The following is a 60,992-nucleotide window of genomic DNA, read 5'->3' as shown; positions in this document are numbered from 1 at the left end:
ACAAAAAGATATTAGCAGTCTGCAAAAGCCACCTTTCCTTATTTGGCTGTTTGGCTTCTTTTACAGCAACAAAATAATGACACTGGGGTAGAAAGGGGCCACACGGGGACTGGAGAGACCAAGATACTATCCCAAGTTAATGTTGCTGAGACTGCCCATTGTTTGGCTGTAGCTCAGCCTTGTGTCCCTGCAATACTGAGTTGTACCAGATACTTCTCTGGAAGGCCACCACAGAACTTCTATTGTATGAGCAGTAGGAGGCTCAGTATGAGATCCAGGGCAGTTGAGAGCCTGCTTTTTGTCATGTCACCAATTGGATCTGGGAGGGGAAGCTTTTTCCAAGGATGACATCCTCCCACACACACATACAAAATCCCCTAGCATGCAACAAGGTGTGCACTCAGCTCTAGTGAGTACATGTCTCTGACTAAACTTATTTGAAGGAAGGCACATGGCATGTTTGTGCTATGCTTAGGAGACTACACTCCATACCAACAGGCAGACAGGAGACTTCTGTCACAAAAGCATGGCACTCAGGGGTAGAAAGAGTCTTGTACCATGCCCAGGAAGAGTAGGCTCTTTAACTGGCAGGCTGCCACATCTGTTTCTTTGACAGACAGCTCTGGCAGACAATATTTGTGCATAACAACTAAACATGTCACAGCTTGTCTTGCTGGTGGGGCATAAGGTTGCGGTGGGCATAAGGTTGAGGAAATGACAAGTGTATCAGGGCTTCCCAAGCAGAACTGCCTCTGACAGGCATCCATACCTAGCCACACACATAGGCTTGCCCCAATTCAGCTGCATCCCACTGCCTTCTCCAGTCCTTGGCTGACCATTCTCAGTTTTCTGGAGTCACTGAACAGCTCATACTCCAGCTGGGGGGGAGAGATACAGCCTCCTTGCATTCTTAGTCTCTCAGGCCCAGAGCCCTGCAGCAGTGAGCAGGAGAGAGAGCACTGTAAGAGAAATGAAGCTCTCCAGTGAGCACATCCCTGGAGCCATGGAAATGCAGGCCTACCACCCTGCTGAGACATGGACAGAGGCAGCATGGACCCTTGGGGACAGGAGCCAATGGGACAGAAGTGAGACTGTGAACTCAGTCTGCTGTTCAGAGACCTTTCTAGGAGATTTCATGATCTTTGCAAATAGCATTCTTAACTGCATGCCATTTTCGCAGATGCATGAGCATGATTAGGCTCGGAAAGACTGGGGGCTCTGTGGTCTCCAGTGTAGGCCTCTGTATTTGACTCTTTGGCATCCAGCACTCAACATGCATCGCACCACTGAACTGAAGCACTCCACCCTGAAACCTCCTTTCAGTGAAGAGAATGAGATCTGGCAAGTGCCTCCTCCCTTTCCTGCACATCGAGGCAGACTGTTTTTGCAGCATGATGATATCTACATAGTAGCTGTTTGCCTGACCCCATGCTGAAGGAGGAAGATGGCACTGCAGTAGGCCTTGGATGTCACAACCTCCTAAGCAACAGTGCAAAGAGTGGGAGCAGCAATGATGGCAGGTGTCATCCTGTGTCAGATGTAGTCTTTCATGTGAAGCATGGTCATACACTGTGCATGAGAGTGAGTTACAAGCACACTAGGAGAAGCCTGTGCTGTGGGAACACAGAGAGGATCCCAGGAGAGCTCTTACCAGGGTGTGTTACATCCACTAGTCTGTATGGATGCAGCCAGTTCACTGTAGGTGGCCTTGCTCTGAACAGCATGGGCCTTATCTTGCCTGTACCTCTTGGCCTGAGGACCAGAGCAGACCCATTATATATTCCTAACACTTTCAGTAGGCCCAGATTTAGTATTTAGATATGATAATATAGCACAGGATGAGCATATGAGTAGCAGCTTAGCATAAATCAATAAAATGTAGTTAGACTAAACAGAAGGTATATGATCAAAAAATATTGGAGATGCAACACAGATGTGAGACAGGACTTTTTGCTGGACAAAAGGATAGGAAAAATATATGGACTGCTGTTGGGGCCCTTGCGGTACTTCAGAACAATAATCTATATGAAATATAGAGTATGGAACTACACTGTTTAGGATTAGTTGCTTAGCACAACTTGCTTAGCATAAGTAGCTAAATTTGCTGAAGCCTTAGGCCTCAGACTGTAGCTGCTGCTATGTGCTTTGAAGTAGTTTACCAAGGACACTGGTGCAGCTGGGAATGATACATCCTGAGAAAGTACAGATAAACTAGCAGAAGCCAGTGGGAACCAAGGTTAAGGGCTAGACAGCTTTGCTAAACAAGCAGCAAGGTACAAGGCATGACCGCTGTGTGCGTGATCGGTGCAATGATTGGCTACCTGTGACATAATCTGTATGAACCACAAATCAAGGGCCAGAGCGCCGAATACTTGTACTTATAAAATAGGCAAATTGCTGAATAAAGATGGAATTGAACCTGCATTCTGTGAATGCGTATGATTCATTCCCGTCACTCCCGCGGACCGCGACAGACTGCTAAGTAGCACTACTAATTGTTATCTAATTTCAAACTGAGATAAAGTGGCATTACTATATCCATTGATATAGATGAAAATTATACAGATTCCGACATTTTGTATTATTAACATAACAAAAGCATCCTGTCCAGCATTCATGTTGCTTTCCTCTGACCTTGAACCTATTGTTAATACAAAGATTCCCATCTGCAGCTACCTGAACCCTCTTGAAACTTAGTTGCTGAATCTAGGTAAGATTTTCTGCCCTTAAAGTTTAATTCCCTATTAGTGTACTTGGAATCCTTCCTTTTGCATTCAAGGACTTATTTTTTCTACTCTTACGTCTATTTTTATTTTCATTTTGTGGCCACCTAATCACTGTTAGCATATTCTTCATCTCAGTGCAGCACACGTATTTGCCATATCAGTTCTGTATTGCATTTGTCTTTATTTACTTATTGTACTACATGACTGAAGTGCCAGTTAAGATTCTTTATATCTGTTTACATGAAAAATTTCTCTCTTTGAGGTGGGTTCCTAGAACTCTCAGAATTTGTCAGCTTTGGTTTGATGGCTGACACTGGGGCTTGCTTCCTGCCACCAATCTCAAAGAAGTGCCCAGCTAGAACAGCATATTCTAAATCCCTACAGCATCTACTTTGTAGTGGGTTTTGTAGTCATACCACCCTGTGTCTATGGAGCAGAGTAGCATTCACACCATAATATACTCCCAAATATCAGATCATATCATCCATGGCATGGGGCAACCAAAGTGATTCATCCAGAGAACTGCTGCTAATTCCAGAAATGACAGCCAAACACATGTCCTCTAGCACAACAAGCTGAGCGTACCTGCTGATCCATCCCTGTACCCAGACAGCTGAACTCCTACTCAGCACTCATATTTTGCTTCAATTAATGAGCTTCACTGCAACGGTATTCATATCAAGGCACTAACTTCAGTCTGCAGCAGAAAAATGCACACCCCTCCAAGCAAGGAAGGGGTTGCATGAAGGAAGGTTATTGGCGTAAGGGAGATTCTTACTTTGTTTCTGGAGGAATGAGAACTAACATAGGGAAGGTAGCTCAGCTTAATTTCCGATGACAAAAGCACAAACTTTAAATCAGGTATCTGGCAAGCATGAAATCAAATTTAACATCTTTTGTTCATATGTATTCTGATTTGAAAATCAGTGCTCATATGACAAGTTAACACAAATGTCTAAGAGGTCATGCTTTTCCTTTTTCTTATGCCCACTTTGCTTGATCTGCCTCCATGAGCAGGTCCCTGAGGGAGCCATGAGGTCATGAAAGAATTTAGAGTGTAGTTATACAGTGCACTGGCTTCAGCAGCAAAGCTAACTCAGAAGTCTGTCCCACACCATCCTCCTTACCCTCATTGCCTGTTTCTGCTGTTCATGTTCATACCACAATTTGCTGCCCGGTCAGTCATTCCATTAAAACTGTCTGTGAGACTGAAGAGCAAATCAGATAATTGAAATGATCCTGGTTAAAATGACTCCTTTCTTTTTTTTTCTTTTTTTTTAGAAAAAATATCCATACCCCTGGATAAAAAGCATTTCTGTTCAGCCAGCAATAAATATACACCACGTTGCTGAGAAAATCAAATGTGCAAGCATCTAGATTTATGGAGATGTGACCAGAAAGGATGGGGGGGAGGGGGGATTTATTCATATTATCTCTTTTTTAACCTCAGCCTGAGACATTCTTTGTTTTCTTTGGAGTCAAGATTAACCCATTGGAACAGCGCTAGACTACTGTGAGGTCAAGCTGATGTGTGAGGTATGCTGTGATATTCCAGAAGCTGGTGAGTGATTCCACAACAGCATCTTTTCGGTTTTGCACTGACATCTTTCCCCTAGCAAGGGCAAAAAGGATTGTCTGCACTAGAAAAGTGACAGTATTAGAACACCCAACACAGCACGGAGAAAATTTCCTTATCCTACACAATTACTTAGTGCGCTAGCCATGATAGATAACTAGGCTGATGACATGCCTACAAAAATGCCAGTAACTTTAGGATTATAAAAGTATTTAGCACCCATGTAAGAGCTATATATCCCTAGGCATTTCACAACTATACATCAGTAGTTCTACAGTTACAGCTAGGGAAGCAGTGAGCTGCTCAGTGATATGCAATGCAATGGGTGGCATTTTCATATGGTGTGTAAAAATAAAAAACTTCACAGAGGGCCCAATTTTTCTAACTGTATCAGCTGGTTAAATAAAAGATAATACCTCTTTGTACAAACCCTGCTTGTAAAATTAAAGATTTATTTACACTGGATTTCTTAAGCCTTGTTGAACCTGTATTTTTATAGCTCTCTCAAGCAGACATATTGCAGTCTAACTGGTATGGCTTACTCACCCATCTGTAAGTAAATTACCAGTACTGGAGGGTTTACCTACCTATGTTGGTAGGTAAATCTTAGAAACAGACAAGTCCCAAATCTCCTGAGCATTACCAAATAAAATTTGGAATTTGCAACAATAGGGGTATTAACCCCAATATTAAGGCCGAATTCAAAGCATAAAGATTACACAAAGCACAGGAATTCTACCCTCTTTGATGCCCCTATTTCCTAACAGGCTTAGAAGCTAGAAGAAGCAACCAAGACTGGCATTGGAAATTACATGCTCTGTTTTGCTGGGTCAAGCTCTCCTGGGTCAAGCTCTCCTGGCTCTAGAGCAGGACTGAGATCCCAGCCAACACTGGAAATCAAACCAAAGCGCAGCACAGGCAACCCAGTGAAAAAGTTCGAGTGGCTAATCTTTGAAACAAATGAGTTTAGTCTTTGCCTTGCAGCCAGTACGAGAAGAACAAGCCACTTTTTTGTGCTGTGGAGTTGTCTGAGGTTTGCTTTACTTTCTGCAGGATCGAGGGAGTGTGAGTCAGATGCTCTTGCAGCTGGTTCATGCGAACAAGAGGCCAGAAAGGACCCTGACTCACCAGGGCTGCTAATTTTCTTCCTAAACTCCAGCTCAGCGACTGGAAGTGAAGTCATGGGGTGGGGGTAGCTCTGGAGGTAGAGAAAGAGGGAGAAGCGCCGGGTTTGTGAGAGCCGAAGAAAGCGAGCCCGGGTCGGGGCGCGGGGTGGGTGGCCCGCGGGGGGGACGCGACGGGAGAGGCGTCGGGCGCAGGTCCGCGCTGCGAGGCCACAGTAAAGCGGCGAGTGGGAAAACCCAAAGAAACATTTCTCCTTCGTGATTGCTGCCAGGAATACAAATAAAACCCCTTCCGTGTAAAACACAGGGGGGTACATGAGATATCAGCCCAGGGCTCCCACCGCCGCCTGCGCAAACCCCGTCCCCCTTTCAGTGCGCTCATTCCCCCGTTACCTCATTGCCACATTCCCTAGCGAGTGAGCTCAGCTGTTCACACAGCCTCTCTCCTTATATGGTCAAACAACTTTGCCTGGGCGAGGCTTTTTTGCGAGTTGGTAGGAAGTGTTTGGGCTCAGCAGCTCTCCCAGCCCTTTTTTCTCCTGGCTCTCTGCGAGGGGGGCAGAGGGAGCCGGGCGCCGACCCCCTGGAGCAGCGGTTGCGCTCCCGAAGTCGCGCACCCTCCAGCTGGAGTGACTTGTTGTCCTAGAGGCGACGTTTTCCCTTTGCGTACCCTCGCAGCCTCGTCCCCAAAGGTGAGTCTCTTCTCTTTGCTTACAGAAAAGCTTTTGTCTGCAATCCTGCCTTCAAGCCCGGAATGCACTTGCGGGGGGGGGGGGGGGGGATGCTGACTTCCTGACACTCCCACCGGGGCTCGGAGGCTGCCTCTCCTGCCGGCATAGTTGCCTGCCTTGTACAAAGTCGCTTGGTGACTTTAGCACTAATTTATGGTCGTACCCTCCCTCCTCCCCTTCTTTTACCTCGCCCTTCTGCGGAAAGCAGCTCAGCTTTGAGGGGTTTGCGTGTGCGAATCTGGTGAGTTTTCTTCCCTCCTGGTGAAATGGAGTCAGTTAAACATTCTTGTAGAGCTCTAGCAGCGAGGAAGAGGGAGGGGGTGTTGCCTGGTTTTAGTCAGGACAATCCGTCTTTTGTGTGCATATGGATGAGTGAAACACCTATGGAGCCTTTTTCCAGATGTGCTTAAGAGGGAGGAATCTGGGAGTCTTTGTGCATGAAATTTGTTTAATTTATAAGTTTCTGTCTTTCTGGGAGCTCCCTGAGAAAGTGGAGAAGCAAGTGATTGCAAATTTCTGGAACTTCCTAGCATTTTAAATATGTTTGTATAGCTTTGGGTTACCCGCTTCCCCTCGTACAGAGAGAGCCTAGGGAAGAGGCAAGCCCAGGGTAGGTGGAAAGGCTTGGAGCCCTGAATGTTCCCCATCCCCCTCCCGGTTTTGTTCAGGCTCTATCAGCTACACAAGCTGTAAGGTAGGACTTTGCTCTCTTTGAAGCTTCATAACTTTTGGTCAGGCTGAGAGAACTTTCCAGAATTAGCCTGTAAGAGAGAGTGAAAATAAACATAACTCTTAAATCTGCTTGCTCTGTTCACTTCATATTCCTATATGTATTTTTGCTATAGCTTTCCTTCTGTTCCCCTTCACTGGAAGGAAGTTGGTAGTAGAGGTTGGGTGTGCATTGGGGAAGTACAGATGCAGTGTGAGACCACAGTGCAGGACTGGTTTTTACTAGATCTCCCTGTGTGGCTTGAGCCACAATTGCTTTCTGCCAACGGAAGCTGGAAAACAACACTCAGCGCTCTTGCTCCTTGTGTTCCTTCTCCTTTCCCTAGCCCAGGAAGGAGCTGAGCTTTTGGAATTAAGTCTTGGGGTAGGGAAAGCAAAGTTGCCTGGGTGTACAACAGGTGGCCAATGCACCACAGGACCTTCTAAGAGGTGACCCTACTTGGCTGAGGGAGGTGGTGCTTGATTCTGCCCTGGTACATCTCTTTGCTCTCTGCTAGAGAGAAGTAGTGCATGAAGCAACTAGGTATTCTCACTGCATTCTTTGGGGACACCTTTCTTCATAGCTCCACTTGAGTCATCTAAATGCTGTTGTAGCAAGAAGAAAATCTCTCCCCTCAGGGAAAATGTGAGGAGGTGGATTTGAGATTAGGTCTGCCTGTGTGACTCTCCTTCTCAGCTATGTTTTACAAACAGTGCCACAAGACTCATGTAAAATGTGTGTTCCTGCTAAGGCTTAGATGGTATTGGCAGTGGGGGGAAGCTCAGCAAGGCCAGCCTTCCTCAGCCTGTCTAGTCTGTGCGGGGGTGGACAGACAAACTGAAGTGAGAATGAGCAGGGGCAGCTGCTGCATGGAGACAGCTCTGAGCAGAAAGGGCCTTAAGTCTGACAGCATACAGAGAAATGAGCTGCTTTGGGGTCAGGGAGATAGCAGCTGCTGGTAGCGAAGCCAGCACTTTTTTTGTGAAGCAGCTGATGTCCCCAGATTGTTTCTGCATTGACTAACCCCTGTACAGATCATGATCAGAAGTGACTGTCACTGTGATGTTCTGATCACAGGCAGGCAAGAGCATAAGACAGCTAATTCCACTAGTACTACTACTAAGCGGTTCATTACTCCATAGTGGAACAGGGTAGTACAAGACAGAGTAAGTGCCTCCATCAGTTGGAGCCTCTAAAGAAATGCTGAAGGTCTTCTTGAGAGAGAGAACGACTCTAGCTTGCATGGAAGCTGCAGGCTTGAGGGAGGGAGTCTGTTCCTTCTGATGTGCAAGTCTGATCCCCTGACACTCTGAGGGATCGGGGACAGAGCTGGCTAATTACCCTTCTGCCTTGGTTCCTGTTCCACACTGGGTCATATGGAGTATGCTGAGCGCTGATCTTTGGCTGCCGCTCACTATTGCAGCCTCTTCTTACACTCTGAATAGCCCGGCGCAATTTGTCAAGCTGTGTTTAACTTGCCAGCCCTACACAAAAGAAACAAAAAGGGCAGCAATGTGGACTTAACATTAGGTTTATATCTTCACACACTCGCAATCCAGAGTACTTGTTACAGGTAGCTACATCTTGCCGTCCTGAACTGAGTACTTGGAATTGGACATGCAGGTCTCAGCAGCAATGGGTGAATTAGCGGTGGGTGGATGTTTGTGGCGCCAAGGCTGTCCCAGCAGCTGTTATTGTCTGTGTGAGAGAGGCTGGCATTGTGGAAGGATGCAGATTCAAACATGCCAACTCAAACTGCTGGCACAGAGCCCCTGTGCTGGTGGAAGCACTGTTGTGCCTGGATGTTAGGAGGGCTATGGGCATGCCGGAGGTTACAACAAAGCATCTGGCTTCATGGAGATTTTTAGCGCAGATGAGATTTCTGGCCTGGATTCCAGGACTGCAAGAATCCTAGAAATGTGGCTCTTGTCATGAGACCTGTGGCTGCTGTGGCGGCTGGCTTGGTGGGGCTGTCCACTGGCCATTCAAGTTTGGTGGTGGAAAGGAGGGAGGATTTGCATGCCTGCATGTAGTAAGTGGAGTCCTTCCCCCCCCCCCACCCCCCGCGCACACTCAGCTGAGCTATTCTTGCATCACACAGGCTGTCCTTGCACACAACTGGACTGTGGCTGCATCACTTACTGTTCTGCTGTGACTGAACTGAGCGCTGTCTGCAGTAGTGCTCACTGTATGGATTGCAAGCAAAAGGGATTGATTTGAAGGTGCTGTGTGTGCAGCAGAGGCTGCGGGGGAAGGGGGGGGACAGCTCCAGAAGTGTGGGCCAGACATCTAAGAATTGCTTCCTGGTGGAGATGGAGCACATGGCTGGCTCAGCCAGTGAGGGACAGAGGGAGCCTGTGTCACTGACTCCAGTGACAGGAAGGAGAGCAAGGCACAGGGGCCAGCAAGATAGCAGAGGGCTGTGCCAGGGGGTGTGACGCCAGGGAGCCCCTTAGCCTGCCTTTCATTCTGCTTCTGTTGCAGCTGCCTGCACTCCCCTGGCATGCAAGGGGCTCAAGGTAAAGGGGGTGGGATGGAGGAGGCAGGTGACATGCCATGGTTGGAAGGGTTGAAGGGGATGTTGCCAGGGGTGTCATGGGATGAGGTCAGGAGGAAACAGGTAGCACTGTAAGGTGAGGGAGGGAGTAGAAATACTAATTCCACTCTTGAGACAGTGTGTGTGAGGATGCCCTCCTTAGGGTGTGTGGAGTTAGGTGTGCAACTCAGGCTGGCTCAGCAGATGACTTTCTGGAGACTAGCTTCATTCTTCTCCTGCATATGCATAGGGGTTTCTCATTCAACAAAGAGCTTGGTTTTCTCTATGGCAGTGTGTGTCTGGCAAGGACTTCTCTGTGATCAATGCTGTACTGAGTAGAGATGGTAAGGTGTTCTGGTTCGGTTGAGTTGTCTGCAGTTTCTGTTCTTTCTTTTTCCTGTGCTGGTCCTGGAAGTACTGTTCTGCTCAGGCCCCTTAGTCTCTGCCCTGATATAAGCTCCTATATCCCTCTGTTTCACGTATTCCTGTATATTAATTTCCACTCTGCCCCAAGGATGACTTCATATCTGTTTCTTCTCATTTCTCCCAGCAGGTGCTGAGAAGATGACCTCCTCAGGTGCCCCAGGGACCCGCATGACATCCACAGTCAGTATCAACATTTCTACCCCATCCTTCTACAACCCACAGAAGAAGTTTGCACCTGTGGTTGCCCCGAAACCTAAGGTGAACCCCTTCAAGACTGGGGGTCTATCAGAGTCATCGTTGCCACAGCTTCCTGGAGCTGGTGCCCAGCGTGCTCAGATAGGGAAAGTGGGGGAAATTCCCTCAGCTTCTACATTCGTGCTGGCAGAAGGTAGGTGAGATCTGGCATGACAGATGTGAACATGTTTCAAAATGCTCAGGGTGTGTGGCCTGTAACTAGGCTAAACATGAAAATAGGGGCATAACTGCTATAAATGAAGGATAGTTTTGCTGTCGATGCTGGCTGAGTCCAGAGTGAGATACAAGGATTGTGAAGTGGGCAAAATAATTCCAACATCTTTGGTCTCAAAATACATGGTGTCTCCATTAAGAAAGGAGCAGGGAAGGTGATCCTGTATTGCACTGGTGTTTTAATAAGGCTGGAGGAATGAAAAGGATTTTTAGTGGTATTCCCTAAGTGTACAATTGTGTAACTGCAGTCAAATTCTGGCCAGCATGTCTGAGAGCAAGTATGTTGCAGAGAAATTGTTCCCTGGTGGTGATGAATCACACTGTTCCCCTTCTTGTTGATTCATCTCAGCACAAGTTGGTTGTCTCTGACTGTAGAGATCCTTTTCTGCGCTTGCCATCTTCGCTGCTGGAGGTGGGGAAGAAGAAGTAATTGCATGAAAAGAGGGTGAAAGCTATCATAAACAGGAAGTGAGACTTAGCGTTTATATAGCTGAGTTTTATATTTTTTGCTAGTAGTTTGAGTTGGGTGTGTTTTCCTGTGTAGAGGGACTTCTTGCTTTAGTGTGTGGTGTGGGGGGTTTTTTTTGTTTTTTTTTTTTTTTAATAAATAAACCACTCCTCTTTGTGACCTCTAAGGAGCAGAAGGCTCCTGATGGCATAGCCACCTGGTTGGAATAGGTCAGCATGGGGCCACTGGAAATCTCAGCAGGGACCTGTTGTTTGTGCTTAATACTGCATGTTACCCCAGGACCCTATCAGTGAGCGTCTCAGCCAGGACAGATATGTTCAGATAATGGAACTGCTGTGTTAAATGTCTTCTCTTTCACTGTCTAGTGTAGACCATGCAACACTAATGTTTGCCAGGTTAGTGTGCTAAATTAGCAGGCAGCTAATGTGATGTTAGGAAGGCTGGTCCTGCACTCAGAGGAGGCAAATGATTAAGCCATTGTTTCCATTGCACAAGTCACTTGGGCCTCAGTGGGTTGGTGCCTCTGTCTCCTAGCATTGCCCAAGTGCTGACTTGGGTGACCTTTCTATTGTGTGCGTTCAGCTAGAATCTTGTGTCTGTAATGCAAGGTTCCATCTTAGGTTTTAGGTTTTACTAGCATAGCTGTGGGGGTTAGGGATGTGTGGGTGGGAAGGTCTCAAACTGACACAAATACTGAAGGACTCAAGTTGATTGATAGATGCTGTTAAAAATTATTTTGTTTAATAAGTAGTGTAGGTGGAGGATTGGATTTTGTTGCCCCACTCCTCCATCCCCCTGTAAAGTGTATTATAGAGGAACTGACTTGACAGAGATCAGAAAAAGAACTATTTGGCTTAAGCTGCATGCCACCATTGAGTAAGGGCTGCCAGCAAAGCTGTACTGGCAAAACATCTTAAGATAAAACCAAAACTCAGTCATGTGATGACAAATGCATCTGATACTCTTCGATCCTTCTCTGTCCTTCCTATCTGCTCCAAAAACAAATAGTAGTATAATGTAAAGCCATAGCAATTGTCTCTTTGTATTAAATGACAGGATGGCAGAGTTAATATCACTGTAGGAATGCCATGTTTAATACAATCTTTCTATAAATTTGGTACAATAACTTTATGGGGAACTTTTGTGAGTGTGAATAATTCATAAAACAGGCTTTTAGAGCCTCTGTTTGAAACAATGTGTCAGCAGATCAGGGTTTGATTTCAGCAATTTTCTTTTAAATAGACCGAAAAGCAAATGTATACAAACTTGATCCAAAACTGTAGTTTCAAATAAATACCAGCCTTATTTATGTTTTTTTCCCCATGAGCAGAAATTCTATGAAACAAAAAGAGGTGCCGCATACCAGTGCAGTTTATGCATTCCACTGGCTAACAAAATTTAAGCTCTCATTTTCTGAAACAGGCCATATCCTCTCCCTTAGGTTACAGATGAGAAGTTCTGTTGAAGTCTGTAGTCAACAGCTGGTTATAAAGATGAGACAATCTGATGTCTGCTGTTAAAGAGGCTTACACAGAGCAGCAGTAGTGCTGAACTCTTACCCTTCTGCTTGTTGAGACTAGCTGGGAACAGCAGCGTTCCCATATATCTAGGAGAAGGAGTATAGGAGTTGTCTGCTTGTCTTTAGCATTCTTTGCTGCTTGGATGATAAGAGAACACCTTCCTCGCATATATGGTGAAGGGAAGAGGATTCACATGTACTTGACTGTGTTGTGGAAAGCAAATACAAGTAGCTGGAAGCAATAGAGTTTCATTCTAGGAGATGGAGGCACTCTGATGCTTTTCAGCCTGCTTAAAAGGGGTCTGAAAATTTTCTCATGTCCTAATCTATACCAGGCATGGGGACATTTTAGTCTCCAAAAGGAAAGCTGCTTTCATCTTCCAGAAAATGAAGTGACTTCAAAGATCACCTATATGCATGAGGGGCAGTTGATCTGATTTGGTTTATTTCCCATTTGTTATTTGCAGTGCTTAGTAGCCAGCTGCAAGGTACCAGCTTGTTTCTCCGTAATAATATAGGTTCTTCTGGCCCTTGTGTTGTCAGTTGTTATTCTTTCGAGTGCTGCTATGGATTCAGCTATCTGAGACACTGGCTGGTGAGAGAAGCACATGCTAAGGACCAAAGGATGAGAGGAGGAGTAGGGAAGGGCACATTAAGGCATATATCCCAAACCAAGAATGTATACAATGCTAACTGTTTCCAGTGACTAACTGCAGTAGCTGTTTCAGAAAGCTTATGTGATGGCATGTAGCTTGGACAAGGTGAAAGCCAGGCTGTGGAGTTCAGTTCTTCTTTATGGGTACTGGGGACCCCTTGCTGTAATACTTTCAAGAATCTTTGCGGGACTGACTAAGTAAGAACTTATTCAAACCTGCTTTTATTCTCATTCTTCCCTATAGAGCTGCCGCTGCCACCTCCTCCCCCTCCAGGAGATGAGGCAAGTCTTTCCTCAAACACTGCATTTCCCCCACCCCCACCGCCCTTTGAAGAGCCTTTTCCCCCAGCCCCAGAAGACGTTTTTCCTTCTCCTCCTCCGCCAATGTTTGATGAAGGGCCTGTGAGCAAGGTACCTGCCCCACAGGTGAGTGAGGTCTGGGGAAGTGTAATTTCTTGTGATGCTCTGGATGTGTGAGTTGGGACAATTTCTCAATACTCTCTAAATTCAGCAGCAGGAAGCACTGAGATCTGGGAAAATGCTGCCAGTTTACTCACCCCCTCATGGTCTGCACTGTCCTTTTCCATAAGATGCTGTGGAGTAAGCTGTGGAAGTTCAGCAGAGACAAATCCAAAGTCCTGTGTCTGGGATGGAACTGCCCTGTGCATCAGTAGATGCTGGGGTCAAATGACCAGGGAACAGCCCTGCAGATAAGGCCTGGTGAACAGCAAGTTGAACATGAGCCAGCAATGCACCCTGGTGGCAATGCAGGGCAATCAAAGGCTAGGCTGCATTAGCAAAAGTATAGTCAGCAGAGCAAGGGAAGTGATTATTCCCCCCCCTCTTCCTCACTAGTGAGGCTGCATCTGGAAGATTGTTTCCAGGTGGCTGTCCCATTATAATACCCACAGAGGAATATTGAACTAGAGGCAGTCCAGCAAAGGGTGACAGAGATCATTGTATGGAGTATGTGATGTGGGAGCTGGATTTGCTCAGCCTACGGAAGAGAAGGCTGAGGTAGGGATCCAGCTGCAGCCTTCAATACCTAAAGGAGGGTTAAGAGAGAAGACAGAGCCAGATTCTTACTGGGGCACAGCAGGAGAACAAGAGACAATGGACACAAGTTGTAGTACAGGAAGTTCCTATTGGACGGAAGAAAAGCCTGTTCTTCTCTAAGGGTGATTCACATGACACAGGTGCCAAGAGAGGCTGGGGAATCTGCATCCTTGGAGATATTCAGAAAACACCTGGACAAGGCCCTGAGCAACCTGATTTAGATTTGGAGTTAACCCTACTGTGAGCAGGGGAATAGAGACCTCCAGAGGCATCCTTCCATCTAAATCTTTCTGTGAGTCTCTTCAAGCTGTACATTCCCTGCTACTTGTAGACCGTGGTGATTGTGCCCTGTTCATCTTTGCCCATTTGATATCCTTTCAAGACTAGGAGAAGATCTGTACCGCAGCCCTAGGTGTCAAAGTCTGTTGTTGTAGGGCATACACCTGGGTCTGTGGCTGTTCCTGTAATATGCTCTGCTCCCTCTTTCCTCATGGATGGTGGTATAGGTACGTGGCAAGATGAGCAGCATTGATCTTGAGATTGACTCACTGTCCTTAATGTTGGATGACATGGAGAAGAACGACCCCTTCAAGTCCCGGGTGAGCTGCTCTCCAGAGTGTGTTGCAGGTTGAAGGAGAAATGATGGGTTTGCCAAATGGAGGTAGTTGAGAAGGGTTCTACTGAAGATTCAAATGTCTAGATAAACCATAATGAGAAAGCCTACCTGAAGGACCGGAAAGCATGGATCTTGCAACTTGTCAGAACTGCTAAATATGTAGCAGTGTGGGAGCTCTTATCATGGGTCTGGGATAGTTACTGACTTACTGCTGTAGATGGCATGTTTTTTCTTCCTCCTTGTCGATGACTGCCTGTTTCTTTCTGGTTCTTCCATTTACAGGTATCTCCAGGATCCATGGGCTCTCTGGAGAAACTGTCTGCCCCAAAAGGCCATGTGGAAATCTCATCTGCACCCAAAGATCCTCCTCGTTCCTTTCCCTCCAAGTTCACTCCAAAGTCAAGTGGAAACTTATCTTCCAAGACCCTTGGAGTGGATGCGGTCCCTGCCCCAGCCCCATGGGCAGCCCCACAGCAGCACAAAGAGCCCCCAGCACCAGTCCCTCCACCCCCCTCTCTCCCTCCTGCTCAGCCTACCCCTAAATACACCCCACCTCCTGTTGCTGACTTTCCTAAGTCTGGGTCCAAACCAGGTGCCAGCATTCCCACAGCTCTCCCAAACTCTACAAGATATCCTACCTCCCTTCAGACTCAGTTCACAGCCCCTTCACCTGTAGGTCCCTCCTCACGGCCACAGCCTCCCAGTTTCACCTATGCCCAGCAGTGGGAAAGACCCCAAGTGCAGGAGAAGCCACGTCCTGCAGAACAGCCTGCTGCTGCAAAATACACGGTAAGGGTAGAGCCATGGGACCAGTGTCTTTGGACAAGCACAGCGTCACGGGGGGTGAGGTTGGAGGAAAAGGATGAAGGGTCTGTCCCTGGCTAGGGAGAGTTGTTCTCCATCTGAAAGAGGGCACCTTTCATTACCTTTTTGAACTAGGCACAGTGGTGGAAGGGGACATAGCTTTATGTAAAGGTAGAAAGAAATAGGCATAGTGGATGGCAGATTGTTCCATAGAGAGAGGAAGTGTAAAGGAGAGAGAAATAGGTTTATTAGGGACATGGTAGGAGGGGGCCTGTCCATATGTGTCCTTTGGGATTGAATGTCTCTCCTTCCTGCAGCGTAGACCCACAGGCTCCAATGCAGATCCCCCTAGGGGAAATTCTTCTCTGACCATGAAGGAGGTAGAAGAGCTGGAGATGTTGACTCTGAAGCTAATGAAGGATATGGAGCACCCACACCCAGCAGAAGCCACTACTTCTGGTGTGTTACCTCAGTGGACAGCAGCAAGACCAAGACTGTGGTGGGTTTTCCTCTCTCTTATCCCTCTCTCCTTCCACTGGCAGAGCTCTGTGGCTTCTGCCGGAAGCCCCTATCACGAACCCAGCCAGCTGTGAGAGCCCTGGACTGCCTTTTCCATGTGGAGTGCTTCACCTGCTTCAAATGTGAGAAGCAGCTGCAGGGGCAACAGTTCTACAATGTGGATGAGAAGCCCTTCTGCGAGGACTGCTATGCTGTGAGTAACTAGGATGAGGGCTGTTGGAGAGAGCTGAGCTCACTGTGGCTGATATCTCTTGCTTTCCTTTCCACCTTTCATTTCACCTGTCTGTGGTGTAGTATCCTGGGGGTGGGAGACTGCATTAATGTGTCTTGCTTGTTTCCTTTGGGCCCAGGGGACCTTGGAAAAGTGCAGTGTCTGCAAACAGACCATCACAGACCGTATGCTGAAAGCCACTGGTAACTCATACCATCCTCAGTGCTTCACCTGTGTGATGTGCCACACTCCTCTTGAGGGGGCCTCTTTTATTGTGGACCAGGCCAACCAGCCTCATTGTGTGGATGACTACCACAGGTATGGAGAGAGCCCATGCATGAGGTGTCTGAAAGAGGGTTGATTTTTTTTCAGACCTGTTTAATTTTTCTGCAAAAATAGCTGGCTTGAGCTGGGTTGTCCCTGCGATCTGTTGGGCATCAAGTTGAAAATGAGTCAGCACTGTGCTCTTGTAACAATGAAGGTTAACCATATACTGGGCTGTATTAGTAAAGTCTTCAGGGTGAGGGAAGTGATTATTGACCTCTATTTAGCACTAGTGAAGCTGTGTCTGGAAGGCTGTTGCCAGGTGAAGCCCTACAGTACAAGTGAGATGTTGATGACCTCCAGGCAGTCTAGCAAAGGGCTACAGAGATCATGGGGACTGGAGCACCTGATGTGCTAGGAGAGGTTGAAGGAGCTGAGTTCATTCAGCCTGCAGAAGAGGATGCTGAAGTGGGGCTCTTAATTGTTGTCTTCAGCCACTGAGTAGTGGGATGGTAAAGAAGACAGAGCCAGACTTCTTCATAGGAGCACAGGAGGACAAGAGGCAACAGACACAAGTTGCAAAGGAAATTCTTACTGGACATAAAGAAAAACCTCTCCCTGCTGAAGGTGGTTCAGCACTGGTGCAGGTGCCAGGAGACTGGGGGATCTGCAGCCTTGGGGATGTTCAGAAATCACCTGGGCAAGGCTCTGAGCAACCTGATCTAGCTCTCAAGTTTGCCCTGCTGTGGGCAGGGGGTTGGACTAGAGACCTGTGGAGGTCTCTTTCCACCTAAATCTTTCTGTGATTTATTGTTCTTCTGCTGCTAGTCCTTTTGTGTCAGAGTGAGAAACCTGCATTCAATGCCACCACGGTGATCATGGTCTCTGCATTTGTGTGTGTTGCAGGAAATATGCTCCGCGCTGTTCAGTCTGTAGCGAGCCTATCATGCCAGAGCCTGGAAGAGATGAGACAGTGCGTGTGGTGGCTCTGGAGAAAAATTTCCACATGAAATGTTACAAGTGTGAGGTAACCCTGGCCCTACTCCTCCCATATCTCTCATCCCCCCCATTCCCAGCATCACCAACTGGGCACCTTTGATCTTGTCTACCCTGACTCAGGTCCCTTTTACCTAGGAACGTTTTGAAGCAGGTTCAGAAAAGGATTAGACATTCACAGACCTCAGGTCCATGAACAAGGACTATGCAGGGTTATACCCTCTAACATCCCTAATATAAAGTTGTTTATACAGGGGGAGCATGAAGGGAATGGATCACAAAAGGGACTGTGCTCACATGCTCTCCCAAAATAGCCTCTTCCATTAACACCATCAGAGAGAGAACCCTGGGCTATGTGGACCATTAGCCTGGTCTAATAGGGCATTTCTTAAATCCTTGACCACATTTACCCTACTGTTGCCTGTCACTGAGCTCTGTGTTTTTCTTTTTCTTGTCCCTTTAGGACTGTGGGAGGCCCTTGTCCATTGAGGCAGATGAGAATGGCTGCTTTCCACTGGATGGGCACATACTGTGTATGAAATGTCATACTGCTCATGCCAAAACAGCACACTGAGGAGCTTGAAGAGAACATACCCATGAGACCCCTGCACCCAATACTCTTCCCCTCCCCACCACTGTCCTGCTCCTCTGCCTGGCAAGGCAGATCTCTGCCTTATGGAGACCCTGCCAGTGCAGTTCTTTCCTCATGTAGGATTCACCACTCCTAAACTTCACTATGTGCATCTGCCGAGGAAGCACCCTTTCTCCAGTCACCATGTCCCTGGCCACAGTGTATTCCAAGCTGGGGACTGTGAGTGAGGTGGACAAAAGACCTATGTTCCTTTAACACTCTTGGAGCAACAGCTCTTGAGTAAGACAAGATCTCCCCCACCACCTGGTGGAAGTAGAAAGAATGGCCTGATGGCAGGTGCTGGGTGGGGCTGGGCATTCTTGTACTCCATGGAGCCAAGACCGGTTATTTGACATTAGAAGGTGGAAGCCTCTGTCTCAGCACTGCTTCTGTCTTTGCTTTTTCTTCTACCACCTCATTATCAGGATGCCTTTTCTTGGTTTTTGTCTTCTTTCCTGTTCAAAGTGTGGAGGCAGAGCATACTGGGAATCTCTGTTCTAGTTGCTGGAAAAAGCTAACCTCCTGTAGCTTTTCTACCTTTTCTCTAAAAGCTCTCTCTTCCCACCCCAGAAGTGAATTATTTCCCAGTGTGGTTTTCTGGACAGCCAGGCTGACCACCAGAGTAGAAAACCAGTCCAAAGAATGTGTATGTTTACAAATAAAGACTGTCAAAAGAGCTGGCAGCACATGGTAAGGAGGTGCCTCAATGTGTGGGTGAGAAATCAGGAGACTGAGGAATGCCTCCCCTTTCCAATGTGGGGGTGCTTTCACTGCTGTCAGTGAAAGCTGCAGTATGTCTGGCTCCACTTGTTACTGTACTAAGCCCCATTTCCTGAGTTAGAACCTCTCAAACTGAACAAACTTTCTGGATAACTATACTGTCCAGTCACTGTTTGCATATAATGTGGGTGTGTTTGGATTTTTTATTTTTCTTCATTAATGTGTCTCTGCTCTATATGTGTTCAAGTGCACATGAGAACTGTTAGTTTAGGCAGTAGAAAATGTATAGTTGCTATTTCACCCAGCCCCCAGAGGTATTATGAATTGGAAAATGGCCTTTCTCTCTCCACCTCTTGGTCTCCTTTTCAAGTTGTTTAGTTTCCTACTTAACTTCCTGTGCCTGGAGAGTAGCTTTCCTCAGTTAAATGAATGGAAGACTACATTTCAGTACAGCAAGACTGTAGTCTGCTTGGTGTGTCACTGGGAGATGGGTTATTACAATCCACTTGCACCAGACCAGAACCAAGTGGTCAGGAGTACTGATTTTTGCTTGCATTGCCTTAACTATTGCTACTCAGACAGAAAGTTTGTGCTTGATGTTTACTCAGTCTTATGGTTTTAAGCATGGTACTGTCTCCATAACTGCTTGTGAAACTCATTTTTTGGAGCATAGGAGCATTGAAGCTTACCACACAGACATTACTGTGCCCTACTCTTGTTCTCTTGCCAGTTTTTTGAACAGTCTTTAATGACTCTGCAAATTTATCCAGTAAATGCCTGGAAATTCCCTATAGGATGAGCAAGCAATAAACAAATTTGTGTATTTGTTTTCATTTTAATTTCTTCTCTGAGTTCTTGCTGGTTCCTAGGCATAATTTCCCAGAATGGTTGATGTTAGATTATGTGATTAGAGGCCAGTATTTACAGCCACAAAGGTGCACAGAAAGACAATGACAGCTGAAAGGAGAAGCACCCTGACCCACCTCCTCCCAGCGCTATCGCAGGAGTGCTATCAGCTCCATTATCTGCCTGTGAAACCCATCAAGTTTAGTCAATGGGAGATGCTCTCTGAATCACCTTGCAGACTGAGGGGGAGTTACTGCCCACATGGGTGTGGAACTACTTATGGGAGGCAGGGGAAGAGCATTTGGGGATTGTACAACACTTATGGGTTGTTGTGTAAGGGAAGGACCAAATGCAGGAAAAGGGAATCATCAAGGAGAGGAAGCAGCAGGGGAAAACAAAGGGAGAAAAGGGAATAAAAAGGGCTAGCTGCAAGTAAGCAGGTTGCTGGTCAGTATGTTTGTCAGGCTATGTCCTGCATCTGATCAGTGCTGTCTGTCCTGTCTTATTAAACTCCACTTCTAGTTATTTTTCTGGGTGAAGGAACTCTCTAGTCTCTCTGCATGTGTGTATGGAGGTCTAAGTGCCAGGAACTGGAGTGGGGGCCACAGTTCACGTGGCACACAGGTCTGGGGTGCCAGTACCTGGAGAGGCTGCATACATACTGTATGGGTGTTTAAGTGCATAATCACTAGTGAACGTCAAGGCACAGTAGCTGGGGAATAGGATAAGAGGCTTGGGAGCCACGTACTGGAGTGGCCATAAGTCTGGGCCAGATGCTGGGAAGGCTGGACAGTCAACCGCTGGAGAGAGCAGGAGATCCAAGCCAGCTACCTTGGGACCTGAAGTTTGGCTACTGGTAAGGTCACAAGTGTGAACCAGCCGCTAGAGAGACCAGTTTGCATCTGTGTTTGAGTGTTTGTGCGTGAGGCAACTGGGAGTCCAGGGGCCGGTACTGGCTAGACTGATTAAGACCAATTACAGGGGTCCAGTGTGTGTATGTGTGTGCATGCTTATGCATGCATGAGGGGGTCTGGGTACCAGCCATTGGAGTGGGGCTATAGGCCTCAAGAGTTCCTATGCCTGGATGCTAGCAATTGGGTAGACCAGTGGATCCAGGTGCCAGCTACTGGATAGACTGAGTGTCTAAGACTAGCTACTTGAAGGGACCCATATTGTATATATGCATATATTTTCCACTAACAGGCTTTCATCCCGATCAGCTAGAGAAGGGAACAGATTTCAGACCATTTGTGCTGTCTGTATTTGCATGAGTGCTGCATTTTCTGTCTGTGTGGCCAGCCATGTGTGTGTATATGTGTGTATATGTGTGTATATAAATATATGGGTGCGTGCATATGTGCCCACTGGGGATACATGCTCAGGCTTGATACTGGCTGGACCTGAGGGCATGGATCTGGGCAGGTTCACCTCTATCAGCTCTGGATTCAGCAGTTCCTAACAGTCAAAGTTGGAAGGGACCACTGATGACCTAGTCCAACACCCCTGCTCACAGCAGGTGCAGTCAGAACAGGCTGTTCTGATTTCAGTATTTCCAAGGCCAGAGTAGCCACAACCTCACTGGGCAACTTATTCCAGTGTTCAACCTCCCTCACAGTAAAGGGTTTTTTTTTATGTTCAAATGGAATTTCTTGTATTTCAGTTTGCACCCATTGACTCTTTTCCTTTCATGGGATATCACTGAGAAGAGTCTGTCTCTGTCTTCTTCACTCCCTCCCATCAGGTGTTGGTACACAGTGGTAAGACCTCCCCCCTCAGCCTTCTCTTCTCAGCTCTAAAATATCCTAGCTCTCTCAGCCTCTCCTTGTATGGCAGATGCTCCAGTCCCTTAATCATCTTAGTGGCCTTTTACTGGACTCCCTCCAGTATGTGCATGTCTCTCTTATACTGGGGAGCCCAGAACTGGACACAGTGCTCCAGGTGCTGTGTTTCACCAGTGCTGAACAGAGGGGAAGAATCACCTCCTTCAACCTGCTGGAGATGCTTTTTCTAATGCAGCTCAGGATACTGTTGGCCTTCTTTGCTGCAAGGGCACATTGCTGGCTCATGCTCAAGTTATCCACCAGCACCTGCAGGTCCTTTCTGCAGAGTTGCTTCCCCAGAATGTCCACCCATAGAATGTACTAGTGCATGGGGTTACTCCTCCCCAGGTGCAGGGCTTTGTATTTTCTTTGCATGTTCTTCATGAGATTCCTGTCTGCCCAGCTCTCCCATCTGTCAAGGTCCCTCTGAATGGCAGCACAACCCTCTGGTGTATCAACCACTCCTCCCAATATTGAATCATCTGCAAGGCTAGGGCAAAGTTTACATATGTGTGAGGCATGCTCATATCTTGCGTCAGCTCCATTGGAGCTTATCTTCTAGCCTTGGTATGTCCCATGCAGCAACTCTATCATCTATACTTCATATTCAAGACACCTATTAGCAAGACTGAACTTACTGATATGCTAACAAGACTTATAATAAGAGCTAATCTCATCAGCTGTGCCTCTTACTATAGTTGCAGTGACTTGAGTAGCTGAGCTAGAGCATGTAGCCCATGGTTCCTTGTGTATGCCCTTCTACTTCTCCTGGTGAATAGAAAATACCCTTCTTGCTTTAAGTTACTTCTTTGCTTCTTATCCTTTCTGGGTAAGCTAGATCTTCCCAGGAGCAGGAGTGTTAATTTATGCCCTTGAAACTTTGGAGGATTATACAATTATGAAAACACTGACAGGCATCTTACAGCAGTGACTGACTGCTGAATGACTAACACTGGTGCACTCACCCTCTTCACCAGCCTAGACTTAGCTCAACTGCTGGAAAAAATGATTCTTGAGGTGAGTGCAGCTGTCTTTTCCTGGGTAGCATATGAGCACCTCGTTTTTTTGTTTTTTTTCTGAGGCAGTCTTAGGAACAGCAGAGTGAGAATTTCTTCCCTTCCCCCTGAAGCAGCTGAAAGTATTGCTTGCATGTATTTCATTGAACTATAGGAGTTAGTTCCTAATGCTTATCACTGTTTAGGGGTAAACACAGGTGCTACACAAAGATGGACTTGGCTAATGGATGGATACAGCTTTAACTGGGTTTTAAAAAAAAACCTAAAGTGATCAGCTGCACATACATCCTTTAGTCCTATTGCAACTCCATTTGCACATTAAAACTGCAGTTAAAATGGCTGTCAGACACAAGCTTGACTGAACCACCTAAACGTGGATGTAAGCACCCCGCTAGGGCTTATTATGTATATACTAAAGCAAAGTTCCCAATTGTACATGAGATAAGCCAAAGAACTCTAACACAGCTTGCTCTGCCACAAGTTTATTTACAAAATATTACTTAGAGTCTATAGCACCTGTCTTGAGCTCTGATAAATAATAACATTTCCTCCGCAGAGAAGGAATAAGACAGACCACCTATGCATGTGTTACAAATATCCTATCCAGCCAAACAATGTTATTCCCTCTTTTAAAAAGAGGCAGAGAAAAATGGGTACTTAAAAGGTTTTGTGTCAGGGCACAAGTAAAGGTATTAAGCAGGTTGGAGAGATGCAAATCTCTCTGCTGAAGTGTGCATGTGCAAGACAGCAACATGCTGAGGTTAAATGATCACTTGAGTTACAGCAGGGTGTGCTGCTACTTCCCATCTTCTTCTCAAAAAAAAAAAAAAAAAGTACACCATGACTTGGTGGTGTTTAAGGCAATAATAACTGAATTAAAAAAATACATCCCTTATCAGCAGCCTTGTGGAAGACTATGTTATTCCCGTTGTGAAATAAGGAAGATGGAAGGCTGCTGAAATGAGGAAGAAATGACACTAGGGAGTGAATGGGCCCAATCTCCATGAGTCTGTGTCCTTGTGCATATTCCCTGAAGGTCCACTCTATCTGAACCCTTGTCTCCAGTCTTAAAACATTATTCTCTTTAATTGTTCATAGCCTTATGTTTCTGTGTAATTCACTGAAGGCCTGAAACTCCAGTATGTGGACTACAGGGATTATTTAATGCTGTACAGACCAGACTACAGAAGACAGGCTCGGGAACGGATTCCAAGACCAGTGCCCTGAAAAGGCACTGACAGCTGCTGTAGTGCTAAAGCAAGAACAGAAATGAGAGCACGTGGTGTTGTCTTATGAGTCTTTTCAGTCCTGGTTGTTTTGCTTTGCTTGTTTCAGTCACTCATTTGGAAGCAATTGCCATAGGAATGATTCCAAGTGATATCTGCTAGGACTGGGCATTTGTGAAGCTTAAGAGAGCAATGACAGATCACTCTTTAAAGCCTTGTATACTACAAAGGATCCTCTTCTGGTGGCCTGGAAGTGACACTCCCATCTGTTTCAAGTCCCTGAAGGAAATGAGGAAAGAAAAAATGAATTGCTGTTCTTGTTTCTTGGGGACTGGGATGTGGGGAAGGACAGAAACAGTTATCAAGCATTAATTCAGACAGTTTCCTTCCCCTCAGTGCCTGCTGCCTCCTACTGCCTCCTACTTTTTCCCTGGAGGGAAGAAACCTCCATGTGTTCCTCCACTTCCTTAGAGAATGGCTGTCTCTCTGGACCCAGTCAGCTGGTTTCTCCTGCCTCTAAAGCTAAGCCTATGCTCCCAGTGAATTAGGATTGCATCCAGTTCAGTTGTGACATGGGCCACATCTCAACCCTTTAGTAGTGTCAGCCCCAAAGTAGTGCCTGCTCACTTGTTTTATGTGGCTGGCCTGGTTGGAGCTGGCCATACATCCCTGACCCTACAACACAATAAGGGCTGTGTTGATAAATATCTGTCTTGAGTCCTTCTCAAGAAGTCCAGAAGGACTGGACTGTAGGATGGAACAGTGCCTGGCTGATATGGGTGAATGTCACTAGTCTGTGTGGAATTCAAGGGAAGCAGTTTCTCTTTATAAAGTTCTACCAGCATGGGCGTATGGTCAGGTTAGAGAACTGCCTGCCATCTATTGTCTCCCCTTGCTATTTGTGTTTGATGTGAGTGCAGAGCAGCTCAGGCCCCTGGAGAGCCCCAAGCATGGACATTTAATGAATTAGCCCCACAGCCTGGGCTGATCCTGGTTCTTCCCTTTTAGAGCAAGAGGCCAGTCCACTTCCATTTTACTCCACAGAGAAGGATGTGGAGTGAAATTTTCCAGGTAAATAGGAGTGCCTGTTCAGATAGCACGACGACAGCCACAGGTATTGGCATAGCCTAGGGTCCCTTGCAGGAGCTTAGCTTGTCCTTACTCAGCAGTGAGCTCCAGAATGGACTCCATGGTGTCAAGGCCGGCAGTGCAAAAGTTGGAGATGTAGCGCTTCATGCGAATGGATTCCAGCCATTCAGGAATGGATCTATAGGGGATGCCATCTGACCCGCTGCAGCTGGGGAGCCGAAGTGTTACCCTGGGGACAAAGAAAATGCTCATTAGCCAGGCAACTACCTTAAATGGCCAGTACCATGAGACAGTATCTAGAGGGCAAACAGCCTCTGTCAGGGCTAGGTCAATTTATCTGCTCTCTGCACAGTGAGATCAGACTGCCCAGGGAAACGGCTGTGCCCTGTGTCACCATGGGAGAGAGATTACTACTACCTTCTTCACACAGAGCATTCAGGGTGCCTCTTGCCAGCCTGCATTGCCAGCATTATCTCTCCTTCTGTTGGAGATGAAAATCTCTCAGTTAACCTCTCCCCCTCCAATGACAGCATGGTTACCTGGGATCAAAGTCTGCAACAGACCGGAGGAGCTGGGGACTAGAGATGAAGTGTTGCAGCTGTGCCCGTATCTCCTGAAAATGAGGCCTCCTTGACCGATCATGTGACCAGCAGCTCTTCATGAGCTCGTAGAGGATAGATGGACAGTCCACAGGTGGGGGGAGCCGGTACCCATCCTCTAAACTTTTCATCACCTGTACAAAGGACAGAGAGAACAGTGGCCAAGAAGAAAAGGTACAAAAGAGAAACCAGAGACCTCAGGGACAAGGAGCAGGCAGCTAACATTTTGCACAGTTCACAGTGAGGAAGCAGGCTGAAACAGATTATATGTGTATAAAGTAAGATATTGGGCAGCACAGCAAAGGATCAGGAACTTAGGGGATGTCAAAAAGGGAAGTGGCAGATACAGCTGGTTTCAGTCTTTTTATTAGTTTATTTTTTTGCCATTAAGGCATCTGTTTATGAGAAGTGAGGACCAAGAGATCCTGTCACAGGCCCAGTGAGAAAAGGGGAACTAGACTCTGGGAAGTAATTTCAGCAGCATGTCCTAACTTCACAGATGTGCTGAACATACCTGGGAGGAGTATGAGGCTAGAGATAATACTCCAGAGCACAGGGGAAGAGGCAAGAAAGAAACCAGCAGAAAACATCTCCAGGCCCAAAGGCCTTGGCTAGAGTACCTAGCCTTTAATTTGGCTTACTGCTGTCGAAGCCCGAACCTGGTTCAGGGGCCAAGAAACTTATCACCCTCAACTTGGTTGCACTGATTTTTAGCAGAGAGGGAGACAGAATAGTTTTATGTTCAGAAGGATGGCAAGACTTCGGGCAGAGGGAGGTCTACAAAAGTTGGGCCTACATGCTTTTTATCTCCTTAAATCAGCATTTCAGCTCAATGTCTGTTACCTCTTGATTGGTCATGTCCCCGTATGGCTTGTCACCAAAAGACAACACCTCCCACATGACAATTCCAAAGCTCCAGACATCACTGGCTGATGTGAAAATCCGATGGGCGATGGCCTCTGGGGCAGTCCATCGGATGGGAATCTTACCACCCTGTGAAAGAGCGCAGACATGGTATGCCCAGCACTTACCACCGAGCTGTACTTTTCCAGTGCTTTCATACAAGGAGCTTGCAAAGTGTTTCACAGATTGGGATCACGTCACTCCAAGTGATGTATAATCACCTCTAGTTAAATTTCTCAACAGGACAGAAACAGTCTTGGAAAGTAAATGAGTTTAAGCCCTCTGTTCTGTCGAATGCTACACAAAACCACTGCTGTAGGAATAAAAGCCTGGTACCAATCACAGTCCTCCTTCAAATACCAGATATTAGAACCAGATATTAGAATCACAGGAGCTTCGGTTGAAAGCTCAACCCAGGGAACTACACACCCAGGGAACTAAAGGCCAGTCAGCCTCACCTGCATCCCTGGAAAGGTGAGGGAGCAGCTCATCCTGGAGGCCATCTCCAAGCATGTGGAGGACAAGAAGGTGATCAGGAGTAGTCAGCATGGATTCACTAAGGGGAAATCATGCTTCACCAACCTGATAGCCTTCTATGGTGGAATGACTGGCTGGGTCAATGAGACGACAGCAGTGGATGTTGTCTACCTTGGCTTCAGCAAGGCTTTTGACACTGTCTCCCATAGCATCCTCATAGGTAAGCTCAGGAAGTATGAGTTAGACGAGCATACAGAGAGGTGGGCTGAAAACTGGCTGAATGGCTGACCTCTGAGGGTTGTGATCAATGGCACAAAGTCCAGTTGGAGGCCAGTAACTAGCAGTGTACCCCAGGGGTCAATACTGCATCCAATCCTGTTCAATTTATTCCTCAGTGACCTGGATGAAGGGACAGAGTGCACCCTCAGCAACTTTGCTGATGATACATAACTGGGAAGAGTGACTGATACACCAGAGGGCTGTGCTGTCATTCAGAGGGACCTCGACAGGCTGGGGAGATGGGCAGAGAGGAACCTCATGAAGTTCAACAAAGGCAAGTGCAGGGTTCTGCACCTAGGGAGGCATAACCCCATGCACCAGTACAGGTTGGGGGCTGACCTGCTGGAAAGCAGCTCCACAGAGAAGGACCTGGGAGTCCTGGTGGACAGCAAGTTGACCATGAGCCAGCAATTTGTCCTGGTGGCCAAGAAGGCCAATGGTGTCCTGGGGTGCATTAGGAAGAGCGTTGCCAGCAGGTTGAGGGAGGTGATCCTCCCCCTCTGCTTGGCTGTGGTGAGGCCACATCTGGAGTGCTATGTCCAGTTCTAGGCCCCCTAGTAATAGAGAGATATGGAGCTACTGGAGCGAGTTCAGCAAAGGGCCACTAAGATGATTAAGGGACTGGAGCATCTCTCATACGAGGAAAGGCTGAGAGAGCTGGCACTGTCCAGCCTGAAGAAGAGATGACTGAGGCTGACCTTATTGATGCATTTAAATATCTGAAGGGAGGATGTAAAGAGGATGGGGCCAGACTTTTTTCAGTGGTGCCCAGTGGCAGGATGAGAGGCAACGGGCACAAACTGAAACACAGGAAATTCCATATGAACATAAGGAAAAACTTCTTCACTGTGAGAGTAACAGAGCACTGGAACAGGTTGCCCAGAGAGGCTGTGGAGTCTCCATCCTTGGAGATATTCAGCACCTGACTGGACACGGTCCTGGGCAACATGAACCTGCTTGAGCAGGGGGATTGGACCAGAAGATCTTTAAAGGTCCCTTCCAACCTCTACCGTTCTGTGATTCTGTGAAAGAGACTTGTAGATGTCTCTAGTCCAAACCCCTCCTCACAGCAGGACTATCTTCAAAGTCACATGTAGTTAATTGGGTCCAAAACATCAGATCCTTGGTTTTGCTTCTCGTCTCAAAAACTGCATTCCCTGTGCCACTCAATCTCCTAGCAAACAAAATCAACATGCACTCCAGACAGAAAAGCACCACCTTCTGAATCATCCACAGAGTGACTTGCAGTTTTACTATGGGTTTTCCTCAGAGATTTTCCATCCAAATCCTTCCCTGGCCTGGTGTTCTTTATTGTGAAGAAATTCTGTCATTCTTATCTGGCAGAATCCCAATCCCCCTGAGACTGCAATTTCTCTTACAAGACTGAGACCTTATCTCTCCAGAGATTGTTTTTGCATTACCTTGGTTTCATAGGTTCCCTCTGCATCATTCTCCAATATTCGGGAGAGGCCAAAGTCAGAAACCTTGCACTGAAGGCTGCGTGTTACGAGGATGTTGCGAGCAGCCAGATCCCGGTGCACATAGTTGTGTTCTGAAAGGTAGGTCATGCCAGAAGCTATTCCCTGCAGCATGCTCACAAGCTGCACAGGGCTGAATTTTTCCTCATTCTCCTGCACGGAAGACGAAATGAGAGACGACTGGTCAACTGACATCAATCTGCTGATTTCTGGTTACTGGCCTTATCAACTTTCAATCCTTGAAAGAGGACACTGGTGAACAAGCAGAAAGGCAATGCTGCAGGCTAAAGGACCCCACAGGTTCTCACTAGAGGAGTCATCTTTAGGCACCTGCACTGCAACTACCAAAGACAGCACTCTGGACATTGAGCAAATGGAAAGGCAGCAAGCTTCAACTACTGAAACTGGAAATGCAATTGCTAGTGAGCAGAAATTAAGTGGAGGTCAGGGTATTATTTCTAGTCCCAGGGACCTATACCCAGGTCAAGTGCAAGTTCCAGCAGCACACAGGCCTATTACAGATTGGGGTCTCTCACCCGGAGGAAGGTATCCAGCGCTCCATTCTCCATATACTCAGTGATGATCATCATTGGCCTCCCTTGGGGAAGACAAGAAGACATTATCCTTTTTGCATTTCTCCTGCTCTTGCCTTTCAGCACTCTCCACAATCCCCCAGAACAGAGAACCACATCCAGCCCCAGCCAACATCCCCACTCCAGCGGCACAGCTGGCTGTCCTCTCCTCCTTAGACCTCCCCAAATGATTTTGTACTCCTCCCTCTCTGTCACACACATGACCTTAAACCATCCCTTAAATTATCCCATCTCCTCACCCACTCACCAACCCAAGAAAACCTCTCCTAACAGAGCCTCACGATTCCACTGGAAATCTATACCTCTCCTCTCTTCCTCATTCTCTGTCACATGACAATGCCAGTCTTCTCCCAGCACAGCCTCCTTGACAGCACCCTCTCTAGGAAAGGCTCTAGGGATGTGCTACCTTCTGCTCTTATTCCAGAACTCTCTCCCATGAACTCTTACGTTTGGTGACAACCCCTTCCAGATGCACAATGTTTGGGTGATTGAACTGCCCCATAATTGTTGCCTCACGCAGAAAGTTCCACCACTGCGAGTCTGAATATGTTGACTTCAGGGTCTTGATGGCAACCACAATGCGTTCTTTCCCTGGAAGCCGTAGGGACCCACGATACACTTCCCCAAACTCCCCTGTGGACAACCAGAGACACAAGGTCACAGAGGAACCCGGGAACTGGAAGCCAGATAGTAGTGTGGGTGAGCTGAAAGATGGGGAGAGAGACAAGGAACTCACCCTCCCCAATTACATTCTCCATGGTGACACAAGAGACATCCAGTTCCTTAATGAATTCCAGCACCCCTCTGCTTGGGTCATCATATGGTTGCAGGTCCACATAGGGCTTCAGCCAGGCCTTCTCTATGGCAAAAGGAAACAAAAGAGCAAATTAACCTGCCAACTTTTTGGACAAGCTTTGCAGGGCAAGGCTACAGAAGTAGAGCTGAATCCACAGATTTGCTACAAGAGCAGTGGACAAATCTACCAAACATGTTATGGAAAGAGACAAACCACATCAGAAAATCCAAGCCAGTGTCTTGTTTGAAACTACTCTTTCTTTTCATTTCTTCCAACCCACTCCAGGCTTCTCCCTGGTTCCACTGTCTCTGTCAAGCAGCACACCCCCTTTGAGCTCACCTCGATCAAAGCCTGAAGTACTGTAATCTGGCCGTGATTGTCTCCAACGAGCCTGCCTGGAAGTCATGAAATAGTCATGGAATAGTCATGAAACTGGAATGATCAACAGACAGCAAAGAGAAAAGCAAAACTTTCAGGGTGTCTGCCCCAGTCAGTCAGGCTCAGAGCTCTCAGTAGTGCAGAGCAAAGTGGAACCAGGCGCTGCACCTACTTGATAGGGTATAGCTGGCAAGAAAATCTGTGGCTTCAATTACAGTTAAGATGAAGCTTTGTCTCCATCTAGTTTGTTTTGTTCATTCCTGGGCTTGCTGAATTACAGATGAAGTTCTATTCATTTAATGTATTCTATACAGTTTCAATACAATATCTGATCTTCTTAAAACAATAGCAGCCTTGTAGACATTTAGAAAGGATGTAGAAGGACTTCATATTCAGGTAGAGAACTGCTAAAGTAAAAGTATATGGAGAATGCTTTGATATGACTAGATACACGTATAGCCTGCTTAACTGACCAGTAGCTATATAAATGATTGTGTCATAACAATATTTTTGATTAATCTGTGATGACAATGGTATGATAGTGCTGGATTATTAAAAAAATGAGAAATCACCACATTTTCCTCTGTCCTCAGCAGCAGGTATGATCTTACAGACATAGCAGCCCCTCCAATCCTGATAATCAGAGTTGTCGACTGAGACTCATTCCATTTTGCTGCAGCATGCTGGTCTTCCTCTTTCTCCTCTAACTAACCTCTACCCATCCAATCTTCCAGTGATAAATCAGGTCCTCCCTTCCTAACTCCTTCTCAAGCTCCCATAGCTCAGCTTTTCCTACCCCTACACCTGCACTTTTTTCAACTCCAAGGATTAGCACTTACTTTCGCCGGAAGATGAGAAGTCCCATAAGCAGCCCCATAAATAGTAGAACTCCAAAAACAATGGAAACTATGACTCCACCAGACAGAGCTCCCGTGTCTGCAGAGACAAAGAGACAGGCCATATCATGCAAAGACCAAGAACTATTTCACCGGAATGTAGCCACCAGCTTCTGCCAGCCAATGGTATTAGACAAGTTATGGCCATTGGTCCTCCAGGCAGCGGAGCCACCAGATTTGAGTCCTATGGCATTGTTATTCACGTGCATCGTGCATCTTCAGGTGGGTATGTGGTTGACTTTTATCTATAATGCTGATCCTCTGCTTGAATAATTTATCCCTATACCTGATTTAGCTTTCAAATAAGCCACGCTTGGGTTGGACTAGAGAACACCAGAGGTCCGTTCCCACATAAATCTGTGACACTTTCAAAAACCAAGAACTGCTGCTTCTTCCCTCCCATTCCTCTCCAGCTGCTCCTTCAGATCAGACTTTTCCTCCTGTTCAGACTTACCAAAATCTGGATTTAGTTCGTTAATTAATTTGACAGAAAACACTGCTGCTTAGCAGGTACTGACTTATGAACTTAAAATCTAATGTCATGATCCTACTTTCTCAAAACTAAGCCTCAGATGGTTTCATTTTGTGATTGGATAGTGTTCAGATAACTCAGGTTGTCTTCTTCAATTTGTATTCTCAAACTGAAGCCATTAATTGCCATACTGTATATTTGATTTTATCAGAACAAATGCTAAATAACCTCAGTTGGTGAAGTGTGTGTTCTTAAACCTTTATTTCTCATAACTTTAAAGAAACTTTAAAAACATTTTAAAAATACAGAAAAGTTTTTTTTTTTATCCTTATCTAATGCGCATCCACATTTTTTAATATTTTCCCTGAAAACATTTAGGGAAATATCCAGAAGAAAGAAAACTCGTAAAGAAACTGTCTAAAGCAAGGAACAACTGCATGACAATGTGTCCAGAAGTTTTTCCTAACATCCAGTCCAATGGTCAGCATCACTGATTAACTCTTGTTATCCTTGCTCAATTTGATGCTGACTCATCCCACCAAAATTATTAAAAATCACCAGCTTAGTTAAGCAGAAATCAAGAGGCAAAGCTAACATTTCTCTTTGCTAAAATCAAAGAGGCAAGCCATGGAAGGTGAGGTAATATCTTTTATTAAACCAACTAGAAAAAATGGATGAGCTTTTAGGTACATAGTTCTTTTGCAGGAAATTAAGGGACCTAAATTCTCAAATTCAGGCAAAAAATTATGGCCTCTTCCTACAAATCTTGTTCCACTAATATTCCTAGGCCAATACAACTAAATAATGCTTCTGCTATAATCAGAGAAGCACTCCTACCAAATGAAACTTTGCTTTCATATTCAAAATACCCTTGTCTTGGTAGGACGAGATGATTTTGTTTAAAAAAGCATCATCTTGGGAAAAGCTGCAAAGAATCTTCTAACATGTCCTTTTATAATCAAACCCATCTATGTTACATGTTAATTTATATGTGGAACATTATTCTATTGGTTAAATATCATTTATGTCATCATTACGGGCACTGTGACTTCAAGAACATCTTATCAAAAACTCCTGGTGTCAAAAGATGCCAATCTTAAATGTCATTCCAATCACAGTGACACAAGTCCTTATTATCTTTTACTCAGATAACATAACTATTTAGTCATGTTAAATCATGCCTTTGATTTCTTCTGTGTCCTTGTTCCATTAAATTAAAATTAGCCTTTCTTAGGCGTTATTCCAATGAACATATTTCTGTAATTACTAGGAACATCCATAGGGTCAACAGCAGGATCTGTGAATTCATGGAATGAAGAAAGAGGAAACTCCATCACAGAAGACTTCAATAATGGGGAAATCTCTGGAGAAGAGATTTAAAAGAATAGTTCCATAATAACCTTGGGAAAGGGGAGGTTGGATGTGGAGCCTGTATGAGCTGGTTTTGAAAGAGGAGAGAGGTCTTTCTTGTGGCTTCAATGGCTTGGCCTTCTACACTTTGTACTTTGGGGGAGAACTACTTTTCTCAGCAGCATATCTTTTAGGCAGAATCATCACCAGAATTACATTCAGGGGCTTGGTTACATACAGTGGAAATGAGAAAGCTGGAAAAAAATTTGCGATGAAGTGCTTTGAGGTCTCACCTTCTTTTCATTAGTAACTTCCATGCAAAAAGGTGCATATGTGAATCATTTTGCTAACACTCAAAATTAGAAACACTACTAGCCAGAATCAAAAAATCATTCAGGAGAACTAGATGAAGAGACAGTACATAATTTAACAGTACATTACACAAACCTGAGACCAGTCAGCTCCAAACGGGAGAGTATTTTGTATGACAGCAAGGGAACATGCTAACTGTCTCCCTGTTCTGCATTTTCACAAAGCAAGAGGCTTGGCCTAGGTGATAAGGAGCTCAAGAGTGTGATTTCTTTGCCTTACAGCTAGTACAATACCAAAAGAGATCCATGTACCATGTGCATATACAATCCAATGGGGTAGTAAGTTTATCACAAATGAGATACCAGAGGTTGTACCTCACCTGGTGGAAGAGTGCGGAATTCTTGCTCCTGGGAGTAAGGCCCAGGCCCGAGGGGTGTGATGGATCTCACACGAAGAAGATAGGCTGTGTCAGGCTGCAGGTCTGTCAGAGTGACATTTGGCTCAAGAAGGTGCTTCACTGTGTAACGTGCCTCCTCTCCCTGCAGGAATCAAAGAGGGTCAAGTAACAGATGCACATGGAACGAACAGGACTCTTTCACCCCTTTAGGTGAAAGGAGAAGAACAGATGAGGCAGGTCTCACCTTCTCAAAGAACATGACCTCATACTCCACTGAGGTACGGCTGCGCTGCCATGGGGCAAGCCAAGAAACGGACAGACTGCTGTCATCTCTCTGTGTCAGGATAAACTGGGACACTGTCACTGGAGCTGCAGTGGGGAGAGCAGAGAATATCAGGAGGAAATACAAATGTAATGCAAACTAGGCCCTCTCTTCACCTGAGGCTCTATCCTTCCTACTCTGGTCATATCATGCAACTGGAACTGACTCTTACTGCCACAGCTGAATTTCTACTCCATTATCTTTCTTGCCTATGGTGAAAGGGAAATAAGATCTCCAGTTGTAAATAATTGTTTTGTATGAATACCCCAATAGTAGAAGCATAACTCTGTTTGGCCTCCAAAACAAAATCAGGGTTCCAAGGAATTATATTTAACGCAACACTGTATTGAAAGTGTTCGGTTTGAAATCAAGATGTAAAGATTTTCAGCTCTTAAAGCAGCTGTAGCACAACCATCCTATATGATTTATGAATGCAACTCCATTTCAGAAAGATGCTGACCATGAGATTTCACATTCAAAATCTCTCAATTGACTGCAAATGTACCCTGCTCATGAATAAAAAGGTAATTCTTAATGGTCTGCAGGGACTGAAGAGTCAAGCCTGGTTCTCTCCTTATTTTTCATAATCACTAGGAAGGGATGGGGTGACCCAAAAGTAGCTCTGGTTTCCTAAGTTGTGCTGCCTCTGCTTAGGGTCAGAAAGAAAAGGCAGAAAAAGTCTTATTTTGTCACTAAATCAAAATTGGGTAAAGCACCAAGGCCTGTTGAGCACTGACATATCTCTTTTCCACAGTCATGTTTCACAGCATACTGGAAAGTATTCACAGGACAGTCAGACTAGCCAACCTCAAGCTAAACTATACAGAAAACTGCCAGAGATAACTTGCATTTTTTTAGCATCCTCATTTCTCTCTGCTTAAAAAGCTTTTCTTTTCAGCTACATCGGGATTTCTATTGTCCTTGGTTTGATTTTTTGCAACATCTGAGTCACAAGAAATATTTCTTGCCACAGGCCCTGTTCCTCCTGTCACACGGGGAACAAGCCAGTTGGACTACACCAGTGTATCACAGGGAGGGCTTTGTCCTCCTTGCCTTTGTGAAGTCCTTGGTGGATTCATAGCTCTTGGTGAGCTATTTGCTCTGCTGCTTTGACTGGCAAGGAAAATGACTGATGGACTTTAAAAGCCAGAGGCAGAGGTATCTTAGAGTCCTGATCATAGCATGCTGACACATGTGGAAGACAGAAGGAGAAGATGGAGAAAGATTAAAAAATTCACAGAGATTCCTCTTTTCCTGATGCGCAGGAAGAACTTCTCTCTGCTTTTGCTAACCTGCATGTCCAACTGCAACCCAGACAGCTGGAGTAGTCCTCTGTGCAGCAGGGCCCATTCCTGAGACACCATTATGGGCTTCCACAGCAAATGTGTAGTTGGTGTAAGCTTCTAGGCCGTCCACGTCCACAGTAGGTTTAGTGAGACCAGAAGCACTGGGGGAGAAGACCACACCAGCCTCACATGGCTCACATGTCAGGAAAAGACAGCGCTGACAGAAGACTGTATAAGTCAGGTCCTTCCGTCCACCATGATCACTGGGTGGCTGCCACCACAGACTGAGCTGTGTGCCAATGAGGGAGAAGCTGACATTACGGGGAGCTGAGGGGGGGCCTACAAGAAGCACGGAAGAAAGTATTAGATCCAGCTGTTAATACCCAAAGTACTGAGGCAGCTTCCCTTCTGCTGATGCATTTCAAATCATGCCCTCTGTTCTCCCAACTTCTCCCTCCCTGATCTTTAATCTCCATTTCCCAACACTTCATTTTCTCTCATTTTTCTTATTATTTCTTTATAGCCTTGACTCACGGGTGCAAGCAATGTTCTGGCCCTCCAAAGGTGCCCGGTAGAAGCCTGTGTTGCAGGAACAAGATGTAGCCCCTGACTCATTGGACAAGCTATTTGGGGGGCACTTCAGGCAGCGTTTAGTCTCCAGGGAGTGACGGTAGAATCCTTGCCGGCAAGCTGTGGAAAGACAGATGAATCAGCTTAAGATCAACAAGAAACAATCTGCCAGTTTTGTTCAACTTCTTAAGCATTCCTTTATTTTTTTGCTCTCTTTTTCCATTCTCTTAGATCACAGAAATATTTAGGTTGGAAGGGACTCCTGGAGATCACCTAGACAAGCCTCCTGCTCAGAGCAGATAGATAGGAGATGCAAACTCAAGGTAGGATCAACCTTATGGTAGGATCTGTAGACTGCAGATCAGGGATCTCATTCCTCAAGGATGCTATACAAAAACAGAACCTGGTCAGCCCTAGAGAGTCCTTACAACCTAAACTCAAACCATTCTTCAATTTACCCCTTCAAGCTTTCCTTGTACTCCTGAGAATCCTCTACATACTGACATCATATGTAGTAGCCTAGGGACTATATAGCAGAAGCATCTTTCCTGACTTTTCAAGTGTTGTACCAGGGCACCACCTAGCAGGGCCCTGGAAAATGTCCAGGTAAGTATCAGTTTGCCTAAGAGCACTGAATGTAGCTGCCTATGGAGCCAACACAGACTGCAGAGAACGTATGCCATGTGCTTCCTGTAAAAGTAAGCAGCCACATCCTTCTCTAGCTATAACATCTGACACAGCCTTTACTGCAATATTACTAGCTTGAGCTACAGATGCTCTGATCTGTCTGCTTCCTTCTTCAGTTATCTTAAGGGTAATGCTCCACCTCTGTGGGAGTGTGGCAAGGAGGGAATGAATGAGGCAAGTTGCAGTATCCTGCGAATTTAATGTTTTATCAACCTGTGAAGAGTAACTAAATGAATCTATCAAATGTTCTTAAACTAAAAGCAAACAAAAAACCTATCACTAATCAGATGGTAGAGGGATGGATAAACTGATATTCTGCACAGGTTACAGCCTTGCATTTAACGTCAGCATAGAGGGAATGAACCTTTTCACATCGTACTATGACAGCAACAATATTCTGTGTAATCCCTCAGCAGATCCCAATGGAGACCATCCCAAATCCATCTGCTCAGAAGCCATACAGAAATGGCTTACTGTGTTGGTGCATAGCATAGAAAATAATCTTTTATCCAGAAGGTTTAAAAAAATCCAGTTATTCCTACTCTATGACAAAGAGGAACAACTGAGGGACCTAAAAACATTTCTATTAACAAAGGCCAAACAGGACTCCTCTCTATTAGTCTCAGGAAGAGTCATTATCCTCACTGTACATGGAGACCTCTCTCCAGATTATCATCAGAGAAGCGGTTCCACCTCATTCCTATTGGTCCCTTCTTTTGCCCTGGGATGGCAAGAAGACTGTGCCATTATGCTGGATGATGCTGATTGGCCTACTGGTTACATATTAATGCCATCACACAACCATCTGGCCAGTACACATAGACCAAAAGGATTTGAACCCTGAAGAGGACAGAAAGAAGAAATAATCACAAGCAGTATAAGCAACCAGCACCTTCTGAGCTCAGGAAATAACAGACCACTTATGAAAATGAGTCTATCATCCTTAGCTACAAACTGAAAAGGAATCATGCAACTATGTGGCTAATGATAGGAAAGGCTGTTGAAACATCTAAAAGGCTCAACCATTGATTCTCACTGGTAAGCAGCCTGACAGTGAAAACAGCACAGTCTTTTACTTGAACAAAATATTTCAGAGGATGGGGATTAGGAAAATCTGAGGCCTGAAAAGTAAAAAATGCATACTCTTAATCTCTTCTTGCTGCCTATAAAGGAGCTATGGCAAGCAGATGGGCCATCAACACTGAGAGGTTGCTTGGTGGGTGTGAGACTGATAGGTACCAACTGGCTGAAGCCCACCAGTGACAATCTTCATTCTTTCCCTTTCCTCCACACATTTCCACCGCCAAAGGTGTCACCAGCTCAAAAAATCATTTATATTCTATTTAACATCAAATCACCCCCTTCAGAAATAGGCAGAAAAAAGAAAAATTACTTTGGTCTCTAGGCTGCTCGTGACTGAGAGTACTTCTACATGGTAGAGTCAAGATGAAAACTCTGTGACCTCCTACCATTGTTCCAGTATAAGATTTCAAATTTCTTGACACTGGATCAGTCTGGATTGGGAGAGCTTAGACAGCAACAACATGAAAAACAAATCAAGAGCAGAGCCACAGATAAATATAACACAGATACTCTGGCGTTCCCTGGACAATACTGCCTGCCATGAATATGGGGCAACCTACATACCTGCTTATTATCCAGCTAAGCCAAACTTGGCAAGGCAATTTGGGGCTAGGGATTTTTCCAAGAACACTTAGCTCCTACCCCAAAATATCCTCCAAAGCTTTCCTCTGTTCCACCTGGCCTGAACACCAATGCCATTCCAGGCCCTCAGTCCACATCTGTGGCACAGAGTAAAACCAGCCACTGTTGGGCCTCTGCTTCACTCACCAGTGTTGGTGAGTTCCTTCAAGTGGGATAGCTAACTTAGAGGAAGACAGTAAGCCTAGTAGTGGGAGGCAGTGCAGGGAACTGCGTGGGGGACGTCTGGGTGAGGGATAAACCTAGGAGGTAACAGAGAACACACTAGCCAGCCTGACAGGCTCATGTCACCTTAGGCTATATCTAGAGCAAACTAAGGTAAACTAAACAGGACCAGAGTGCAGGCTGGAGTCATAACACACAGCTGTCTGTACTATCTAGGCACTAGCATGCCTCCAGTACAGTTTTGGTTGTGGACAGCCAGCCTCTGGCCCAGGTATGTTTGGAGGGACAGGGCAGTGAGTGGCTGTTCCCACTGGGCAATGAGGCCACTCAGTTTCAGGAGGGTGAGCAGGCAGCTGAGCCATACAAGCACAAGCCCACCTAGGCCTGAGGAGCAGAGGACACAGCAGAGCCCCAGAGCCCAGAGGAGCCCCCCAGGCCTCCAGAGGGAGCGGCCCTGGTGTCCCCAGGCAGAACCCCCGCCCCGGCGCCGCGGATCCCGGAAGCGAGCTCCGCGTGGGCGTCGCCGGAGCCGCGCTGCCGGCCTGCCGCACGGGACGCGGCGGCGGCGCCCGGCGCCTCGGCTCCCACGCACCCGCTGCCGCCGCCTTGCCCGCAACCGCCGGTAGGGGGCTGCACCGCGCCGGCGAGGCGGCGGCTCCGCCCGGGGCCGGCTCCTGCGCGCGGGGCCCGGGGCGGGGGGAGCGCCCGGCGGCTCCGGGGGCGGGAGCGGCAGGGCGACGCGCTCCCCCGGGGCGCGCCTGCCGCACTGGCAGCGTGCCCTGCTGGGGGGCGGCAGGCCGGAGAGCCCGATTTCCTTCCCATGCTGCTCTGTCCCACCCTGCAGTTCCTTTAACGAGGCTCATTAGGCAGAAGGGAAAGCAGCCTGTGCCCTCAGCTCGCCCAGGCGTGAGTGAGCGGAGGCGTTCACCCAGGCTGCAAAGACGCAAAAGTCAGCAGTCTCAGCAGCAGCAGCCGAGCCCCTCTCTCGCCCCAGGCACTTGGTTTCCTCAGCCCTTGGGAACCTGCCTCAGGCCCACCTCCTCCTTCCAGGCAACAAGATGGGAAAAACAGGCTTGGGAAAGGGCCTGTTAGCACTGCTTTCCCCAGGCTCCAGAGGGCAAAGAGGATGACTGGGGCCCTCCCTTCATTCCTTATTCCTACAGGTGTTCATCTGGAGACTGCCAGCAAGCACTGTGCAGCCTTCAGGCACCAGAGCTGAGCTAATGGAGAGTTCAGGGTGAGCAATCCGCTCACCCACTGGCAGAGCCCATCAAGAAACCAGAAGGCAGGCAGGGGGCACAGCCAGTCTCTGTTCACAATAAATTACTTAACTTGAGGAAGCTAATCACAGAGAGCTGGGTTTGTCAGCAGCAAAGTCTGCAATACTTTGAAAAGCTGAGATTTAACCCTGTGGGCAGGCACAGTTTTTCTGCGAACGTGGGACAGCTGAGCCATTAAACCCATAAACCCAGTAGAGGTTTATGTGCTTGGAAATTCAACCAGAGGTTGAGCGAACTAGTTCAGAACTGGGACTTCTGGCTTTCCACTGCTTCCTGTCCTGCAACAGAGGTCAGAGTCTCCTGCCTATTATGTGGCAAGGGTCATAGCTCAGCTTTCTTTTTTTTCTGTTCCTGCTCAGGGCAAAAATCAGAATGAAAGGACTCTGCCGGAAGATCCGTGTCCTCTGCCCTCTCCCCCTTTTCATATTTCCAGGGGAAGCCCTTCATCTTCCGAACACCAAAGTAGAAGCCCTGATCTCAGCCTTTATGCTGACCTAGATTGTTCCCAGTCCTTTGTACAGTGCCTGGCCTTTACCCTAGAGTGAGAGGGTCCCAAGACATCCTCCAAAAGGCAACCTACATTCACCTTCTCTTTCTCTGATCCTCCAGTAAGACACTGCTCTGGGCATGAGGTTGACTCTCCCTACCCCTGCTAGGTTTTCCCCTCTTCCCTTCCTCTCCTGAGAGATCTTCCCAGTCCTTACTGATCCTACAAAAGATACTTCTGGCTGCAGCTGTACTTGGGTGGAGTGGGAGAAAAGCACAGATGCAGAATGAACCTGTCCTGCGATAGCAGTCATGGCCTGTCCAGGCATGACAGCTTCCCTGCCCCTTCCCAGGGGAGTACTCTCAGGAGGGTGGGGATAGCTCTGCAGCACCTAAGTGGAAAAACTGGCTGAGCTATGGAAGGAAAGGGGATTGCTGGAGAAGGCCAAAGATCTTGTGCTTCAACTTTTGCCAACTCTCCAAGCAAAATGAGCAAGCAGTGGGGATTGAAAGAAACATCAGATCCTTGTACTGGAGCAAAGACAGGACAAAGCAGAGAGACAGGCCCCGCTGCTGACCCTAAGAAAGAACTGTGCATGGATTCCTTTTTCTGTATTCTGAACTAACCCAGCCTTGTGCCATATGGCTCTGACAACAAGAGCAGAGATGTGCCATCCTTTTACCTCCCTTTCGGCAGTAATACATATTCCAAATAACACCACACACATCCTCTCCCCTGACATACCCATCAAGTTGCTGTAAGTAGCTGTATCCTCTCCCCTCTGTGGCAAAAGGAGAACCCTGTACTGCTTGCTCCAACAACCATGGCTCACCCTGTGGCTCCAGTAGCATGGTGACTCCTAAGCCTGCTAACTGCTCTTCCTCAGAAATGAGCCAGGCACCGATGGTATTGTGCAATGTGCTTTACACAGTTTCCCATGGCAGAAGAACCATCCCAGTCCAAGCAGAAGGGGGCACAGAGGAGAAACTTTGCCCTTGTTCGCCTCCGGCTCTCAGCTTTCTAGTCACGGGACAAATATACTCTTCCATGCATCTGACCCACCTGCCCTGGGAGAACAAGGCTGCCATTTAAGGGTTGGGAACCAGTTGTTGAGTGAGTCAGTGTCAATCACACAATTACCGCCCACAGAAACTAGCTCCAGAGCTGAAGGCTCCTGGATGAAGCCCAAGAGGGAGTGGAGAGGTGTGTGCAGGTCTTACACCTGACACAGGAGGAGTAAATCACAACTGAGAAAGAGAATCTCAGGGAGGGAAAAAGGTATAAGAAATGTCTGGCCAGCACAGAGGGCTGGCAAGAGAGAGAAGTAGACCACACTAACTCCCCGATCCCGCTTTATGCTCACAGATGCTCTGGTCTCTGGTTCCCTAGAACCTCTCTTATGGCCTACAGCCAGTGTCTGTCTGTCCACGCACCTACGCAGCTCCCGTCGACTTCCTCAAACCCCACAGCACAAAGGCATTGACCCATTGGTACCAGCCACTCCCCGTCGGTGCTGCAGTGCATCCTGGGGGGAGATCCCATTTCTTCAGCTGCAAACTCCACGCAGGTACCAGGCACTTCTGTGAGCCCTTCTGAACCTGCCAGGGTCTCTGGAAAATGGGCAAGGCCCTGCACTGCCTCTGGGCAGGTCTTGTAATACACTCGGACAGACACCATCGCCACACAGGCCCCGGAGTTCTGGAAAGCCAAGTAGAAGCCCCGGCGAGACAGCTTCCCAATGGGGCACACTTCTGTGTTCAGCTGCATGGCACCCGATTCAATATCTCTGCTTGTGAAACTTCGATCTGCTGCCACGGTGTTGAGCTAAGCAGAAGAGAAAAAGACAGCAACTTCAACATCTGAGCAGGCAGCAGCAGCTCTGAGATAGCTACGCCTGTCAAACTTCTTTTATGCTAAGGCCCTTTAGAGGCTGCATGGTCAACTACTTCTAATACCAATGCACTGCATGCTGTCTTTCTTTGCACTTGGAAGAAGCGTTAATATAGCAATGGGTCCCCATCCTCTCTTGTTTCCATGCTTTCCACCATCTCCTTTCAATTGCTATGCAATCATTCTTTGGTCTTATACAGTATTTCATATTCTGGGTTTCTGATCTTTAGGAACTGCCCCAGCAGAAATGAACAAATCAGCAGTACATCTCTATTCCGTTACATTTTTCTTCTTTGTTTGCAAATTGTATACAGTAAAATCACAACAACCATTAGAGTTGTGTTGAGTTGACCAGTGAATTACAGCCAACTGTTTCCAGGCTGCATTTGATTCAGATCAGGTCTTCTGCACCAAGGCAGTTGTCATGCAGTGTTCAACACATTTTATCATTATAGATACTTAGGTGAAAAATGCTTCCAAGCTCTTACATTCCCACTGCTTCAGCAAAGAAAGAATGAGAATGAGTGAGATATGCTTCATATGCTGGGGCAAGAGGGTAATGCCTCCATGGCATCATGTTATATGGAAAAGTTGGGCTGCAGGTGGGGAGGCCTTCCTTCTCAGGCAGCCTGCTAACGGATCCACTCCACTGTAGGCCACTCCCCATTACATGATGCCACCTGCTCCCCGTAGCTGGATAGCAGATTAAAGGATTTGCTCAGCAGCTGCATCTGGCAGTGGGATCACAGAGCAGGTTTAGGAGTTGTGGAAGTATCACACAAATTCATGCGGTAGGCCCCAGCTGCAAGGGGAGGTGATGGAGCACTGGGGAGGGAGGGGAGTCGGATACAAGAGTCTTGCTCTTCCTGTGTTAGCCTTTACAGTTCTTTGTTTTCATAATATGTCTTTTAAACTACAGAGGAAATGGCAGTCAAATAATTTAGGTCTGTGGCTTCTTTTAGGACAGAACTGGGTTCTAGAAAGTCATCTACAAAGAAGTTGAGGTTCCCTGTTCTGGAATTCAAATGTTTCTGTGGCAAGAGGCCACTACATCAGGGCAGCAAGTACAGCAAGTAAAATATAGGGGAGCTAAATACTTTTACTCAAGGGAGAATTTCATTATAACTATCTATCTAACTATCTATCTATCTATCATTCATTATAACTAGCTATCAGCTCCAGTTTTAGAGAAAACACCCTATATCTCATAACAATCACAGCAAATGATCAGGAGCCCAGACACCTGAACTGGATTCTGTTCTTCTCTTGGTCTAATCTTGCTTTAATACCTAAGGCAAGTCAAATTCCATGGGACTCTGCTTTCTATCTGTAAAAATTGGTGTAACAACCTAGCATTGTTATAACTCTTTAGAATCCTTACATAAATTGTGTCAAGTTAAACAAGTGGTTAAGTGGAATAGAGGTCTGATCTCATTTGAAAACTGTTACCTCCTGTGGCAAAGACTGCTCTGAGCATAACAGTGAGGCACTGGTGACAGAGCTTGTTGTAAGGACAACACTCACTATCCATTCCCCTCCTGCCCTCCGACTCTGGTTCTCTCGGCCTCTCCTCGCCAGCAAGACACACCTAGTTTAAGCTGAAAAATATGAACCAGTCTTCACCCCCAGCTCTACAGACCTTGATGAACAGTGGTCGTCGGAACTGGATCCCGACATCTTGCTCAGATTCCATGTAGTAGAGATTGAAGGTCTCTTTGCAGGTGATCACTTCACCTTTGAAGCTCTTGCAGTCCCTCACGGTGAACTTTAGCTCCACATAAATGCGGGAGGCTGCCTCGCCCCGATAGATCCAATTTGTGCGAAGCCAGTGATCAGTATCGCCCTCAGAAAGCACACTGCAGTCCTGGTACATATAGACAGGGGTACCATTTATCATCTGCTGCACTTCACTCCACTGTTCCCGGGGCAGAAGAAAACGCACATTGTCAGACAGATGTGAGAGACAAGTTGCACTTCAAATACGACAAAATATAGCCTACAAGATCCATTCCCATATAGCATTCAGGGCTCAAAGCCTGTCTAGCTGAAAAGTCTCTTATGCTGAGCAAAAGATGCATCTAGTCTAGAGTCCAAACCTGCCTAAACTCTATGCAGGGAGCAAAGGGGATACTGTGATTAGAACCTAACTCATGCCAAACTGAAAGGAACCACAGTGCATGGACCTTCACCTATCCCCTTCATCCTACCTTGGCTTATTTCTTCTCATTCTAGAGCCAGAGAAAGATCCACCTACTTCTGTGTATTGGCAGCTTCTCTCTCCCATTGTTTACATTCAAAGGATATGATAGGAGCTGCCAGAGCAGGACTCTTATCTGCCCCTGAAAATAGTGTAGCAGGAGGATCAGGTGCAGAAGTGTCTTCTAAAGACAACAGCACTCTGGGGTAAGGGAAGAGATGGCCTGCCACAATGGATAGGTCAATTGCAGGAGGACCACACTAGAGCAGGCACTCATTAAGTCTGAGATTTTGCAAACTAATTTACCTGTTAAAATTCAGTTGATTTTCCTGACTTCACACTAGGTTCTGCTTCTAGCCCAGGTAAATAATGGCTGGGAGAAAGACATGGGCACAGCTGGTCACTGTATGAGTCCAGTAGGGTTTGACAAGTATTTTAACATACACTTTTGCTCAATTTTGTATGCTTCTAGTTTTGTTTCCTCATTACAGATCAGGTATGAAATGCAAAGAATGTTCACTTTAGAGAAAGTTACACATGAGAACTGAAAACTTGGAAATGAAGGTTTGTCCACAGGGAAAATAACTTAGATCCTCTTTTTGCCCCCATATGAAGAGTGCCTTTTACATTATGCTTTAAATGTTTAATCAAATTAAATTGAAACAAGTACCCACACAGGTACTGGCACAAGTTTAAGCTTCTTGGTTTTAAATCACACATCAGGTTAAGATACAATTTAAACAAGGCCTCAGTCTCTATATTACTCCAGGCTTGTCAAGTCTCATGGGCTGAGTGTGAGATTCACAAATTTCTCTCCTCTAGCACCACGACCTCCTGCACTCACAGCACAGCCCTATAGCCTCTCTCCCTACTTGCTATCCCACAGACCTGATGCAGCCCCCTAGGCCACTCTGCTGACTAGTGGAGTCTGAGAGATGGAGCCACTGAGTGCCAAATAAGGCTCTGGTTTTATGCCATGACTTAGAGCATACCTCCTGTGCAGCCCCACTCTGAAAATTGCCAGTGCTTTGTCCAAGCTGGCAAGCCCTGATAATAGGCTCATATCGAGCTGTTTGCAGCCATTTACCTAAATGCATACCAGCAATCTTCTCCCAGGAAGTTCTGCAGATGGTATCTATGTGTCCCTTCTTGTTTCCTCTTTTTCCATGTAATTAATCTCCAGTATTATCCCGCCCTGTTAATATGACCTGCACCACATGGGATTTACACCTATTTCACTTACATGGGTCATAGGACTTATGATACCACGAAAGAGAAATAGACTGATCTAAACTGATCTATCAGAAGAGGTAGTCACTTAATTATCCATTGCACCATTTCATGGAAAAACCTCTGGAAAATGCTACAGAACTGAATTTACAAGACATCCTTAAGTATATTGAAATAGAAGAGGAGATGAAACTATAAAGGTGTATGAGAACAAAGTAGCTTTCGCAAGGAATTGCTAATGTTAACTCTGTCTTTTAGAAGCATTTTTCCATGGATGTCTGCCTCCATCAAGCTGATGGGAAACGCATGATTGCATTTTAAGGTCTAGAGTTAGACAAGTTGCCATTAGCAAGTTATCCTAAGGCAATGCCACAGAGAAGTGCCACCAGAAAGCTGAGCGATTTTGCATGTTTTGAACACTAGACTAGAAAGGCATTAAAACCCAGTCTAAACTCCTAGGAAATAGGATATGTAGGATGTCTGATCTTGTAACAGATATCACTTACCAAAAAAACATGAGCTGTTGTGGTGCATGTCCTGAATATACCATTTTCAAAACTAAGTGACATGAGGTCAAAGTTTCATTTTCAATAGTGACTTACATCTCTAGCAGAAAAATTTACTGTAAACTCTACTACTGGAAAAATCCAGCTGCTAACTCCTGCATTTCTTAGCTCATCTCAGCTCGACTTCTTCCAGACTGAGCTCTTCAGGGCAAAGAGGCTTACCACTGTCTATTGTACAGTCTCTCATGCGGTGTGGTGCAAAGAAATAACAAGGGAGCCAGACTTGGTTCTTTTAGACTCTGCTGATGATGGGTATAGGAAGTAAAATGAGGATATTATTTATGCTAACAATACAGAATGGTCATTAAATATGCCTGTGACTTCTTTTCATTAGTCAGTGAAGCTTTTAAATTCAAAGCAGTGGAGAAAAACTGTTACCTACAAGACTTAATGAAAGGATGATGAGTCCAGAAGTTGCTAGGCAACTGTCTCACATCCTCAAAGAATCTGCTGCAAAATCAAAATGTATGCCTCTGATTTTTAATGTAATATTCTTAATGAAAGTGTGTGGCAGTTTGGCTCAATCAATATGAATTACCTGGTTCTCCAGCTTTTCTGCCAATGATATTGATTGAATCTCCCTTGAAAATATAATTTTCTACCCATTTCATTCCAGACTGTATCCTTACTCCAACTGTCACAGTTTTGTCATAAGATGGGAAGAAATTCTAAAAAAAGTGGGGGGAGGGGAAGAGTTAGACTCTCTCATTTTAGCAGTGAGTGAACTGTGGTTTTATGATGCTACAGAAAACTTTCTCATGAGACTCAGAATCATAGAAAGATTTAGGTTGGAAAGGACCCTTAGAGATCATCTAGTCCAATCCCCTCCTCCAAGCAGGCTAAAAAGTTCTTAAAACTCTTTAAATTTTATTCTTTAAAACTCCTCTTAAACTCTCTTAAATTGAAATTCTTTCTTAAGTTCAAATTTAAACTGTCTTTAAACTATTCTTTAAATTCTTAAACTTTTAGAATTCTTAAAGAGTTGCTAAGAAAGCAAAGGCCAATGCATTCAAGAGGGCCATAAATTAGTAGGTTGACTTTCTAAAAAGCCTAAAGATGTGGCCATTGGATTTGAGGTCAAAAGGGTGCTCTGTACTTCTCATCAATCTGTACACTAACACAGGCACTTCATTCCAGAGATGTGTTCTTGAAAGTCACAGTCTGATGGTGTAATACAGAGTAAAACAATTCCAGTAGCAAATCAGGCTAAAACAGCTTAGTACAGCAATTAGCATTAAGTGAATGAAAACCTCAAAGATAACTTAGCAAAAGTGCTGTCTCAATGATCTCAGAACACTGTAAATTTAGAGAAAAGGAAGGCCACTTTCTTCCATGGCTAGGTCAGAATCAATATCAGGAAAGAAGTGGGGAAGAAGAGCTGTCTTTATGAGGCCAGTTAAGAATGAGCTGAATAACAAACTGAAAGGGCGTCAATGGATATGTGGTGTAAACAGTATCTGTTTGGTCTGCCTTGTGAGTAAAGGTCCAAAGATAAGAGAGGGCCCTGTACCTGCCTTTTAACATCTGCTTTGATTGGCTCTGAATTGATAATACAGTTTGAAGTTCTGAAGCCCAAGGAAGGGCTACTCTGTTTCTTCTAACTATGAGCTTTCTGTAAGTTAGGACTGTGTCAACGAGCCTGTATAGGACAACCTATGATTCCTCCATCCATCTGTGAGCCATTCCTAGGGTCTGCAGTAAGATGTAAGATGGAAATGGACTGAGACAGTTTGTATGTCTTGGAGCCACTGTCTGAGTCTCTGCAGGCATCGGTAAGGTGGTCTCTTTTGGTTTTAGTCATTTTTATGGCAAAAAAAACTTTTATGAAGATGAATAAAAATTTCATCATTGATATAAAGAGCTAGGCTACCAGTGACAGAGGCAGCAGATTGTGACATTATTGCAAATCTTTAGACTCAGACAGGAGTCACAAGAGCTTGTGCATTGCAACAGTAATGCTGTCTGCATCTCCAGCTTCCCAGGAACTTGCCCTGTCTCCTTTCAGATAAGGTCCTGCCTCCTATGACCCAGCTTTCATTCACCTCCAGGTTAGATTTGCATAGTGGCTTCCAATCTGTCGCCTGCAGACCCCCGGGGAGAGGCACAGAGCTACTTTTAAGGGACTTACAAAAGGCAAGAACAAAGGAAATATCTTGCCAGTGGGCCTAGAGTTACTAAACTAAGATGCATGTCTCCACTGGAAAAGTTAGGAGTTCATATACTGAAAAACACTGACTTGTTTGACTTTGGGTTAGAGAGTTGTACTAAGATCAAAAGACAGTCTGAGTTAGGACAGCCTGCTACAATTTACCTGGGCTTAGCAAACTACATCTTTCCCATTTAATTTGCAACAGAATTCAAAGGGCTGTTTTAATCCATGAACTCTCTTCCCTAAGAAAAATCTCAGGGCCCAAAAGGAACAATCTTTCTCAGCAATGGTACATCACTGTGTCCCAAGCCTCCAACTCACTAGCAGAACACACATCATATAACAGCTCCAATGTCTTTCCCCTGCTCACACAGAAACAGGAGAGAAATGGCTGCATTTGCCTATAAAGTCTCTTTGAATTTTGTATGGCATTTGCATGACATCATGACCAAAAAAAAAAAGTTGTGTTAACTCTGCCTCTTGGGAGAGATTCAGGGTTGAAGGCCAACCATACATTACAGACTCAGCTGTACTACCTCAGTACCTCAGAGAAAAGACTGTGACAGTAGAGACATCTTGCTGATATCTACTGTGATACGGTGAAGAGCTCCTCTTCAGCTGAATAGATCTCACAAAAATCTGTCAGTAGGTAATGCTAGACCAGCAAGTCAAAAATAGCATCATGACACTGGTGTCTCAAAAATGTTTCAGATTGAAGTTGCTGTGACCCTTCGTCGAAAGTTTCTCAGTGCTCTTGCACGTTCCTTGCTGGTGTGGAAGACAATTTAGATGATGATGATAAAAGAAGTGTGGTGACACCTAGACACTTAACTTCACGAGTCGTATAACTTTAGATCTGAGAACAGCAGAGAGTCTGCTTTTATTTCTTTGATCTTTTGGCAATGGCCAGGAAAGTTTGATTTCATCACATCGTCTTGAAGCCTTTGATATAACTGAACATAGAAGTGATGTTTACTCATCTGCAATATCTTTCTGGGTGGGATGTCATTTTTTCCCACAATTGATTATTTTCAGGGAGGAGCAACTTTGTTAGGTAATTACTTGTTCTTTAGGGCACTAGCACATAGGTCTCCATCCCACCCATCTGCTTCAAATTTAACTTGTATTCATGTCCTTATGGGAAGATAAGGTGCTAATTTGAGCCACAGAGCTTCAGTGCATTGATTATATAACCTGTTTATCAAATTCAGGTTCTGCTGTCTGCTGATTCTCTGAACTGTCTGGCCACATTAAGGTCTTGCAGGAAAATAATTCTGCTTGCAACAGATGCTACTAGGTGAGGGAGAATGATATTCTAGTCCAACATTTCATCTAGGTAGTTTGGAAGTCTCATTTCATATGTACCTGTTCTGGTAACACCCACTAACAGTGTCAATAATTACAAAAAGGAGAGGAGGCAAAAACCACATGGTGCATCTTAAGATTTCAGAATTAATAGCTAAAGTCATATTTCCAATAAAGCAATTGATACCTCTCATGTTACTCATGCACTGTGCTGTATATTGTATAGTATCTACCATAAATGGAAGTGAAAAATTTTTTTTTCAAGGAAAAGGGCTTTGTATGGTGTGTCAGTTATACAGTCAAGTACACTTACAGTATTTATAGAGAACCTAGGAAACAAGTCTGCTTGTTATGGACAGTACATTCTCTGTTTGTATTAGTTCCTGTTAAAGATGAGCAACAGATCAGGTGGAATTCCACACAGGGATAGTGTAATTGTGCCTTTTCTATGGGATGATCAGACAGGCTTAGGGAAGAGAAGCTGCAGGTGGTAGCATGAAAGTCACAGTGAGGAGCTGGCAGCCTGTACCTCAAGCACAGAGAAGCCAGGAACCAGGCCTTAGAAGTGAAAGTAACCCTTCAAGCAAAATTTTCTACAACTCAGTCTCTAAGCTGGTAAGAATCACACTTCAAAGCATGGGCCCACCCAGCAAGGACACAGCAGGCAACAAGAGATACAAGGCATTTTCCTTTCTAACCTGCCTGCCTGCAAACTCAGCCATGACTATTTGATATCAAATATTCGAGTTGATATTCGAATAAAAGTTGTTGGTTTTTTTAACTTTAAATAGCCTTTTGGTCTTAAGCTCCAGCTGACTTGTGGTGCTTCCCTGTTGATCTAAGGAAGTTCAGTGAACCCTGTCCACTCTCATTCAACAGCTATAAAAGGGTGAATCAGCTTGCTTAAGTTGCTAGGCAACATGGCTGTCATCATTTCAGTGCCTGAGATTTTATGGTGATGATGTAATGGTTGTACAGGATCCTCGCTTTGGCTCAGAGTGTGGTCTTTTCTGCCCCTTCAAGTCACAGAATTGAGTTGAGTAGCTGAGATCGCTACTTGATTCTGGGGCAGTAAATTCATCCTTGGCTACCTGGTTGTGGCTCATGCAATATGGCCCACTGTGCAATTATTAATTTATAGTTTACTTCTCATCTCACTTTTCATACCCCTCCTCTCACCCCTCTGATCAATACTTGAGTAAGCTAAAGGATACCTGGACATGCGTAACATTTTTTTCTTTCTCTCCCAAATCCACAAAAGATAACTTTTTTTCACTTAACAGAATATCATCAGCAAGTCTCCCCACCAGTCTGCATATCAACAGCAGCAAAGCATGGCAGGATATGACCTGAAGCCAGAGCTCTTCCCATTTCCAGTTAGTTGTGGACTTTACTAGGCATTTGTCCCTTATCTCTCTGCAGACCCTCATCACTTGCAAGAGCTACTCACCTAGGCCTGATGCTTAAGTTGAGAGCAGACTGAGGCATATAATGCTACTCTATTCCAGGGTCTCAGAGGTGCTAACGTCCCTTTGAGTTAGATCCTAAAGGACATGCATTCTCAGCAGCCGTGGGACAGACACACACAGCAGTGTTTATGATGATTATTTTTCACACTGTCTTTGGATGCTACAAAAAGCTGACTGGCTGAGGCTTGTTCCAGATAGGACTATCTGAGTAAAATATGAAGAAGTCTCATTAAGCAAGCTGCCTAGGTTTAATGAAATAAAACTCCGTAAACTAGCTACAAGCTGAGAACTGAGCACTGCTGAATCTTTAATATATAATAAAGATGGCATGATTTTGCAACTAGTAGCAGCATCAGACATCATGTGGTTTCTGAAAAAACAAATATCCAATGTTAAAAACAAAGTTACTGTGAAAAAGGACTCTTTTCCAAGCAAAGGCAGTTGCAGGGCTGGTGACAGCATGCCTCTCAAGAAAACATATCAACCACCAAAGAATATAAGTTTGTTTAATTTACAATCCATACAACTGCATAGAGACAGAATGCCATTTTGAAAGGCACAGCACACAGCATCCTGTAGTACAAATGGCAAAGAACTTAAGTGGTCACATGTACTCATGAACATATGACTGGATTATGCAAATGCTATTCCCCCTCTCACAAAAAGAACTGGAAATAAGTGGATGAAAGGAAAACTTCAAGACAGGCACACAAGCTGAGGGTGGCATAATTGCAGCAACTAAACACAATAAAAAATTGGATTGCCCAATGTTTTATATCATAGACCTATATAAATCAATATAGCAAATCCATAGGGATAGATACTACGCACATTTCAAAATATTTGCTCAGATAGAACTGGGAGGTTCTTTTGTGCCTGGGCTAAAAATGAAAACTCATAATTCTAATGAACAAACAAATGCAAAACTATCACAGAAACACAGAAAGATTTAGGTGGGAAGGGACATCTGGACCTCTACTCCAAACCGCTGCTCACAGCAAGGCTAACTTCAAAGTTAGGTCATGTTGCTCAGGTTGCCCTTGTCCGCAAAAAGCAAAATGCAGGAAGATAGTAAAAGTCATGTGAGACTTCTCATCACCATCTGTTCAAAGTTGATGCAATTACACTTGAAAGCAAAATAGAAACAGATAACTTTTTTATACTGCTCTTGTACAACCTGCCAAGTAGCAATGCCACTATGCCCGGTAGCTGAATTTGTTCATGGTAGGGTTTCAAAATTCCTTGTTGGATAGATTCAGTAATCTTTCAAATCAGTTCAGGTAAGCCAGGCTGCCTGCTGGGGGGAGGGTTAAGGAAATGTCAGAGCAAGAATTCTAGACTCTTGACACCTTCAAAGTGATCTATCATTAGCTCTGTAATACATGTTAGAAGAGGGGAATCTATTGTTAGTACTGTAATACACCTCCCCATGCCCAACTGGTATTGCTATCTCAAAAGTTCACAGAAAGAGGCAAAAATTTGAGCAAGGAATTTGTTAGATGATGGGGCAGGGGCAGGAGGGAAGGGAGATTGTAAAGCAGGAACTACAGTCTGTCTTTTCAAGGGCTTGGTTTTCAATAGTAACCTAAAATGAATGAAACACTTTCTAAACAGCCATTACAAAGCAAGCTAGCACAAACCTTTTACCAAACAAACTTCTACAAACATTTTACTTCTGTCTTACATGACACCTTTAAGCTTAGGCAAGATTGCACTGCCAGTTAATGCACTCTAAAAGTCCAGAAAAATGATACATCCTGTCTAAAATTGACAGAGTTACAGTTTGGTTTTCCTAGGCTGAACGTATCCAGCAAACTGGATATAGATTGTGTCTGACCATGAAACGAACACACACGGCATGTCATGACTAAAACAAAGCAGAAAACAAAATTATAATTCTGCCTCCACAGAAGTATCTGCCTTCTGTCCCATGTCTCAGAGCCCCTATCCATATAAAGCATGATGATTCCTCACAGCACATTCCTCCTCTGTACGATAAGTATATTGACACAAATCCAGCTCACAGATGGGAGCTCTCTGGCATCTGAGGTTATGTACAAGTAGCATTGTTGCATGTAATCTAGATTGTCCTCGAACTCTGTAAAGTCTACAACTCTGATGTTTCCAGACAGCTATTAATAAAACCAGTCAGAGTATTTAGTATTAATCTTAGCTCTTTTGTGTAAAAATGTTCTGAATTAATCTCAGTTCTCTTTCAAACACATTTACTTCATTCTGGAAGAACGGTTTCAGAAGAAGTTGTCCAAAGTTCTTATTTCAAGAGAATCACCTATTGTTCCCTTTTTGCTTGTGGCAATTTGTCAGCCTTTCACCCAACAGTTATTGAGAAATGACGTGATTAGACAAATCCCTACAGTACAGTTGCTCAGCAGAAGTCAATAAATCTATTCATCATCCATTAGTTTCTTCATCTGTCATCAGTATCTTGAGCTATTAGTTTAGATTGCTCTCGGGCCATGTTCTCTAGAATCTTCTACAATTCTCAGTTAAAATAAAGTGCATTTTGAAAATACTTATTTAAAAAAAAAAAGAAAAAAAACAGTTAGCACAAGCAGAAGGGTATGACAGCTCCTAGCATCACTAGGAACCTCCTCAGCAAAAATCAATTGCTCTATAAGAAAAGTTTTGTCTTCTTATCATATTATTTTAACTAGGCATTTTTCAGTGTTTTTCCTGTCTCTTCAAGACAGGATGACTTCATCCTGTATATGCCTGGAGCCCAATATTGGGTTAAAATCACCAGACAGATGGATGATAGTAAGAAAGGGAACTATGGACAAAATGTGACTTACACATATGTCTCATTAGGGCACCTGTTTTGAGTAGGATGTGATAAAAACCAAAACAGCTGTACAAATGAAACAAGTGCAGTTATGACAGTACATGAGAACCTCAGTATCTGGCTCTAGTTCACCCAGCAAGACTACTGGGAATAGGAGGAGGCTGTGACCTATTTAAACCAGCCACAGCATATTATGGAGGAAAGTTATGAAAATGAGTTAGGAGTAGGCTGAACCCAGGTCTACTGTATGAGCAGCCAAGGTAAAAACTCTTCCTCCCTAGGAGAGCTTGGGCTTGCTAGAAATATGAATGCATGGATGAGGAACTGGAACTATGTATTAACATACCTCTTTCTAACCACTGCAACATAGCCCGAGTTCCCTTTTCCTTTGTGCCTTCCTTCCTCCACTGCCACAATACAAAGGAAGCCATCTTTCAAACTCTCTGTTTTTCACTGACATAAATCGCAACAGTAGATGGACCACTCATCTCTGCTTGACCAAAAATAGCTGAAAGCTCAGCTGCCTTTTTGGATCCAAATTTGCTGGGCTTTCAGGAACAGATTTTGAAGCACTTCCATCAGCTCAATTTTACAGCCAGGAAACAAAGGCAAATGCTTCACTCATCAGTTGTGTGGGTCAGACACAGCATCAGGGCTGGATATCAAGTCCTAGAACACTGACACCTACCCAATAGGCCAGATTGCTGACCCATCAGTTTACAATTATTTGTTCAGTCAGCTGCTGATCATAAAAATTAAGAAAAAATTGGTAACTGAATCATTCGATTTAATAAGAGAAAAAAAGACAGAACAATCTTAAACAGACAAAGATTCTAAATCTTCACAGGCTAGTGCACAGAAATACTTCTGCCATGGTTATTTGCCAGGAGGAAGAGGCATAAGCTGTATTTGCAACGTGTTAGAGGACGAAAAACCGGATGATGATTGGATTTTTCCTCTTTCTCCATTCAGGTTTATTATTTCATGAAAACAATATATTTCAAGGGCATGTTGAATCACTAAGAGCTACTGAACAGCAGTATGCATCAGAAGATTTACAGCCCTTGAAGAGCCAGGGCGTGAGGCTGCAGAGGTGAAGGGGCTGCAAGGGAGGCAGGACTTACAAAGCAAGGAATCCCCAGGAGAGGGTGGAGCTGCAGAAGAAGCCTGATTCTAGGAGGCAGGGTGAAATTTCAACATGGGTTATGTTCTTCCATCATGTAGTATTCCCAATGGCTCCCCTTCCTGGGAATGTGTATACTCACCCCCACTTCTGGAGGATCTGGAAGCCAGCCCAGTTCACCCTGTGCAGTGCTTGTGTCTAGGAGGTTCACTGAAAACCAGAAGGGGAAAACAAAATCAGGGACCCAATTCATATGGCCCATGGAGTGGCTTCATCCTGGTTTTGTCACAGAAAGCAAAGCTTGCACTTCTTCTCAGATCTCACAACCCCACATCCACTGTGTTCTTTTACCATCAAGAAGCATGGTTAGAGGAAGGAGAGGAAGAGATATGACAATGCAGCGAGTTAAAAGTTCTTTCCAATGTGTGAGACACTCTGCCTTCCATCTTCTGCTCCAGCAAGTAACACCCCTACACACAGTCAAAGACACAGCTCCATGCTAAACCCTGAGAAATCTACTCTGCTTTCTAAAGCTGCCCCCAAATGGGGGCAGGAGACTAAAACCTAGTCAAATGGGAACCCAATATTAGGAGCTGAACACATCTTTCCTTCCAGTAGGAAAGGGGCAGAAAAAATGGATGAAGAGGAGGGTGATCAAATAAATTACCAACAAAAAAGATCAATCAGTGTCACCTAGAGGTATTATTCAATGCTGAGGAGCTGGAAACATGGGAAAGTACAGAGGCAGTGTGAAGCCGTAAAAGGGATTTTCCATTGTGTCACAGTACCCAAAAGCCATGAGATACTTCAGTTTCTCAGATTGCCTACCCCTATACCTCTGATTCAGGCTGTGCACCTTCTGATCCCAGCCTTGAAATCCTTTCACTCCCCACCTGCCTCCCCATCCCCATAGGTAGCCACTACCTATGACAGCAAGGGAATAACTGCTCCAGGGCACAGCATTGCCACCTCTTGCAGAGTTGCACTGCCTGCCTGTGTGTTACAATTTGGTTCCTGGAGTTGTGTGACAAAGGAGAAACTCAGCTTTCTATTCATGTCAGCCCTCAAAGGAATTTGAGAATGTGATCAGAGTTTGCCCTGAAGTCTTGATGCAGAAAGAAATAAAAAATTTATCACTTCTTAGGCCAACAAGAAAGAGGGAGAGGAGTTGGGATAAGTCATACTGCTGGATGTGCAACTTTAGGTCCCCTCTAAATATGATGCTGCCAGTACAGACTACTAGTTTCAGTGTGCTTTTGCAGCCCTAGCTTGGGAACATAGGAAACAGGAAAAATTCATTGGATTCCCTTTTGGATTCCTGCAGGTGTATTCAGAAGGGTCATTTCTAAACACCTTAGAAAAGAATTTGGGGGTGAAAGGTAGGAGGGGTAATATTTTAATGGCATTTAAATAACCAGATTTCCTCCTCTTCGTCTGACTGCTTTACAAATGCTGCCTGCCAACTACAACTAATAGAGTGTAAAGTGCAGATCAGCAAGAGTCCTGTGGAATGAGGAAGCAGGCTGTGGGCCCAGAATCAGAGATAAGAGGGATTGCACTGCTGTTCTCACCTCTGAAACACCCACTCAGGACTGGGAGAAGGGAAAAGCAAGAATCCAGGTTTTGCAGGTTTGCTGCATTCGCCCAGCATGGTCATATGGCAAAATCTTCCTAGCCACAGACACCCTGTCCTCACTCACTTCTCTTCTCCCTCAATCTCTCTGAGATATTTGAGATACTATTCTTGTGTTGTTGGCTCCAAAAAACTCTCAGGGTGAGGTAGCTTGTCCTTCCAGAACCATCACCCAGATAATATCTATCCCATGCACTCCAGGCCTAAAGCAGTGATGTGGAAGTGAGAGCGGCTGCATGGCAAGTTCTAGTAGAGAGCAAAGGGAAAGAAACTCAGGAAAGGCAGGGAGGGGAACCTCCCTCAGCCCATGTGCCATGCAGCTGGACCTCCAGCAGCTGTTCCTTCAGCCGCCAACTAACTGGGGTAGGCAAAGCCCATTCACAAGAAAGAGCTTTCTCAAAGTGAAACAACTAGCAGGGATGCTGCAAAAAAAGGAAGATCAAGTCACAGAGACTATGAGAGTACAGAGAATGTGAGTACTCTAGGGCTACTGGCTCTTTGGATCACAGCTTCACTCCTAAGAATCTCACTATGGCTGTCCAACTGCAAGGGAGGAGGTCTCCCCAGAAGAAGAAAAACTTCAGATAAAAGAGGGTACCAGGGAAAGGGGCTACTCCCTGCTAGACACATTCAGGAAGAGCGGATCACAGCCACAACCAAAATGAGATGGTTGAGATAGGTGAGAAACTGGCAGGGAGAAGTCCCTGAGTGTTACTGCCAACTACTGTTCACGCACTTTCAGAAACCAGAGCCTGTGTGGAGCCACCTTATATTACTTCTCACCTGGTTTGGCTTTCTCCACAATGTCTACTAGCTGCATCCATTTAGCCGAATCCTTAATACAAACATGCTAGTCAAAAACACTTTGAAAGAGCATTCAGCACACAGCATCTCAGATGAGCCCATGGCTGAACTGCCAGTTATGACTAAGTCCTCTAGACTGAGGGCCTGGAGCAGCTGAAGTAGAGAACCATCTTTGGGATGGAAAGCACCTGACACCTCTCACTGTGCAAACCAGAAATTTGAAAAGAAGTTGCTGGCAGGAATTAACTACACAAGGAGGTGGGGAACACAGCAGAGATTTATTCTTTCTCACCTCTCTATTGAAATTCTCATTCACCAGATGTTTCACAACCCCTGTGGAACTGCCAAGACGGAAGAAAAGAAGATTACTACGTCTAACAAAAGGGACTAACTGGGATGGAGAAGGGAGGCAGGGGAGGCTTAAGAGATGAGGTGGAGGAGGAAATTATAAAGCCCAGCTCTACCTTCTAACACTGAAGTAGCTGAGAGAGGCTATCTCACCTTCCCAGCCTCTGAAAAAATGACTATCCTTGCTCATAAGGGATAACTTCATGAGAGTTCTTTGAGGAAACTGTGGGGGTGTTTTGCGTGGATGGGGGGGACTTTCTGAGTTTGTGTTTAAACTTGTTATCTGCAACACTTGCATTAAATGCAAACAGAGGCAGATCTCTCCTGAATCACTGGCTATGCCAAGGTGTTTGTGCTTTAACTGTGAGAGGGTGGAGAGAGAGGGGAAACATCTGGGAGCTGCATACACAGAGTCACCAAGAGTCAAATGGCGCTTGTTCCTGGCTTTTTCTCCCCACACCCTCCTGCCCTCCCCGGACACCAGAGCCTCTGCAGTGCCTCGCCAGCTCTGCTCAGGCAGGTTGTGATGTCCCTGGGGTCCCACGCAAGTTGGCCAGGCCCTTCTCCCTGCCCTCATGGGGGGCCCTCGCCTGGTGGGGCCCTCCCCACCCAGGCCCAGCCCTGTGGGCAGAGAGACCGCCAGGTGCACCGCTTACCTTCTTTCCCCAGCACCTCAGGAGGAAGGAGAGTTGAAAAGAGAAGGAGGCCAAGGGAGAGCTCCATGCCGCTGCTTGAGGTCTTCAGTTCCATGCTGGCTGTAGAAGGGGCCTCACTCCCCGCCCCTGCCTGCTCTTCTGGCTCAGGCCCTTGAGCCTTGGCTCCTGCTCCCAGTGCATGAACCTCTCCCACACCCTCCTGATTGGAGTACGTACATTGCACAACCTCCCTGCCTGGCCCACAGTTATGATGAAAGATTAAGGCAAGTGGGTGGAGAAGCCTTACTGCCTTTACCTGTTTTAAAGGGGCTGATCACAAACTTCCCATCTGGCAGGCAAATAAACCCACCTTAAAGGCAGCCACCCTTTTTCCTGGGAGCCTCCCTCTACCTTTGCTCCAGTCCTGTAAGAGGCTCCCGATTGCCATCTCCTGGGCTGCCCTTGCTACTGTCCCTGCCCCTGCTCCGGATCGACCGCCGCAGAGCAGCGCTCCGGGACCGGCCCCATGGCTCGCGGGGGCTCCTGAGCCCTGCCCAGGGCTCCGGGCTCCGCTCCCGGTTCTGCGGGCGGCTCTGCCGGGGCTGATCTAGCAACTGAGAAACCAGGATTCTCTCTCTCTGTAGGAAAACTTCATGGGACCTTAGGTTTCTTCCTTGAGGGACATAAGCATGAAACTTTTATGATACTTTTGTGGTATCTCTTCTGCCATTCTGACATTGTTCTGTTGTCAAGGATGTTACTCCCCCCATACACCCCTTCCCATAAAATAGAGATGGTAGTATTCCTCCACTTTCTGTTGGGCTCTTTTTCTCCTTCTCTTTTCTTCCTCCTCCTCAAGGAAGACGGAAGAAGAGAATTTGTCAGGTTGCTGAGAGAGGCTAAGGAATCTCCACTCTTGGAGATGTTCTGAACTCACCTGGGCAAGGCCCTGAGCAACCTGATCTAGCGCTGGAGTAGCCCTGCTGGGAGCAGGGGTTGATACTACCGACCTCCAGACATCCCTTACACCTGAATCTTTCTGAAGGTCTCTGATTCCATAACCACACATCTTAGAAAACCAAAATCTACCCCAAGGAGGTTGAACACAAGCAAGAGAAATTCAGGCTCCTTTCAGAGGAAACAGTCAAAATACTAAGCTTTAAGTTTAACATAACACATGAAGTAAAATAATCAATTCAAATAATTCAGATGCTGAAGTCTTTCAGAGCAGTTATCCCTTAAATTTATTCCAGTTTAATCCTATCTAAAGTGCTCTTTCTCAGCCTGCAGTACTATATTAGTCTCAAATTTTTACACCTACCTTTTCCCTCCGTTTAAACCACTTCCATCACAGCACCCATATAATGTTTCCCTGTCTACATTCCATAGCTTAAGTTTGCACTAATGCAATGTATCCATTTCAGTCTTCAACTGTGAAATACTGGGCCTTCTTCATCCTATGATGTAGCACTGGGGCAGATGGACCTATAGCTAACTTCTTCTTCATGACAGGGCGATGTAGGTGAGGCCCACATAGACATGGGAATGGGAAAGGACCATTTGCAATCTGAAGGAAAGTTTCTAGGACCGCTTAAGAACTTACATCCTTTCTAAGGCAAAAGGCTTGGAACTTCAGGTCTTGCTTGCATGCAGTTCCTCAGGGCTAGCAGAGTTTGCATCCATCTCTGATTGTACAGCTCTGTAGCATATCTAAAGTGCCAAAGCCTTGGGGTGAAGAACCTGCGGATTCTCTATCTCTGTTTCATTAGTTGGCAGATATTCAGGACATTTGGTCTAAGCTACTTGCAATATGCAGGAACAGATTTATTAGGGCTTATTGGACAAGATGGCCTGAACAAGATTTACTTTCCTCTTCTTCCTCCTTTTAGGGTTGTCTGATGGGATATTCCAGCTGATGGGGATCAGAAATCATATGCACCATTGTGGGCTGGGATTCACTTTTTGTTTGTTACCTACTGCAGCTGCTTCTCAGAATATGCACAAGGGTAGCTGAAAAAAATATGTTCTAATGTCACAGCACACCAAGATTTGCAGCAAGTCTATAAACAAGTGGGAATTATCCAAAATAGAAATCCCAGATGCTTGAAACTTTACTGATACCTGGAAGAGTTCTGCTGCATTGCTTTGCTGTCTGTCCCATGCACTGAACTGCAAATCCAATGGGAAAAATAGACACTCTACACAGAGACTCTACCCAATAAATTAGAATATTATAGGTGAAATCACTGTGCAGCTCTGTTAAGTATTTCATTGACAGGATCTTTCTGCATGTGCATCACAAGGCTGGATTTTCTTGTAAACTGTTGGACAAAGCTAATTCCCTGCGTGTCTAATGCAAAAAAATCTGAAATAACTTAATTTCAAAAAAAATTTCATCATCACACCTCCACAGCACTTTCACTGTCACTGCTTCCTGGCCTTCTCTGGGACGCTATTTGACGATATGATGATAGTCACATGTTTTAAACTTACTCTCAATGTTTCTTCGGGTTGAATCTCATCTTCTGTTTCTAGTCCCTCTGAGTATTTCTGTATTGCAGAGCAAATTTTCTTCCTTCTGTTTCCCACTATTCTGTTTCATGTATTGCTGAGGCTAGGTATCTTGCTGGAATATACC

General features: G+C 45.5%; 2 protein-coding genes and 1 long non-coding RNA gene across 8 annotated transcripts; 1 reads left to right on the top strand and 2 right to left on the bottom strand.

Moving 5' to 3' along the window:
* The first annotated feature begins 6,032 nt into the window (after nt 1–6,032).
* On the top strand, nt 6,033–19,595 carry ZYX (zyxin). 6 transcript variants are annotated; one of them, XM_013958130.2, is made up of 10 exons: nt 6,033–6,118; nt 9,953–10,216; nt 13,184–13,365; nt 14,502–14,594; nt 14,894–15,400; nt 15,733–15,874; nt 15,958–16,127; nt 16,285–16,463; nt 17,316–17,436; nt 17,869–19,595. In XM_013958130.2, the coding sequence occupies exons 2-10, from the start codon at nt 9,967–9,969 to the stop codon at nt 17,977–17,979; spliced, it is 1,755 nt and encodes a 584-aa protein (XP_013813584.1). In that variant the 5' UTR covers nt 6,033–6,118; nt 9,953–9,966; the 3' UTR covers nt 17,980–19,595. The 6 variants fall into 6 exon arrangements, with proteins under 6 accessions (XP_013813584.1, XP_013813587.1, XP_067159561.1 ...); XM_067303430.1 differs by having other exon boundaries at nt 6,039–6,118; nt 9,956–10,216; XM_067303448.1 differs by lacking the exon at nt 6,033–6,118 and adding an exon at nt 6,304–6,398 and having other exon boundaries at nt 9,956–10,216.
* A 3,639-nt stretch (nt 19,596–23,234) lies between these two features.
* On the bottom strand, nt 23,235–58,544 carry EPHA1 (EPH receptor A1). The gene is made up of 18 exons (XM_013958096.2): nt 58,376–58,544; nt 55,077–55,144; nt 43,732–44,007; nt 41,636–42,026; nt 35,826–35,981; nt 35,298–35,630; nt 33,928–34,052; nt 33,666–33,825; nt 31,096–31,192; nt 30,218–30,273; nt 29,819–29,941; nt 29,530–29,715; nt 29,026–29,087; nt 28,433–28,642; nt 26,196–26,345; nt 25,293–25,486; nt 24,827–24,982; nt 23,235–23,943 (listed from the first exon to the last, which is right to left on the bottom strand). Exons 1-18 carry the CDS (start codon nt 58,467–58,469, stop codon nt 23,865–23,867), a joined length of 2,916 nt encoding a protein of 971 aa, XP_013813550.2. The 5' UTR covers nt 58,470–58,544; the 3' UTR covers nt 23,235–23,864.
* On the bottom strand, nt 51,499–55,037 carry LOC136993180 (uncharacterized). Its single transcript, XR_010885404.1, has 2 exons — nt 54,936–55,037; nt 51,499–52,134 (listed from the first exon to the last, which is right to left on the bottom strand). It is a non-coding gene; the product is annotated as an uncharacterized lncRNA (long non-coding RNA).
* Nucleotides 58,545–60,992: the final 2,448 nt, after the last annotated feature.

This window comes from Apteryx mantelli, chromosome 1, assembly GCF_036417845.1.
Source record: "Apteryx mantelli isolate bAptMan1 chromosome 1, bAptMan1.hap1, whole genome shotgun sequence".
In the NCBI taxonomy this organism is placed as follows: Eukaryota; Metazoa; Chordata; class Aves; order Apterygiformes; family Apterygidae; genus Apteryx; species Apteryx mantelli.
Note: the sequence above shows the minus strand (reverse complement) of the source record. Positions and strands in the feature narration are given on the sequence as shown.

Bases quoted from the DNA above. Each gene is read 5' to 3' on its own strand.
- ZYX (XM_013958130.2), top strand. From the start codon at position 9,967: ATGACCTCCTCAGGTGCCCCAGGGACCCGCATGACATCCACAGTCAGT. The intron at 13,366-14,501 runs GTGAGTGAGGTC...ATGGTGGTATAG, and splicing joins GCAAGGTACCTGCCCCACAG to GTACGTGGCAAGATGAGCAG. The intron at 15,875-15,957 runs GTGTGTTACCTC...TTCCACTGGCAG, and splicing joins AGCAGAAGCCACTACTTCTG to AGCTCTGTGGCTTCTGCCGG.
- EPHA1 (XM_013958096.2), bottom strand. From the start codon at position 58,469: ATGGAACTGAAGACCTCAAGCAGCGGCATGGAGCTCTCCCTTGGCCTC. The intron at 44,008-55,076 runs GTGAGTATACAC...CCCCGGGAACAG, and splicing joins CAGATCCTCCAGAAGTGGGG to TGGAGTGAAGTGCAGCAGAT. The intron at 31,193-33,665 runs GTGAGGTACAAC...TTGTCTCTGCAG, and splicing joins ATTCCGCACTCTTCCACCAG to ACACGGGAGCTCTGTCTGGT.